The sequence below is a fragment of the Urocitellus parryii genome, chromosome 8, assembly GCF_045843805.1.
Source record: "Urocitellus parryii isolate mUroPar1 chromosome 8, mUroPar1.hap1, whole genome shotgun sequence".
Taxonomy (NCBI): Eukaryota; Metazoa; Chordata; class Mammalia; order Rodentia; family Sciuridae; genus Urocitellus; species Urocitellus parryii.
In genome coordinates, this window is record NC_135538.1 from 42308757 (window position 1) to 42380845 (window position 72089).

A 72089-nucleotide genomic window follows, 5' to 3' on the forward strand; every position below is an offset into this window, starting at 1 on the left:
CATGGGAGTTAGCAGAGTAATTGGCCCAGAGTGGTACTCTACCCATGTTTGCTAGTGAGTAAACAAATAAATATATGAATGAATTAGGTCAGTAAATCAAATCAATGAATAGTACATATAGTTAGTTAATTTGATTGCTCCCCTAGGCAGGCTTTGTCCCATTCTTATTTTCTCTTAATTTGACAGATTAAAATGAAGGGATAGCATCTTATTGTTGTATGTTCAATAGAACTGAACAAAATTACTGGTAGTAAGATGGACTGTCTTTTATTAGGGCAGCATGGATGAGAGAAGGTGCCTGCCTGGTGGTTTTAAATTGTTTGCTAGTACGATGACTTGTCAGTTTGTTTTACTTAGTTTATATAACTATTTTCTTAAAGACCTAAAAATGATAATTAAGTGGTTAGACCCATGCAGTAGAAGAATCTATTAGCAATTACAATTCACATTTAATGTGGTTCTGGCATTTTCTTCCAAATTTTCTGCATTAGGATAATATGGTCTAGGGAAACATTTCTTTCTTCAAAGCTCAGCATCTTACTTTGATAAAATAATGCACTTCTGATTTCTGTGTTATTTATTGCCTAGCTGTACCAGAGCTTTTGAACAAATTATAGCAAATTCTCTGTCTCTCTTTGTAAATGCTTATATAGTTACACACATTAAGTCCCAAGTATATAGTTTTTATTAAGTATATTTCTATAACTCTAGATCAACAGTTGCAACTGCAAAGAATATACATAGAAGTTGATAATTTTCTTTGACAGATCTATTCAATTGGCTCTTTGGCTCTTTTCTTACTCCAGGAGGTTACTCCAGGAATTGCTTTTCTGAATTTTTCTGTGATTTCATGGTCTACAGTTGTTCCCTGTTGCAAGGACACATGGAAGACATTTTCTTCCCAGTTGATAGTTAATTTGATGTATCAGTTTGACTTGGGTGCCTAGGTTAAAGGTTGTTTTTGGTTGTGTCTGTTTAGGGTGTTTCTGGAATGAACTCCGTAAGGTAGGTAGTTTCCCCCAGTGTCTACGGGCATCATCAAATCTGTTCAGAGCCTGAATAAAACACAAGATGAAAAAGAAGGAATTTACTTTTTGTTGCTGTTATCTCACCACTTGATTTAGGAGAGCTCATCTAATTGTTTCCTACTCTCAGACTAGGATTTTGTACTGAGTTGTACCAATGTCTTTTTGGGGTCTTCTGCTTGCTGACAGCAGAGAATGGATTTCTCAGCTTCCATAACTGCCTGAACTAATTTCTCATAATACCTCTCTCCCCTCTTTCTCTTTCTCTTACACACATATTTGTATATATATATATAATATATATGAATACATATATCTAATATATTTATTAAATATTTACATATATGTATTTACATATTCATATATATGTAGATATCCCACTCATTCTCTTTCTCTGTAAGACACGAATACTTCTAGTCCTTGGCATTTTGGCTAGAAGGGAGCTTCATTAGGACATACTGTGATCTGAAGTTTGCTTTATTTTATTCCTATGATTTTTATTGGTTCTTTTATTTATACATGACACTAGAATCCATTTTGCTATAATTATATAATTATGAACTGTGTCTTATTATAATTAGAACTCCATTCTTGTGAATGTACATGATGATGTGATCCACTGTGGTGTATTCATATATGTACATAGGTAAGTTATGTCAGATTCATTCCACCGTGTTTCCTTTTCCTGTGCCCTTCCCTTTCCTTCCTTCCCCTATGTCTTATCTAATAAATTTCTATTCTTCTCCTCCTTATTGTGGGTTAACTTCTACTATCAGTGAAAATATTTGATCTTTGGCTTTTTGGAACTGGCTAATTTCACTTAGCATGATAGTCTCTAGTTCCATCCATTCCCCAACAAATGTCATAAAATCATTCTTCTTGTTGGCTGATTAATACTCCATAGTGTATACATACCACATTTTCTTTATCATTCATCTGTTAAAGGGTATCTAGCATGGCTCCATAGCTTAGCTATTGTGAATTGTGCTGCTATATACATTGATGTGGTTGCATCACTGTAGAATGCTGACTTTAAATCATTTGGATATATACTGAAGAGTGAAATAGCTAGGTAAAATTGTGGTTCCATTTCCACCAGCAATGTATGAGTATACCCTTTTCTTTATATCCTTGCCAACATTTACTGTTGCTTGTATTCTTCATTGTTGCCATTCTGATTGGAATCAGATGAAAGCTCAGTGTAGTTTTAATTTGCATTTTCCTGATTGCTAGAGATATTGAACATTTATCATATATTTATTGACCATTTGTATTTGTTCTTTTGAGAGATGTCTGTTCAGTTCCTTTGTCATTTATTGTTTAGGTTATTTATTTATTTATTTATGTTGTTAAGTTTTTTAAGTTCTCTATATATCCTATAAATTAATGCTTTTCTGAGGTGCAAGTGGCAAAGATTTTCTCCCATTTAGTAGGCTTTCTGTTTATACTCTTTATTTTTTTCCTTTGCTGTGAAGATGTTTGATGCCACCACATTTATTTATTATTGATTTTACTGTTGGCACTTTAGGGCCTTATTAAGGAAGTCACTTCCTAAGCTAATATTATGGAGTCTTAGGCCTACATTTTCTTCTGTGTGCAAGGTTTCTGGTCTAATTTGTAGGTCCTTAGTCTACTTTGAGTTGAGTTTTGTGCAGGGTGAGAGATGGGTCTAATCTCAGTTCATTACTATGGATTTCCATTTGTTGAGGATGCTATCTTTTCTCCAATGATGTTTTTGGTGCCTCTGTCTTGGATAGTAACTATTTTAGGGGATTTGCCTCTGTGTCTTCTATTCTGTTCCATTGGTCTTTATCCCTGTTTTGGTGCTAATACCATGCTGTTTTGTTACTATAGCTCTGTAGTATAATTTAAGGTCTGGTATTGTGATGCCTCCTGCTTAACTTTTTTCACTAAGGATTGCTTTGGCTCCTCAGGGCCTCTTATTTTTCCAGATGAATTTCATGATTGCCTTTTCTATTTCTATGAAGAACATCATTGGAATTTTAATAGGAATTGTATTAAATCTGTATAATGCTTTTGGTAGTATGGCCATTTTGGCAATATTAATTCTGCCTATCCAAGAACAACGTGAGACCTTTCTGTCTTCAATTTCTTTTTTTAGTGTTCTGTAGTTTTCATTGTAGAAGTCTTTTACCTCTTTTGTGAGATTGATTCCCAAATATTTTTTTTGAGGCTATTGTGAATGGAATAAATTTCCTAATTTCTCTTTCAGCTGATTCGTCATTGATTTATGAGTTCAGAATTTTTCTGGAGTTTTTTTTTAATCTTCTACATAGAATCATGTCATGGGCAAACAGATAATTTAAACTCTTCTTTTCCTATTCATATCCCTTTAATTTCTGACAATTGCTGTATTTTAAAATGTACCTGGGATTTTGTTTTTATTCAGATGCACTGAGACAAAAGATCAGGAGATAATTGCCATTAAAAAGATAGCTTGCAACTTATTGTTCCCAAGAGGAAGAGGGACATGGTGTTGCTGAGAAAGCTACCTTCTGAGAAAGCTACAGAACTGATTAGCAGGTACAAGGGACTAGGGGAAAACATGGGTCAGTGCCTTGGTTGTAATTTTCCTAGGAAGGAATGGGTGGGGCAGGGTAAGCAACTGAGACAAGTTTAGGATTGGAAAGTGAATAATTTTGAAAGTCTGTGCTATATAGGTGATCCTAGTGGCTGGTACCTGACCCTGGAATGACTTAAGGAAGAGGAATATTGGCTGGGTATGTGAGATTTAAGGAGGTGGTTGGGGGTTATATGCTCTAAGTTGTTTGGCTTGCCGGTGAGAGGTGTGCTCTTGATGAAGCCATCCTGAATGTTGTAGTCTCTCCCTTTCAGTGACACTCACATGCCAGAGCATCAAGAATACAGAAAAGAGGGAAACATAGTTTCCATACTCACCACACCAAAGCAGCTGAAGGCTGTTCCTGTGCTGCAGTGTTTAAGTATAACAGTCCCTTCCAATCATATACACCACTACCCGCCACAGCAGCTTTATGATGTATCCATCAGCTCTTTCACTATGCACTGATTTTGTGCTTACAGGTTGGTTACAACAGATGAAATGTTAACAATGCAATCAACATGGCTATATATTTTATGTAGACGGATAAAAAGTTAGTTAAAAATTAAATCTTAAAAGCCCCCAAATATATTTAAATTATTGCTGCTGTCAGTGTGTGTAATCAGTCAAAGCCATTTTAGTTCCTCTTGATTGTGTAAGAGCTCTGACCTATAAATCTAAAGAGCAAATCTTTCCTCAAAGTCCTCTGATGAACTCAAATTAAAAGAGATGAATTCAGAACCCTTAGCATAAGGCCAGGCTCACACTAAATACTCAGGCTTTTTTTTTTCAGCCTAATTTATTTTTTAAAATCAACCAAAGTAATTTAACTATCTGTCATCCAATGGTGGATGAGTACCTGTTGATTTCACTCTTTGACAGGTCAGTTAATTTTTTTTACATGTGTCCTTTTCTTGATTCGTTTACACATTATATTAAACTTATTAAGAGGAGAGAGATATCCACTACTCCAGGAAATATAGAAAGTAAACATTTATATAGTTCCATTATTTAATACTCTTCAATTTTGTATTCAGTGTCTATTAATGTGCTTAGTTATGTATAAACAATTCCTATTTTTTGTTGATGAAACTAAGTAAACTTAATAAAAATAGAAAATAAGTTGACTTATAAGAAATAAGATTTCTAGTCACATCTCATGACCAGCTCCCCATTTTTTTATAAGCCTCAGAAAACTCTAAGATTGCAAGATTGTGTCTCCTTTGTAGCTTAATGTTTCTTGTGGTCTGCAAGGAGAAAAAGATATTAGATGATGTCCTTTTTGCCTTTTAATAGTGTGGTCATAAATGTTCATTTTTCTGTAGAGTCAAAATGATGAATAACTGCTGTACTTAGTCATATATTTGCAGTGGCAAATTAGCACTCTTTAAGTGCAGAAATCCACATTAAGCTTCCTTTGAACAAGCTTCCTTGGTCTTTAATTCCAACTATAATGAAACAACCAGTGTTAGCAATAAGAATTCACTTTGAAACTGTATTATAAGAATGGTGCTCATCAGCCCGTGGACCTAGGAGATTAATGGAGTTCTTCAAGTCCCAAACACTACTCAAACCTAGTTCTGTGGTAGGAATACATAATGAGAAACCCATTGTACCTAATAAAATAAGTTAATGTTGTCTCTATTTTAGTTTCATCTTTTGAGGAAAATTGGGATAAAGCATCAAAATTCACAATATCTGAGTCATGAACTGTATTGAAAATTCAGTTATATATGAATAGTTTGTATCCAAGAATTTTTTTCTTATAAATTATCTTATAGATTGTTATCCAGTTATAAAATTTCTTTTTTTATGTAGGCTTTTATCTTACACATTCTCATAGGGTAGACCTTTGAGGGTAATTTTGAAGAACAAATATTATGGAAAACTAGCTTTTTTAATAGTTCCTTTTTAAGTGCTTCTCTTTGTCCTTCATTCTGTTTCTTTCTCTTTTCTCCCGCACCTCATGAGAGTGTATGTGTGCGCGTGCGTGTGTGCACTTGCACCTCACTTACATGATAAGTTAATAAAATAGAATTAGAAATTCTGGTTTAATGTTTTACAATGAAAATGAAATTTATTTCATTTTCATTTTCACTGCAAATATTGCCTGGCCAGCAGTCTTTACAAATGGGGCCGCTGACAGAAGATGGATTGGGCAAAAGTGAGTGACTGGATCAAGGTTTAGGAATTTGAGTGCAATAGTTTCTATAGGTGATTTAGCTCTGTGCCTCATTTTAGAGCTCAGAGAGAAAATGTGACAATAGTTATTGTCTTTTATCTAAAGTTACTGAGCTATTTAGTGATGAAAGTAAAGCAAATGATATCAAGCCCCAGGGCTCTTTTACTGAACTCAACTGTTTGTATCAACATCACTTGACAACTTCCCCCAAGTTCATATTAAGCTCTTATTGCAAGTATAAGAAGGTGCTCTTGATAGTGGACATAACTATTTTAGGCACAGCTGTCTAGGAAAGTAAATGAGAAACCAGTATTTTCATATCAGACCCCATTTTAAAAAACTGTTTCCAGGTACGGCGGTGGTGGTGGTGGTGGTGGTGCACGCCTATAATCCTAGTGGCTTGGGAGGCTGAGGTAGGAGGATTGCAAATTCAAATTCAGCCTCAGAAAAAGTGAGGCACTAAGCAACTCAGTGAGACCCTGTCTTTAAATAAAATACAAAATAGGGCTGGGGATGTAGTTCAGTGTTTTAGTACTTCTGAGTTCAATCCCCGGTACCCTCCCTGCCAAAAAATCTGTGTTTGCATCAGCCTGTGCCTGTTTAAGATTCTGTTTTTCACCATCTTTAACCAAGAAATTCAGTTATTGGATCAACCTGGCCTACCAAATCAATCCAGAAACATTAAAGTAGACCAAATCAAATTATATTGCTTCTGGCTCCAAAAAATTCTAATTTGTCCTAAAATTTTCATAGCAACATTAAATAAAGACAAACCCCTGGAATTCCAAGAAGAGAGGTAATGCAATTTTTTCTTTAATATAGAAATAATAATAGAAAATTTTCAGTTATTTGAATAAAGGTCAATTAGCTACAATGGAAACTCAATTTATCATCAAGTTTTCATTTAATTTCATGGTGGCGAGTTCTGTCTAATTCTTTACCATATGCTACCTGCACACTGTCAATAAATTACAATATCTTTTGAACACTTTTAAAGATTAATTCATTGTGTAGAATTCCATTTCTAAAGCAATTCATATCACAACTGTAGCCCTCTTGGGCTCTGAAACTATCAATAAAATGAAAAATTATTTTCCTCGTTTCAAACCTTCTTAAATACATTAAGCACAATATTTCTCTGAGTAGTTCAGCACTGTTGCTATGGGCTTTCTCCAACTGCACAATAGAAAAAAAAATTTATGCTAAACTCAGTGAATTGCCTTCTTCCCTAAGTTACTCTTTGCTACCTACTCTTGCAGTTCTGAAATAAATAAATAACACTTTAAGAAATCCTGGTTTATTTATGATTCAAAATGAAAACCATGTTTTAGAAAATATGCATTGTAATTAGTGCTTGGTCATCCACAAAAATGAAATAATAAAATCTCTATCAATTTATAAGCCAGAGTGAATAACTTGAGAATATAAACAGGAAAGAATAACCAAAGAAAGTCTAATGACAGTAGGCAAATCAGTACTCAGTCATACAGACAGAACTCGAATAAGAAATCAATTTTGCTTATAATTGATAAGGCGAATTTTGATCCACAATAAATAAAGTATCTTACACTGTAAATAATGAAGTAATTTGGATCTTTAGAAAGTTTCTCAAGTGGAAGCTATGTATGGTGGAAGTGTTGGAAGTTGGGAGAGAGTAGGAAAAAAGAAAAGGAGCAAAAAAGGAGATTAGGATCTGGGTAATTTTCCTACCAAAAGTAAATAAATAAATAGATAGATGATAAATGAATTAAAAAATAAATTCCAAATAGCTTTTGATAGAATTCTTTGTATCTGTTATGCAATCAGGCCAAGAAAGTCAATATAAAACTTCACACTCAATAAACTTCACACAGTTCATGCTAAATTCCCCTAATTGCCAATGAATAGCATACTCCCGCATAGAAAACCAGAAAGGTCATGCTAAATTACACAGGCCCATGCTGTTCTGGAAATCCACTGTGCCTTGCATCTCTGTCTTGTTGTGTCTGCTGTGCAATCTTCTGAACTTTACTCAACGTGACCACCTGCTGGTTATTCGATTCCAATCAATAGAAGCAAATATTCATGTGGCCTGACCTTCTCTGCACACTGTAAGAAGGCTAGAAAGGCAAGAGAAATCAGAGCAGCAGTAAAATGGTGACCAAATCTTGTAAATCCCAGGAATGAATTTAAAATTTTTGGTCTTCTTTTAACTGAAGAAGAGAATGAACAGATTACAAAAAGAAATCACCTTTAAGTTTGGAAAATGTTGGAGCCCTGGAAAAATAAATTCAGCTTTTCATGATTTCTCTATCTGTAAGATTAGATGTAAACATGTTGTCTTGAATGTGAGGCTTCTTTTTTAAAAAGGAGGCAAGGGAATCTACTTTCTGTAATTCTAGGGGGAGGGAAAAAAAGCCATAAAGGAAATTGTGGTGGTTCTTTCAGACTTTTGAACTCCACCCCTAGATCCACTCATTGTATCCAGAACTGCTTTCAGAATGTATGAGAAAATGTCTTGTTTGGTGCCTCTTGACCTTCACAATCTTGAAAATATGTAGGCTGCCCTCACCTTTGCAGTGAAAGAAGTGTTGGAGACTAAGGCAAAAACAAAGAGAGAAAATGGAAGGTCAGAAGAGGGAGTTTGCTGGTAGAGGGCAAAGTTTGCCCTTGACTACCTTATTTCCCCTTCAGCTCCTCCCCTTCCTTCCTCCTTTCACCCCTGTAGTATCAATCGCCAGTGTTCTTTTCTCCTCCCACCCCTGTCAAAACCAGCTTAGAGGGAGGCTCACAAATGAGGACTTTAAACTTTGAAGTGAGTTGAAGTTAAATTGCTACTCTTTTCAGATTACATTTACATACTTCAAGTCTAATCTATAATTGTGGAGTAAAAGATTTGTCTTCTGTTAAAAAGTATTTTTAGTCATCAACAGGCAACTGGAGAAAGGTTTATTATTTAGGATGTTCTACTGTGAAATGAAATTATATACTTCAAAAAGAGAACTAAATTAAATTCTACATTGATTTACTTCAAATGTTCATGAAATCATATAAAGTTATATTTCGCTTTGACTTAATCGCCATTTGTAATATTGATTTAGGATTGTGAAGTTCAGTAGATGGTAAAAGAATTAAAATTTCAAGGTGCGGAAACTGTCATTTGAAGAGATTTTAACATCTCTGGAAAGACTCTATGCTTGTGTAGAGACTGCATTCTTTTGGCAAGAGGAGGATAAGGAATGTGAATATTGGTTTTCCTGTGTCATCCCCTTTTCTGGTTTATTTTCATACATTAGTGCTGTTTTACTCTAATGATTATTTCTTTTTAAACATAGAATATGTATTAATTGTAAAGATTTGGAGAATGAAGATTTTCAAGAAATGCATCCTCTTTGGTTATCTGACTTTATGAAGTGAAATTCTTAGAGGTAGAATAAAATTGGGAGCCAATTAAAGGCATTATTTCTCACTTTGTGTCACTGGATCTTCCAACAGACAAAAATACATTATAGATTTCCTTAAAACTTGTGTGATATTTGCAATTCTTTTCACTATTTAATTGCTTTCCACTTATCTTAAATGAGTGATTTTAGATACATTATGAGGAAGACTGTATTCTTTTTTTCCCCAAAACTTGAGATTTCATTAGTACTGTTGATCCTGGTCCCCAGAGAGTATATTCCATTTTTTCCTTTTTATAGGGTGGTGTACTCTGTGTTGGTCTAAATAACCTTGAGGGTGACTTTGTTAAACACACACACACACACACACACACACACACACACACACACACAAAACAACTCTTAGCTTTAGACTAAATGTATGGGCAATGGGGCCCCACAACTCCAGGTATGTTATATGGAGGATGATGTAATTCTTAATGTGTTCAGTGACTGAATTGGACCATACAAATGCCAAGAATCTCTGCAAATAAGTCACTCTTGAAAAGATGAGTTATTCTGTTTTAAAGTGGATAGTGAAAAGGATTAGATCTGCTAAAACATGTAGATGTTTTATTCCATGGTCATTCATGCAGCAAAGTGTTGATAACCAACTTGTAGCAGGTAAAGATATAATATTGACTTATACTATTGCTTATTACATGCTGTATATTCAAGATGTAATTAATGGAACTTCAAATTCTTATAAGCTTTTAGTATTATTCCATACAATGGATTTTTAATATTTATTCTCATTGGCTTTAAGATGGACTCTAAGTTGATTAATAACCAAACTTCTTCAAAACTGGCAGAACATTCTCTTGAAAATAAACCCTTCATTAACTCTACAGAGATGACAGCTGTGTCCATAATTCTTTAAGCAGATCAGAAATGTTTTTGCAATGCAACAAAAGGTCAAAGACAGAAAGCTCATTTTTAATAGGTTATTCCTTTAACCATGTTTCTCTCAAAATTTATATTAAAATGCAGTATACCTATTTCTATAACTCCAGATATTAATTATTTTGACAAGCAATGGGGAAATGCCAAGAATATGTGAGCTGATGAAAACAAAAGCAATGATGTTTCCAAGGATGCACCTGACAGCTCTTAGGGGATCTGGAGAAATGAGAGCAGAATTACAAAGAAGACTTCAAGTGTTTTAGTAATAAACTCAGGCAATTTAAAGTTGCAAAATTCATCAGATTTATGCTGAACTTAGATCCTTTCAGAATGCATAGAAACTCCCTTTGTATAACTTTCTAATACTGTGAATTTACATAGAATAATTTGATTTTATATTAGGGTAAACTATATTAAGTATGGATATATATGTGTATGTATATATATATATATATATGTATATATATATATATATACACATCTGTACATATACACACACTATATATATATATATATATATGTATATATATATATATATATGTAATATATATATGATTAAACTTAGTTTTAAATGTTGTAATTACTGAGGCCTGATCTATAGTCTACAATATACTTGTCTGGATTATTGAATCTCAGGTTTGGAGTGTTATGTAATTGTTCCATTAATTCCATTAACATCAATTTTCTACAAAATTTCTACTGTGTAAAAAAACCCAGTTAATATTTATAATGGAACTTTATATATTATTTGTTATCCTTTTTCTGTTTATCTTAGTATTTTATATTCTTTTAAATAAAATAATAACAGAACTAATTTTCCTTTATGGAAATGTAGATGGTCAAAGCTAATTTATTAGATTAATAGAAATAAATTAATAGATCATACTAAAAAGCTAGAAAGACCTTGCCAAGGTAATAGGAATTCCTGGAAATCCTTTCATTTAAAAATCATAATGAAAATTTTCACCTATATTTCTGTTGCCTTAGGATTGTATCAGCAATCCTAGATCTTACCACAACCATCATCATCCTCATTGTCATTGTCATCACCGTCATCATCATCATCATCATTGCTGAGACTTCTGAATTTTGTTGATTAATACAATATTAATTAATATTGACTTATCCTCCCTGACCTATGCACATGCCAGGATAGGTACAGTATGCTCTACACTGAGACTTTGAAAAAGAGGCAAATTTGTTAGCACCATAAGAAAGAAGAAAGTGTTATTAGCCATCTGCTCATCCTATTTTCCTAAAACAGGATGTTTTCAGGTTCCAAGAATTCTTTCCCTAGAGATGGATTAGATTAGCTGCAAGAGAGATTGGCTTCAGAGAAGGAGATTTTAGCCTGAGGATACCCAAACAAAATAGATACCATGAGCCAATAGTAGCAATATTACTCTGTGACTGAGTTGGCCTATAGCTGTCCAATACGGTGAGTTCAGCTTCCCACTGTTTTATCTCCTGAAGGGCTACAACACCGGAAGTTGACTTACTTTCCATCTTTCTTAAGATCTTTAAAATATCTAAGGGCCTAATTATTTTTGATAAACTTATTTTCTTTCTCAGGTATACAAACTTTCACTAAATTTGGGAGCCTTCACTATTTTGTGTCCCTGTCTTGTGTGCTATAGTAAAATTACCTCTGATTTTCCAAGAGAAGTAAATTCCAAACCAAAATGCACTCAGGAAGACTCTCAATTTTCATTGCCCAGAAGTGAGGTAATGCCATTCCTTTTTAGGAAACTATTAGGCACTTACTGGCGATGACTTTTCTCTATACAAATAACATCAACTACAAAAGCAAAAATATTCTAATTATAAATTGTTTCAAGTAAACCAACAAATAGTACACAATAGCAAGTCTTAGAACCCTGCTATAACTGTGATTATATTGTGATTATTAACAATACTACAATATGAATAACAATAACAAAAATGATGGAAAAGGATTAATGTCCTCACATCTCATCAATTTTATCTGTATATATATATACAGTATTTCTCTCTATCTCTATCTCTATCACCATTAGAAGGAGAAGCAAATCTTCTTGGATATTTACATTTACCAGGGAGTGTTGAAGTTATCTTTCAGAGAGTACGATAGTAATTCAGAAATGAAGTTCCATAGTTTAATTCTAAAGATGACCTCTTTATCTACTAACCAAAAGTCAAAACATTTCCTGAAATCCATATGCTCTCTTCTAGTTTATAATAGTTAATAAAATATTAATTTGAATTTTAATAAACATGGCTTAGAGATGCTCTTCTTGTTTTTCTAGTTGACTTTTCATTCGTGGTGACTTTGTTGTTGTCGTTAGAGGAGAACTCTAATTTTTAGTTTAATTAACAACATTACTTCACTAATTCCACAAACGCTTATTAAGTACCCATTATGTGCCATGACTCCTGGTGCTAGGACCTAAGGTTTCAAAGATGTTTACAATTAGAGGAAGAAAGTATGTAAATATATGATCTTAGTAGAGAATAATATGTTCTTATGTATATTAATTACAATTATTGGCGGTGCCACATTTTCTAAAGATGTCAGGGAAGGTTTCATAAAAAAGGTGTTCAATGTGAATTTTGGTGGGTAAGGTTAAAATTAATGCAGATGGGACAGGGAAGACATTTCTGGAAGAAGGAGAGTCTTATAAAAGCACAAGAATATAAAATATGTCTCATGGAGGGGAACTGACACTATGATAGCACCATAGGTGCAAGATACGGAGTGGGAAGCTGGTGAGGCCATGACACATATAGTGCTACAAAGCTTAGACATTAGTCTAAAGCAGATGAAAATCAATTCATGAGTTTTAAGCATGGACCATATTTGAGTGTAGACATTTCCCAATGGTGTAAGTGAAAAATAGAGAAAAGAAGGGGGGACAATTATAAGGTAAATATTATAATACAGAAGAAGGGCGATGAGAGTTTAACAGTGATAGGAAAAGTTCAATCAGATAGAACCTGAGGAGCAGTTGCATTTATAAAAACGAAGGAAAGGAAAAGTTAGGATGAACTCCATGCTTGTTTTGGAGATTTTTAAAATGTGTACCATTAGCTGGGTAGAAAACAGAGTGTTAGGTATGTTTTTGGAGAAGAAAGGCAAGTTCCGTTACCTAGATGGTTATGGAACTTAGGAGAGAGGATGAGGTTCTCAGATTTGGGAGTTTTAGCATATAGATATTAGTTAAACTTGTGTTGACAACTTTCAAAGGTATTTAGTGAGATGAAAGTAGAGTAAGGTTTATGAGGCCAGGACTGTGTTTGTCCTCCTTAAGATTGTATTTCCAAGCTCAGCATCAGAGGAATAGTGAACTTTTTTTTAAATATGTTTTTTTAATTGTAGATGGACACAATAACTTTATTTTTTTTTTCATGGGGGTGCTGAGGATTGAATCCAGTGCCTCAGGCATGCTAGGCAAGCACTCTACCATTGAGCCACAACCCAGCCCTGAATAGTGAAGTTTCCATATGTTTCAATGAACAAATGAACAAACAGAAGAGGAGAAGTCAGCAAAGAGAATTATAGGAGAAATAAGAGAGAAAGAAGAACAGTATAAAGCAAAAGGCTGGTGTCATAAAGCTCAGAGTGGAGAGTTCCCAGAAAGGACTTGTCAGCAGTGTTTAAAGCTGCAAAGGGGTCAAATAAGATAGGACTTGTAAAACCAGAAATGTGCTGTTCTTCTGTTATATACAAACCCAAATACATACAGTTCATTTTCATTTACATTTAATAAAATATTGATAGTGGAATGAATGTCAGGCTATGTTTTTTGGTAGATAGATTTCTTTTTACTCAATCTCAAATTTCCTTTACAACTCTCAATAGTACATATTTATCAGAACCAACAAATGTACATTAAATGAAAGTGTCAAGAAGCAAAATGATGTTTTGTTGAATGTAGTTTAAATTATATAATCAATAATAAGATATATCGATGTAAATGCAAATGTGGAGCCCTAATAGTGAAAACAGCAGTGTTTTATTTTATTTTGTAACATGTTATAACCTTGTGAGTTCTCGTATTTCACAGCCAGGCAGCTAAGTGCTTTTAAGAAATTGAACAAAACTAAAAAACAAAAATAAAAAATCCTTGGTCATATCAATTTAGAGTCTACTAACCTAAAGTTTTTGAAGTCCAAAAAGAAAGCTAATTCTGTAGAGCAATGGTTCATTCATTCATTCAACACATATTCATTAAGCACCTAATATGTGTCCAACACTGTTCTATGAAACTGTGATATAGCAGTAAATAAAGTTGACACAGCTCTTACTCTTTTGGGTTTTGCAGTTATAGCCAATGTGAAATGCATATGATTAAGTAAGAGTTAATTAATTGAAAATGCTATGAGGGCATAAAATAGATTATCTTAATGTATATCATATAACAAAATTTATTGTTCCAGTAGTCTTGCAGAAATCATGTTTTTAACTACCTTAAGGAAGTGTCTTTATCTCAAGAATCAAATAATGAATAGAAGTTAGCTTTATGAACTGGGAATAGAAAGGATTTGAAAGATCATTTCATAAGATTAGACCTTTCCAGATAGAAAAGCACGTGCTCCCCAGGGTAGGAAGGAGCCAACACATTGGGGGAATTAAAAGCAAAAGCTTAAGGTGAAATGTTAGAGAGAAGGAAAGAATATGGTCCATGGGAAAAGTGGAGAGATGGTAGAGAGAGCCTTAAAAACCTGGTTAGGAGTTTAGTCTTCATCTTTTAGTGCAAATTTGTGAATTGTAAACAGATGAGTGACATGAAGAGTTCTGAATTCTTTGAAGGTTCTTCCTAGAGTGTTAAAAAAAAATGAACCAAAAAACAGGAAATGAAAACAATATACAAAGTCTGTTACTTAGGGTATTATCTTCTATGATAATTAGGAATTTACTCAAATAAAAAATGGAGATAATGATAATTTCCTTTATGGTTTTTGGAAGAACTAAATATATAAAGTGTTTAATGTGGTTCCCCGAACATTATAGACTCTTGAATGTTTTTTTCCTCCCTGATTTTAGGTAAGTAGCTTTCGCAATTACCATTTCCTTGTCTTACAGTAAGTCACTGTTCAATGACTGACATTGCTAAGGGCCAAACACAGGCTTTTTCAAGAAGATGGCTGCATTCTGGGAATCCGTGAGCCAGCCATTCAGGGAGAAAGCCTAATATTATCACAAAGACATCCTTGCTGGGCAATGGCTTTCAGAGGTAGCCAGAACACCCAGGCTAGTCTCCTGATCGAAGAGAGCTAAATCTGGGAGACCTACCATAATGCAGAATTGACTCAGGATATTTGTACTTGGTTTGGTGTGAATTGTTATTATCTGGAAATCCTCCAGACAGTCATATCACGTTAACATCCTCCAAGCACTCTGAGTATTCTGTTTTATCAGAGAAAAACTATTTGAAGCCAAACCAGGCATTATAATAGCAATTTCCAGCATTATAATGCCCTGCAGTCTTTAGATGCTTCAAAACGACATTGATAGAGGAGATTTAGCAATTTATAATTTTGATATTTTGAATGCTTTAAAAATAATTCTCCAGTTCAAGGCACATCACACATTAAAGTCTAGGATTTCTCTTTCAGATTGAAAATTCACTAGAAAGGGGAATATTACTTAATGTATTCAGCAGTAATGGTGCTTGAGAGTGAATGAAAGCCTGCTGAGACTTCCTGTTGGCTTTCAAATGAGAGCATGGGAGAGGTGTCATGCACAGTATCTGCTAGTTTTTTTTTTTTTTTCTGAAGAAATCCTTATGACAGAAGGAGCACCTTGCAAGCCAAGAATTGCCTTTCCAGAAAAATAAAGCAAGGCAAAACAGCAGCCATAGGTGTTAATTGCTATATTGTTTCAAAACACAGAAGTCTTTTTTGAGCAGGCAGTGGTAAGAAAATACTCATGCCTGGGTAAGCTTCTCTGTTGGAAATTAATCAAATCATGGTCATTAGAGCTCATATTTAGATTGTAAGCACTTCAGAAAAAGTGCCCCTTTCTGCTGTTTCCAGGCTGTGAACTGTTGATGTTTTTGTTTCACTTATTACCTTGTTCTAACGCACACATATCATGCAGCCCCTAGGACTGTCCTTGATATTTGAGTTAATTGGAATTGAACCCAGTGGAAATTGAAAAGTTTTCATACTTCTTTGGAAAACATGGAAAGTAGTTTAAAGAAACAGAGCCTAGTCAAGGAAAAGACTGGTGTATTCCCAAAGCCAAGACTAAGGAAGGTGATCAATGAAATGGATTCACTTTTTTCTTTAGCAAGATAATTAAAATTGTTTAGATTAAAAAGATTTGCAGTTTAGTTCTTCAAACCGTGGTCTATCAAAAAGAAGAGAGAGGCAGTTTATTTTATAGGCACTGCCAGTCAATTGCATTAACACTTTACAGCAGTGGAATAATGGAGTGCACAAGCAACCAAGCTATAAGATAGAAAGTGACAAATTCATTGATTCCTGTTTCACTGGGCTGACTAGAAGCATAAAAACTCAGACATCATTTGCCAACAACTTACAACAATAACAACTATCTGGCTCTTCAAATGATTTGGATGCTAAGAGAAAAATGAAAGTATATCATTATTATTTTTCACTTCGACTATCCAATGTACATATATGTGTATTAAAATGTATCCTTACATAAACATAAACACAGTAATATTTACAGGCAACTGTGAATGAATGCCCATATCTGATTCTTCAGGTTTATGCATGTTTTTCTGTTGATGGAAAATATAATCTGAAGCCAACTGATTTTGGTATTATTATGTTAATTTAGGAAAAAACATAACAAAGACTAACAACACAAAACAGTAATGTTTATTTCCTAATAGGTTTTGTGTTTGGAGGAATGACTATGGCTTATCTATAGGAGGGCATTGTAATCTGGATGGAGGAAGAAAAGTCAAGAAACTGTTGGCATGTGAGAAATATACACTATAAAGGTAGGCACATAAACAGTTAAGTGCTTATTTTCTTGTCAAATACTTGGTAGTTTATATTCATCTGTGTCTAAAAACCCTGTGAACATTTGTGGGGAAGAAGAACAAAAAGTGATAGTGTGTTCCAGAGGAAATTGCATAGACTCAGGGTCATAGAGATGTTTAGTTTGTTAAAAGAACTGGGAGAAATTCAGTGGGTCTGTGCTTGCCTTAAAAAAAAAAATCTGCTTTTTAAAAAAATATTTTTATTATTGCCTTACTATTACACATTACTATTATATTATACCTTCACTATTATAGATTACTATTATACTGTTATATTATATATAATAGGGTTCATTTTGACATAGTCATAAATGAATGTTTTATAATTTGTTCCATTTCAGTCTCTTGTATTTCCTCTTTCCATCCCTATTCCCTCCACCATTCCCCTTCATATACTTTACTGCTCTTCAATCTATTTATTGTTTTTAATTGGTGATTTATAGATATACATAAAGATGAAATTCACTGTGGCATATTCATATATGTCCATAGCATACTTCGGTAAATTCATTGTTCATTTCCTCTCTTTGCCTGTTCCTCCTTTCTCCTCCTCTTACCCCTTTTTCGACTTCACTGATCTCCCTTCTATTTTCAGGTTATTCTCACTCCCCACCTTTTTCCCTTATTTTGCTCTAACTGCTGCATATGAGAGAAAATATCTGACCCTTGCCTTTCCGAGTCTGGCTTATTTCACTTAGCATGATATTCTCAAGTTCCATCCGTTTGCCAGCAAATGCCATAATTTCATTCTTTATGGCTGAGTAAAAATCCACTGTGTGTGTGTGTGTGTGTGTGTGTGTGTGTGTGTATACCATTTACTTTACCCATTCATCTATTGATGGATTCATCTATTGATGGGCACATGGGCTTGTTCCATAACTTGGCTATTGTAAATTGCACTATTATAAACACTGATATACCCATATCAATATAGTATGCTGATTTTAGTTCTTTTAGATAAATATCAAGAAGTGGGATGGCTGAGTCATATGGTGATTCCATTCCTAATTCTTTGAGGAATCTCTATACTGCTTTACAAAGTGTTTGTACTAATTTGCACTCCCACCAACAATGTATGAGTGTACCTTTCACCCCATATCCATGCCAGCATTTATTATTATTTGTATTCTTGATGATTACCATTCTAACTGGAATGAGATGAAATCACAAATTAGTTTTCCTTTTCAGTTTTCTGATTGCTAGGGAAGCTGACATTTTTTTCATATATTTGTTGATAATTGTATTTCTTTTTTTTTTGAGAAATGTCTGCTTAGTTCTTCAGCCCATTTGTTGATTGGGTTATTTGTTTTTTATGTTAATTTTTAAAGTTCTTTATGTATTCGGGATATTAAACCCCTAATGAGGAGAAGCAGGTGAAGATCTTCTCCCATTTGTTAGGCTCTGTCTTTATGTTTTTGTTTCCTTTGTTGTGAAGAAACTTTTTAATTTGATACCATTCCACTTATTGATTCCTGGTTTTATATCTTGATCTTTTCTATAATCCTTGTGCAAGTTAACATAGTCACCCAAGTTTTTCCACCCCAGAGCTTAGAGACTTGCTCCTCTAACAAATCCTCCTTCGTTTTTAATTTAATGTTTAAACTGAAAACTAAAATTTTGTATATTTTTGGTACAATATGAAGTTTTGATTTAAATGCATAATGCAGAATGACTAAATTAAGCTGATTAACAGATCTATCACATCACTTATCATTTTTGTAGAGAGACAATTATTCCTAGAAACTTTGAAGTGTATATTAATTATAGCCACTATAGTTGTGTAATAGATCTCAAACTTATCCCTCCTAACTATAACTTTGTATCCTTTGATCAACATCCTCTCATTTCCTCCCTGCCAGTAGCCTCTGGTAATAACTATTCTGTTACCTACTTTATGAGTGATTTTATATTTGACATAAATAAGATTATGTTGTATTTGTTTTTCTGTGTCTGGTTTATTTCACTTAGCAAGATGTTTTCTGAATTTATCTGTGTCAGAAATCAAAGGAGTTTGTAAAAGATTGATAATATTTCATTTGTGCAAAAAAGCAAGTGTTCTATTCATTCAACTATTGATAAACCATTAAATTAATTTCTTATGTTCTCTAGTATGAATAATGCTGTAATGAACACAGGAGTGCAGATGTCTCTTTAAAGAATTGATTTCAGTTCATTTGTATATATACCTAGAAGTAGGATCATGGGATCAATGGAAATTTTGGAGAATCTCTAAACCATTTTCCATAATGGCTGTACTAATTTACATTTCCATGAAAGGTTTACCAGGGTTCTCTTTTCTCCACATCCTTGTCAACACTTGCCTTCCATCTTTTTCATATTAACCAATCTAACAGATGTAAAGTGATAACTTATTGTGGTTTTAATTTGCAGTTCTCAGGTGATTAGTGATTTTGGAGTATATTTTTCAAGGGCCTGTTGGCCATTTGTATTTTTCTTTTGAGAAATGTCTATTCAAATGATTTGTTTCTTTTTAAATTGAGTTATTTGCTTTTTTATTGGATTGTTATCTGAACATATATCTGTGTACATAATATAATATACTTGATATTAACCCCACATCAGTATATAGTTTACAAATATTTTCTCCTACTCTGTAAGCTGTCCCTTTACTTTTTTTGTTTTTCTTGGTTGTGTGGAATCTTTTTAGTTTGATGCACTTCCATTTACCTATCTTTGCTTTTGTGGTGTGTGTTTTTGGGTCATATCCAAACCATAATCTGGACCAATTTTATAGAGATTTTCTATTATGTTTTCTTCTAGTAGTGTTTCATTTTCAGGTCATACAGTGAAGACATTAAACCATTCTGATTTGATTTTTGTATGTGTGATAGGGATCTAATTTTATTTTTTACATGAGGATATGTTATTTTTCTAATATCATTTACTGAAGACTTTCCATTGTGCATTCTTTGAATCATTTATCAATTATCATAATGCATGAATTTATTTCTGAACTCTATTGTGTTTCATTGTTCAATGTCTTGTTTTTATTCCAGTGGCATGCTGTTTGATTATTGTAGCTTTGTAGTATATTTTGTGGTCAGGTAGTACTTTATGCCTTCATCTTTGTTCTTTTAGCTTAAGATTGGTCTGCAATCCAAGGTCTTTTGTGGTTCTATTCTGATATTGGTATTCATTCTTTCATTTCTGAAAATTTTAATAGGATTGCATTGAATCTGTAAATAACTTTGGGTAGTTTGAACATTTTGAAAATAATAATTCTTCAGATCTTTCTATTTTTTTAGTTTTATTGATTTTATTTTTTCAAATACATGACAGCGGAATGCATTACAATTCTTATTACACATATAGAGTACAATTTTTCATATCTTTGTATATAGTGTAAGTTCATGCCAATTTTTGCCTTTATACATGTACTTTTTTGCATTGCAATTCTTATTACACATATATACCACAATTTTTCATATCTCTGTTTGTATATAAAATATGTTGACACCCAATTTGAGTCTTCATGCATGTACTTTGGATAATGATGTCCATCACATTCCACCGTGCTTGCTAATCCCCTGCCCCCTCCCTTTCCCTCTCACCCCTCTATCTAGAATTCAGATCTTTCCATTTATGTGTTTCTTTGGTTTCTTTTGTCAATGTTTCATAGTTTTCATATACAGATATTTTACCTTCTTGGTTAAATTTACGCCTAAGAATATTATTTTTATTATTGGTGTTATTTCTATTGTAAATGAAATTACCATTTGATTTTTTCAGATAATTTACTATTAGCATTTATAAAGCAATTGATTTTTGTATGCTGATTTTGTATCATGAATTTTATTGAACTTATTAGTTTTAACAATCATTGGGTGGAATCTTTGGAAGTTTCTACATATGAGATCATGTCAGCAAACAGACAATTTTACTATTTACTTTCCAATCTATATGCCTTTCATTTCTTTTATTATTTTCTTGCCCATTTGCTCTGGTTAAGACTTCCAGTACGATGTTGAAAAGAAGTGATAAAAGTGGGCATCCTTATCTTGCTCCTCATTTACAGGTAAAATGTTCAGCTCTTCACCACCAAGTATGTCAACTGTGGTCTTTTCATATATGGTTTCCTTTTTTCATTTTTTTAAAAATTAAGGTGCATTTCTTCTATATTTATGTCATTGAGAGTTTTTATCATGAAAATATATTAAATTTTATAATGCTTTTTCTGCATCTATTGAGATAAGCATATAGTTTTAGTTCCTCATCGTATTAATGTGGTGTATCACTTTGACTGGTTTGCAAATGTTGAAGAATCATAATCCCCTAGAGATCCTACTTGATTTTGTGGAATGAAATCTTTTCATGGGTTGTTAAATTTGGGTTGCTTGTATTGCGTTGAGGATTTTTGTGTCCATATTCATCAGAGATATAGGTCTGTAATTTTCATTCCATATAGTATAAATCCTCCATTACTTTTCCCTTATATTTTTCTCATATTTTTTTCTTATTTCTCTCTTTCTAAAAAAATTATTTACCACTGCGTTAATTGAATATAATCAAATCACAAGCCAGAGCTAATGAAATAACTTCTAAAATGATATCTTGCCAAGACTGCTTAATGTTATTCTGGCACATCCTCGGCCTTCCAGTAACTCCAGGCACTCTCTTCTCTGTTTCTGAACAGTCACCAGTCTTTCATGTTTTGCTTACATGCCTGCTTTTTCCTATCACTGAAATACTCATTCCATTCGCCTGCATATGATGATCTTATTGTATTCAGTGTTCATGACTCACATCAACAATCAGCCAATGAGGAGGATGTTATTAACTCTCTTCCTAGAAATCTGAGTAGACTCTTTCTTGCTCATCATTTATTTCTCTGTGTTTCCATAACACTCAACACTTAATTTAACACTGGTTACCTGGTTATTTGATTTACTCTCTCTATATATTGAATACTCTTCCGGAAAGAATCAAGATTGTATTTTTTTATTTTCCACAGCTTTTAGCATAGTTCCATGTATGCCACACAGTAGCAATAAAATAAATACTTTATGCATAATTGAGAATCTCAATTTTAAAATACAATGTATTATTAACTCTCAAAATATCCAATACTGACTTGCTAAATTTATAATCTAATGTAAAATTATAACTTCCAATGTGATTTATTGCATAGAAATCTAACATTAAGATAAGAAATAGTAGGAGGAACGTTTTGACAGTTAGATTAGTGTTTTACAGAGAAGTAGAACCAATAGGATGGGGACACACACACACACACGTGCACTCATGTCCATATAGATATAGATAGATGGAAACAGATTCTTATTAGGCTAGGACAGATTGGCTCATATGATTGTGAAGGATAAGTTTCATCTGCTTTCTGTAAACTGAGGAACCAGAAAACTTGGTGATGCAGTTCCAGTTCAAGCCCAAAGACCTAAGAAACAGGGGGAATTTATGCCTGAGTACAATAGAAGAGGGATGCATGATCCCCCAAAGGGAGAAGAGTATGGTCTCTCTCTTAATTTTTTGTTTTATTCAGGCTCTCAAACAATTAGATGCTGTGATGACCCACCCACAATCCCAACATTGGTGAGGAAGATCTTTACTCATTCTACTGATTCAAATGCTAATATTTTCCAGAAGCATCCTCACAGACATCCAGAAATAATATTTTACTAGCAATTGGCTTCCCTTAGCCTAATTTAGTTGATACATAAAATTAACTCTCACAATGGCTACTATCTTCTTTGTTCTAACTAAATATCCTTAGAAGAGAAACATAATTTAAACTCTTGACTTACCCAGAGCTCTCTACAAATGTTTGATAAATGTTGGTAAAATTCAGGGATACTCTAGTACTCAGTAGACATGCTGAATCTAATACATAACAACAGAGAATTGGGAATTTTGAGTCTTGAGAGTCCCAAAATGTCTACTAAAGCTCAGAATTCTCAGGGTTTGTGAATGAAGTTTGAGAATCAAAAAATATACAACTTACACAGACAATTTGAGATTAGAGAACTCTCAGGACAATAGGGGTAGCCATAAATTATTTCTTTTGGCAAAATAATATAAAATATTTTATTGTTAAATGAAAATTATGAAAGTCAGATATTTTACTTTGCTAAATAATATATTAAAATTTAATTTAATACTTCATTAATAATTACAAAGATACAAATAATCAGAGAAATAGATGAAGCAAGGAGAGTTCTGACACAAACAATGTCAGTCCTCTGATTCCTTTATTGCTGTATGCTCTGGGCCAGATTTAGCACATGACCTCTCTAAGTAATGTACATGACTAAATCACATGCACAAAGAGGACTATGTTTGTTAAGACACACTTCCCTTCTATATATGCCTTATATATTATTTCACTTCATCTGTATATTCAAGTTTTGTTTTTTAAAGATAATTGTTGTGTTTCCATAAGCAATACTTCCAGAAGTTTCTATTCTAGGAAATACCACCAATGTATTTGTCTGAAGACATGTCACTAGAAGCTCCTAAGGAATTTGACGGGGTCCTTCCCTTCTTCCTTTCTGGAATACTTCCCTATTCCTACAAAGGAAAGACAGGAATGCAAGCCTGATTTGAAGAATTTTCTTTCCACTTGATATTATTCCCTTCACCTTTCCCTAATCATTTTGAATATGGGTGTTTATGGTGTGATGATGTGTCTGGGAAGTTGCAGTTGGAGGGATATAATTTGGTAACTCACTATAATTTGGAAGCATGCAAAGTCTTTGTAAAAACTCCTTACCTTTTGCATCTAATATGCCTAAAATGATTATGAAATCTCTAGTTTCTTCTGACTGATGATCTTGGTCTTAATTTATGTAACCTAAGAACATAAGGGGGCAATTTCAATGTAGGGGGGATAGATTTTTAGCATTAATTTGATTTGGAAATATAGAAGATGGAGTGATATAGTCATAAAATATATTTGGACAATGTTTACATAACACTTAAACAACCAAAGCAGAGGAAAACTGTAGGTAATAGGGAACCCAAAGTAATGTCTGAGTTTAACAATAACAACAAAAAAATGAGTGACTTTTTTGCTGTGTATTTTTTTTTCTGCCAGTTATGCTGGGGTTATTTAGTTCAAAGCAGAAAAGTTTTATCTAACCAAAGGAAAAATAATATAAAAATTCTTCCTATATCCCCCTTTAAAATGGAAAATGAAAAATAAATATTGCAGTTTCCACTGTTCCTGAGAGCAAATACCATCTGTTAGCCTTCATGTGTCAACTGGGAATAACAGAATCTACATTTGAAACAAGAGCCTTTTTCAAAGTCCAACATGATTGTCTTGGTTTCTGATTTACATAGAGTATTTTTTCATTCTGAATTAAATGTATCTATTAATGTTTAAAAATCATATCATTAAAGTACTTTAAGTCATAAAAATGTATCTATGAATAGAAACTGTACTAAAATGAATGGAAGTAATTGTACTTCTGAAAATGAACTAATAGTCCTAGCCACCATTGAAAACAAGTATGATGTTTAATGTTTCTTGAGGTAAATTAATGTATGGAGAAAGATGTGAGAATAAGGCATAATGGGGAATTTTTCTGTTTTTTCTCAACTTTCTTAAATACATTCACAAATCTATCCTTCAGCTTTGAAAGGCAATAATGCATTACAACCAGGGATCTGTATTGCCCAAAGGACCTGATGGATCTCTTAACTTTCCTGAACCGGCTTCCTCAATGAATCAGAGCAGCTGCGTGACACGGCCCCAGCTAACCTCACCATCTTTCTACATCTGAGAAGACTCATACAAATCAGATGAGAAATTGAGATGCTGACCCCAAAGTCTAGATGACAATATCTGCTTTCAAATTCACATAGTCTTCCTTGAATACAATTCACCCTTGCTCCCCTAATTTTAATGAAATCTTGAAAGAAATATATTCTCCCTGAAAATAAGATTTCTGGTTACATTTGGCATTTCATACCCTCAGGGTTTCTGAAAATTGCTAAATATATTACTCATCAGTTGCTTTATGAGCCTTCAAGAAAGACGTGACAAATCTTAAGCCATGCTCAGTATGATTTCTTTTAAATCATGGTCAATCATTGATTTTTTTTCTTTTTTGTCTTTTAAATCTAACTCTAGTAGTCTCTTGAATTAAACACCTTGATTTAATGTGGATTCACTGGCTAACAATGACTTTTTAACAAGACATGCTATCTTGAAATTTTACTGACATTCCATCCTCAATAGACTTCTTTGATTTGTTCCTTAAAGCTTTTAAAGAATTTCTTACTCTCTATTCTATCCTATAACCTCACTTTCTAGTTTCAATTTGTTATTATTTTAAACATTTCATAGTTAGACAAAGGCAGCTTACTGGTTTAGTCTGGAAAACAATTCAGTATAGGATATTCGACACTACATTTGATTAATCTCTTTGATTCTTAGTTTTGATTTTTTTTTCTAATAAATACCTTTAATATGGAGCACTCACACCTATCAGCTCTGGAAAAGAAAGTTTAGAAACTGAAGTAACAAAGAGGAAAGACAGGTACATGTGAGATTTCATTATATGAAATGAAGAAGAACCATGTCAGGTGTATTAAAAGACAGTTTCTAAGGAAGAGACATAAAATCCCACTGAAGATGAATCTCCCAGAAAAGAATGGATGGATGTTTGTGGAAAGGCATTTCAAATACCTTTCTTTGGGAAAGGCACTCCTTAAAAATAGCATAGGGAAATGCAAAGAAAATAGATTCTTCTTTAGGAAGGGATGTGATAATGATGTGTAGAATCTCTGCACTGACATGAGCAAAGTTGTAAAAAAAGTCTACACATAACTCTGAAGGTAGAGCCTGAGCTGGCCAAGGTCATGGGAACACATCACCAAGAAAACTGCAATGAAGTGGGAGGACATCCTGGATACTAACAGCTGCAGAATAGCCAGCCAGGCAATTTATAGGAGGAGGAACGGTAAGAGTGCATTAGTAGCCTGCTTTTAGTGCCAGTGTTCCCTTGGACTTTTTTTGAATAATGTGAAATGAATACTAACCATTTTTTAAGAACATGATGTTATTATTTAAATTTCAGTTGAAAAATACATAAAACATTAGGAAAATACAAATAAATATAAGAATACACACTCCCTGTAAAGGCATTGCTACTATATTGTATTTCTTTTAATCATTTTCTGTATATTTTGTGTTTCAAATAGTTGTGATTATATATATATATATATATATATATATATATATGTATATATGTTACATATGTATGCAAATATATACATACACACATATATTTATTTATCTTTAAACATAATAATTTTATTTAAGCTTATTTCCTCCTCAATACTGCAAAAGATTCCTAACTCTGGTTTTCTTTTGTTGAGAGAAAGACAATCTGAAAAGATCTCAATATGACATGAATATTTAAATATGTGGATCATTCTGGGATTATAAATATACATCAAAGGAAAAAACACACAAATCATTGATATTCTAAAGATTTTGCACTGTGTGGATGAAAAAATTAAGTCATGGAGTCTCCTTGGTATTCCTCCAAACATATAGTATGAACAATTTCCTCATCTACTTTCATTAACAATCATGTGAACCCACTGTACATATTGCTATAGCATCAAAGAAGTGATAGAAACAAAATTTCTATTTTACTATAGATTGAACACTATAGAAGAACAACTGAGTTGACTCTCTCCTACCTAGTAGCTGTTGGCTGATCTGGTGTCTTTTAAACAGTTATGTCCCATTGTCATATACATAGGACATCTATTTAAAAAAAAAAAACCCAAATTGAACAGCTTTATAGGTGTCCCATAAAATTTTATAAGTCTTTATAGATGTTCTATATATAGGATGATGGGACATAAAATGTAAGCTTTTTGGATTTGGGGGTTTTTCACTCTATGATAGAACAGATTAAATGTTCTTTTCCTGATAATGTATCAGAATTTTGCTTTCTGACTTCCATTCCAAAGACTGAAAATGGTCCTTCCCTTTTTTCATCTGGTAACCCTCCAACTACAGTTACGAAGTAGAACTTCTTAATTTGACTGCTGATTTCAGTGTATTGAGAATGGGTTTCTCAGCACAGGCTACTGCCTACACTTCTGAGTCAGAGATTTATGAGCAAGGTCAGGCATGGCAGTCCGAGTAAGCCAGTGCAATTAGAAGGGTATTGGATTTGTTAGCTAAGTGTAAAATACCCCTGTGCTGCAGAGTGACGCCTTCATTTTCTAAGTAAATTAACTGTAATAACTATCAAACCATAGCTGGTGAGCAGGCCAGTCATCTGCAAAAAGGGAATCCATCGACAGCAAAAGCCTTGTTGGATGTTCCTTCACAATATAGAAAATGTGAACAAACTGAGCTGTTTTGAGTTTATTTAAAAGGAAGACAAATGGCACCCTTTGCAAAGAAAATCAAAAGTTGGGAAGAGAAAGGACAAGTTAGATGGATAAAATGTTCATCTTGAAATTTGTGGTAGCAGAGTGAGATGATGACATTGACATGCTAATGATGGTTATGCAGGGAAAGTCTTTAGTGAGTATCTCTCAGGTATCTCGCAGTCTTTGGATTCTGTGAATTCCTCCTGTATCTATTATTTGTAAACTCTCTGTAGTAGGCACTGGAACTGAATTTGTGAATGTTTTTTCCAATTGTACGTTGGGCAAGGAAATTTAATGCAATATGTTAAGTCTCCTTCATCTAGAAAATCCCTAAAGTGGTCTACATAATTTAAAGCTCTTTGGCCTGCCTTAATGGATACTGAAGGTGGCATTCTAATATCTTTGCTGAACTCCTCTGTGCTGGAAACTCGAACAGGGTATATACCTTTTTTTTATGTTTAAAAAAATTCCTAATTTCCTCACCAAACAAAATGCATCTCACCTGTACTTTTTCAGAGAAATAAGTATGGATAGAGCATCATAATAGTCTGTCTGAATTTCAGTTAAATCACATTCTGAGCAAGCCAAATACTTAATCTCTTTGATTCTTAGTTTTGATAATTTTTTTCTAATCAAGAAGTAAAAATATTATCTCATACAAGATCTTATAGGACTAAAATGAAATAATATCTATGGAATATCTCAGCTTAGTACCTGCCCCATTAAGGATGCTCAATAATATATTGTTTCTCTTATCGTCTTCTGAAAATAATTCAAAGCAGCTCACATTTTCCTATTCCCAATGGACATTCACTAAAATTGTCCTTAGTTATTTCCCAAAGGATATCATGCTAACTTGAGGAGGGTTTATGAACATTTAAAGAAAGATACTTCCAGAAAAGCAATTGTTAAAGCATTTAGAACAAAAAGACATAAATTTTTTTTTATATAGTTTTGATCTGGAATGTCCCCAAAGGCTTATGTGCTAAAGGCTTGGTCCCCAGCACTATTGGGAGGTGTTGGAAACCTTAAGAGGTGGAACCCAGTTGGAAGAGGTGGACCACTGTGGGTGTGCCTTTGGAGAATATATTTTTTTACTGGACCTTTTCTCTCTCTGCATCTTGGTTGCCATGAGGTGAACAGCCTCCTCCTTTTCCTCTCAATGCTGCTGCCATGCTCAGTTCAGGCCAAAATAGACAGAGCAGTCGACCATGGACTTAAATTTCTGAAATTATGACCCATAATAAATCTTTTATCCTTTTAAGTTGTTTATCTCAAGTATATTGTCATGGCCATGGAAAGCTGACTAATGTAGTTGGGAAATACATAGAACTCAAACTGGAGAGCTACCAAAAAAGCAAAGTTATTTATACCTATTACCCAGTGGGGAGCTCCTTTTCCTAGAAGAAATTTCAATATATTTTTACTAAGGCTAATATATTTTCACACATGGTATGTCCTATAATAACAAAACTTTTCTCTGCCTATATTACATGATGTACTGCAAATCAATGATTGAAAAATGCCTCGAGGAGTAATAACACTAAATAAATACATAATTATTATTTAGGGCTATTTATTTCACTTGAGTAAAAAATTGTTGACAGCTTAATTATGTCAGGTCTATAGTAAGCCAATAATATATTCTGTGGTCTTTGGAATTATGTTTTGGATTGTGCTGTGCATGAGCTCATGAATGATAGCTGAAAACATTGTTAAATAGAACTATGTAGTGGACACACCATTTTCTCCATTACACCATATATGCAGAACGTGTGCATATAAAGTGGTATAATGGGACACTTTGCTTGAGAGCAGTATGTATGAAAACACTCAGGACTTTGTAAGACCACAAGGTCAGTATAGTCACATATTTGTCAGAGCAAGCGAATTCTTGGGTTGCCTTATTAAAAATGGAACATTTTAATCTTGTGAAATATGCTTGCACTGTTTTTGCCTGAACCTGAAGTATTGTGTACAACTCAGGTAACCACATTCAAAGACACTGACAAATAGGCTCAGACTTCATTTGAAAAACAATTAAAGTTTCTGTGAATATTCAGCTAGGAGAAATCATCATTTTATTCAAAATTCTGGAGAATGAAGTATACTTAAGCTATGTTGTTGTAGGTAGAAACACTTTGACAAAAAACAGTATAGAAAACAAATTGCCTAGAAATTAGAACTTTTTAATAACTAGAATTTTCAGATACACACACACACACCTGAATTAGAAATATTCTGACATGGTTCTCTGTTGGATGGGAGGATGAAATAGAGCACATTTTTAACTTTAAGAAGCATTTTTCTTTTACATTTTCAAATATTCTTAAAAAGGTTGAACTTCCCTTATCTAAAATGCTTGAAATCAGAAGTGTTTCAGATTTCAGATTTTTTTTTCAGATTTTGTAATATTTGTGTATACATAGTGAGATATCTTAGAGATAGAAGACAAGTCTAAACAGGAAATTCATTTATTCATATGTATAGCCTGAAGTATTCATATAATACTTTAATTGGGCCTATGTTTTGAGTGTGACCTGGTACATGAAGTCAGGTGTGGAATTTTCTACTTGAGGGAGAAAATTTCTACTTTGTGCTGTTATGTCAAGACCTGAAAAGTTTTAGATTTGGGAGCATCTGGGTTTTGAATTAGGGATGGTCAACCTACAATAAATTCCTGTATGGACTATAATTATGAGGTAGTTAAAGTCAGCTGGGTTTGCAATTTTAAAATTCTAGATTATTATTTAGATGAGCTCTTTTTTGTATAAACTGAAACTGAATTTAATTCTCCATGAAGTTTGTTTTGGAAGGGGAAGATAAGTACTTTTAGGAAATTTGACCATTTATCTTAAGAGCACCTGGATATTTAGGAGAACAAAATATGAGTAATCGTATGCTTTTTGGCGGGAGGTACTTTCACTTGATTATTTAAAAAAGCGTTTGCACAAATTGCAATTTCTCCTCCCTATTCTTTCTCTAAGCTTAGAGGCTTATTTTGATGTCAAAGAAACCTCCCATACTAAACAAAAACAAATCACTAGAAGAGCCAAACCCTCCCATCCTCACCCGCTGCTACAAACAAAAGCTAAAACAAGTCAGATATCTTAACATCTTAATCTGTAACCTTACAGGTATTTTATTGTCCATGTAATTTTGGAGATTTCCATATCCAGAATATTAATGATGACCCCTCATTTTGCAAACATTTTAGTTTTTCAAAATTAACTCTATTACTTGAGAAGAGAATAAAGCAAAAAATAAAAACAGAAATAGACTAGGCTAGGGAGAAATGAAGGAGGAAACTGTCATTTTTCATTTATGGTTTTCTTTTTTCATTTTTTACCACATCTAAGTATTGCTCGGATAGAAACATTTACAAGGAATCTAAAATGAATCAATTGATATCAACTCAGCCAGAAAGAACTATGAGATGAGGTGTCTCTGTCTGAAGACTATGACAGGAGGCAGTGGTACCCAATAATGCCAAATTTGGATGAAATTTGAAGCCTGATGATATGGAGACCACTTCTTAAGATTGTACACTTAGGAGCAAGGCCAAATAGTCACCTTGATCTTCTGTAGTAATGTAGAGAATCTGGTACTCTTTGATCTAAGGATTTCGGCTATACTGAAGTATTAATTTCTCCTGTAATCTCTCTTAAATTTTTGTTTTTCTGAATCTATTAGTTATTTTCATCAAAGTTTGAAGTCCCTGTTGGCCTTTTATTACTCCATAACACTAATTCTTCACTCTTTTAACTTGCAGTCTTAGCTAGCTTCTATCTATGGTCAGACATTTCAAATCTTCTCAATCTAGAGGCCTTAATACCAAAGTACCTTGATCTTTTGTTTCACTCACATGTCAATTGTTTTTGTCAAGAGCTTTGTAATGTTTTGAACAACTAATAATAAAAAAAAAAGAAAAGAAAACATCCTTGGGCTGTTTTGACATAGCCGACTTAACATTTCATTTATAAAATAATTTTTATAAAGCAAAAAGAAAAAAAAGAAACAAATCAATTCTAGCTGATTTACACAGGTCAGTTTGGTGTTGAAAGAATATTATATAGCTCTCCGTCCTGTCTGCATGGTTAGAAAATCAGACACGAAAAATGGAGAACCAAGATGGACAGTACAGCTGGTAATACAATCAAAATGATGTTATAGGAAGGGCCTGGTGAATGCCATTACCACCACCAGTGTGCCCTAGCTCCTGTTGCTGGAACTTGGTTCTGCTGCTTTTAGATATTGCTGGTGGTATTGATGAAAGAAATTGTCTAATTTCCCTGCTTGTCTGTGTGGTTTACTCCAGAATCACAACTCTAGGCAAGGTAAACACATGGGTGAGCCCAAGTCATGTGTTCTTGTCCTTCTGCTGGGTGTAGGATAAAGGGAGTACCTTGTCTTTCTCGCTTTTTTAAATTAATTTTTTATTTATATATGACAGCAGGATGCATTACAATTCATATTACACATATAGAGCACAATTTTTCTTATCTCTGTTTGTACACAGAGTATATTCACACCAATTCGTGTCTTCATACTTTGGATAATGATGTCCATCACATTCCACTATCATCACCCACCAAGATTTATTAAGTATGATATCCACTGGGATAGAACAGAGTTCACATGCTGGCCTATCAAAAGTTATTAACATAAATTATATATAACAAATGTTAAAAACAATGTATTTTGCCATTTAAGACCTCTCTGTAAACTCGCTCTTTGTTTTCCCTTCCCTAAATCTGTTCTCTGGGTCCACATTTCTCTCCTGCCCATGGAATATCTGGCAACACAATTTTTACCCTTATCACTCTTCTGACATTTTTAATTTAAAGAGTCACTTAGTTACAAAATCAAATAGATTCTCATTTCTTACCCTTTTCAATTTCATTATCTTTAAGAAAATTCATTCTTTTGGCTTCTGTATGATTGTTCTAACCTTTAAAGACTTCCTTCCTAACTCTCCTTTTATTTCTAAATATAATCTCCAAGGATTTCTTCTCAGGTATCCTTTCCTACATCGTTTTCTCACTTTTCCCCTGTTGAGTCATTTATTGCTATGATTTTAATTATTGTTAACATCAAGACAACTACCAAAGATATATCCACACCATCAATCTCTCCCTTGTGTTCCATACCCAAATTAATATGTCTGTAATTGATAACTTTACATAGGTTTTTGCCTTACCATTTCATAATAATCATATCCACAAACTGTTTTTCCCATAAACATGTTCTTCTGTAATCTTTTGCTGGGTTAATGGCTTCATCTTCTTTACAAACAACTAGACTTGAAATTTTAGAATTAAATTGTTTAATTTTCTTTTCTTTCTCTCAGAAATCAAGTTTAGGAAGTTACTAAGAAAGATCAATTCTACCTTGTACCTTCTGTTGCATCTGCCTTCTCTTTGCTGTTAACATTGTCACTGACCTGGCACAGACCTTTATTCCAATAGTTTGGACAACTGTAATAGCTCCCTAATTGGTCCTCCCACCTCTAGCCTTCAGTTTTCCCAATCAATTCTGCTCACTGTTTCTGGGGAAAGTTTCTTAGATCAACTGTCCTTTTATATCACACTTTGGTTCCATAAACTTCTGTAATATCTACTTGTGCTCTTTCTGGACATTCAAGGCTTCCTATCATCTGATGCTGAGTGATCATGTCAGTCCTACTCTCCTACTTCCACTGTATCCTGAAGGCAAGCTGCCATGCACAGAACCTACTTCAATCTCTCTGCAACTGTGTACTTGCACGGGTAGTACCTTTCCTTGTGTTTCTTCTTGTAAAGGTTTGTTCAGTTGTTAAGACTTAGTACTACATGTCTAAACTAATTTTTTTTGCCTTCACATAAAGTTTAACAGCATTACATTTAAAATTATCTCAGCAGTTTGAATTGAATTACAGTTATCTTGTGAAGAATTAATTCCTTAAATTTCAGGAGAGCCGTCATTTGGTTCTGTTAGTGCAACTCCACCCCTCTTCAGGTTCTAACTCAAAGTTTTGAAAATATTAGGTGCTCAAGGAAGGTTTACTGAATTGAACTGAATCCAGAAATGCAAACTCAAGATCCTTCCCTATTCAGAGTGAAAATCAAAATAATAGAAACAACTTTATATATGGTGGTATTTATATCATCCTATTGCTTCTTTGCACTATTAGAGTTTGAAAAGTATCAGTTATACAAATTGTTCATTTAAGTCATAATCACAGAGGCTAGAGTATTTTCATTAAGACTCATGAAATGTGAATTGACATTTAGATATATTAGCATATTTAGCCAATATTTCCAGAGATTTTGTGATATAAAAAATGTTCATAGTTTTCATACACTTGTTAAAATTTTAGAATGTAGAAAAATTACATAAAATGATGAGTAACCAACCAATGTGGGAATTTAAAGATATGTCCATTTGGTGGTTAACCATCTATTTTAACTACCTCATTTGATAGTTTCCTTTTTTGGCTTTTCTTTATGCAGATGAAAAATAGAGATGTAATATATTTTAAGTATCATTATATACATTGATAGAAAAATTAATCTGGATTATGCTTTATCTGGGTATGCTGAATTGATAGGGAGGGGTGTGAACTGCTGGAGATAGGAGAGAACATCATCAGGATCCTGTAAAAAGCTGCCAGGATCACTTGTGATCAGTTCCCTCTTAGGAGAGTCAGCACGGAGGTTCAGAGCATGGATAGAAACAGGTTGCTAGAGTTCTAGTCACCTCTTCAAACTGCACTAATTGTGTGGCTTTGGCTCAACTCTTTCATCTGTAGCTCTTCAGTTCCCTCATCTGCAAAATGGGAGTAATAATAGTACCTGCCTTGTAGGGATGTGTAGGTGTTAGCTGAGCATTTAGTAAGTGCTATAAAATGTTCATTAGTTTTAAAGGTGTGCCTTCTGCTGAAAATATTTACGGTTGACTTAAATATTAAACACATTTATCGCTTTTATTAGCTCGGTGACATTTATTTCAGTTTTTTATCTGAATTTGTTTTCTTGCTCTGAAGCTTTATGAGAAACACAAGAATCAATAAGGATTATTTCAACCGAATTTAGAGTTTATCTAAGAGTACTTCAAGGGTTAGGAGACCAAACAAAACAAGAAAAGAGGATTTAAAAGAAGAAATTAGATTTCAAAGTTTAACAGATTAAATGGGTGGATAAAGCCACTCAGCATGTACTTTAGATAAAAGCCGGAAAAGCAGTGGTGCTACTCTTTTTAGTCAATGGCCCCTGATCCCATTAGCAGCAAATGCTTAATCTCACTCTTACTGGCTTTTTAAAAAATGTATGTTAAATTTATTTTTAACTGATAACATAAAATCATAAAAATTCTACATATTTATGGGGTGCCACATGATGTTCATATATATATATATATGTGTGTGTGTGTGTGTGTGTGTGTATATATAATGATGTTTAAATCAGGTTAAGAATATTTATCTCCTCAAACATTTATCATTTCTTTATGATAATTATTTTTAAAATTCTTTCTTCTAGCTTTTTGGAGTTCACATTACTATTATTTAGGGGCACCCTATTGTGGCACACCAGAACTTCTTGTTTCTATCTGAATGTGACCTGGTACCCTTTGCTCAACCTTTCCCTGTCCCTCTCTTCAAACCACTTTCCTGGTATCTGGTAACCATCATTTTACTCTCAACTTCTGTAAAATCTGCTTTTTAAAATATTCCAGATATGAATGAGATCACGGAGCACTTGTCTTTCTGTGCCTGGCTTATTTCACTTAATATAATGATCTCCAGTTCTGTCCATGTTTTCACAAATGATGAGATTTTAGCCTTTATAATGGCTAAATAGTGTGCATGTACCACATTTTATTTATCCATCAATTAATGACCACTTAGGTTTTATTGTTTTCATTTCTTTACTATTATGACTAGTTCTACAACAAACAGGGGAGTTCATGTGTGATTTCAACATACTGATTTTATCTTTTTTGTATATATGTGTAGTAGAAGGGTTTCTGGTTAATATTATATATTTTATATTTTGACAAGCCTCTAAACTATTTTCCATAATGACTGTACAAATTTACATTACAATTCATAGTGCAAAATAGATAGGTGTTTTTCTATGAAGAAAGCATATTAAATATGAACTGTGATTTCCTTCATGAATAAAAATAACCAGAAATGGGGATAAATGAAGAGTGATGATATGAAAAAAATATAAGACAGACTGTATCAAGGTCCTATGTGGGACACGAAAACAAGCAGTATTCACCCCTGAGATCAATGTTGTTAGCAGATAAGAAGACTTGAATTACAACTATCATTTTCTTAAACTGCAAATTATAAAATCTAGGGACATTTAGGAGGGCACAATAAAGAAAGCGGAAGAATATCAGAAACAAGTGAGACATTCTTATGGTTCAGATACTTTTATTTACTTTTGATCATTATTTTCAATGATCATATTTCTCATTTTAGAAAATGTGATTTTTCCTTAGTTAAGAATATAGACCTAGTAGCAAATTTGAAACTCTTCTTTAGCAACTGTAGAAGCTTCTGGTACCTATAACTTATATCTTTATCTACATGTATATGCATATCTGTAGGTCTGCTGACATCTGTATCATTATTGATATATATATATATATATATATATATATATATATATATCCCTACTTCATCTTATAATTAAGTCTTTATTTTTCTTGCCCTTATTTCCTTATCTATTTTGTATTTGGATATACTACAATGGTATTTATAAGCATCATTAATTACTTAAAAAGTGAGGTAGAATATCAAGTAGATACGTAAGAACACAGTTTTGGATATGACCAGCCAAGATAAGTCTGACAAATACAACTAGTGTTTTTATAGAATAATAGCAGATACTTTGGTTTCTAATATCAATGGGAAATCACTGGAAGGTAAACGTCCTTCTTTTTTCTTTTCCTTTGACAAAGGTCTTATTCATTTTATGGAATTTTATTTCACTACTTCTTAACTTATATTCATGAGTAATTTAAAATATTAGTCTGCTTTCATTTATTTTAAGGCATCTGATATTTTATCATTCATATTTATCACAAGATTTACTTATTTTATTTTGACTTATTTTTTTAGGAATAGAGAAAACCATTAGATACTAAGTATCAGAGATTTTTTTTCTTTTCATATAAATCAAAGAAAAAGTTTATTCTCCATTTCAGTATCTTGAGTTTTCATTAACTTCCACACATTAATATGCTCCAATTAAGATCTTGGATTTTATTTTTAATGTCATGCCATAGAGAGGGATGAAGTGTGCCAAAATCATGATTATCTTGGCAAGTCTGTTAAATCAATAATTTTAATTTTGTCATGTAGGATGCCCTTTCTTTTATGACTAAAAGTCATAGAAGCTTTTAAGATTTTTGGATTTGTAGCTGTTCCTCTAGTACATCATATGCTTAGTAATTCTGTATGGTCAGAATAACCTGTGTCTCTTGTTAAACTCTTTATTCCTACACAGATCAAATTCAGGCTTTGATATTTTATTTTGTTTCATTCTATTTCAGTCTCTACTATAATAATGCCCCAAGAAAATATTTTAAAATGAATTCAGAGTTAAATTCAGAAATTAAACCACCAAAAAATACAGATATTATTGCAATTTTGTGAATCCAGATGAGGAAGGCTTTTACCTTAATAATCTATGCCCTTGTGTAGCTCTGTAGAGCAGTCACTTCAACACTTAGTTTGTGTCAAAATTGTCCATGAAAAGGTAAGACATGATTTTGAAAACAGGAATATTTACGTTTGTGTAAGGTCTGTTAGTGTGTAAAGTTTGTGGATACGAGTGATATCAACATTCTGAGTAAAATGCCTTTGAGTGAGAATGGGAATGCTGAAAGGAAGTGGCTTACACCAGGATTTTAAGAGCAAGGGCAGAAACAAATGTTACCTTGTGAAGCTCAGCCATGATAGCTATCTGTGATGTATTGCACTCATTTTAGGAGTTGTCTTTCCAGTTGTCTGCTTATCAAGAACTGTAAATAAAAGGAAGAGATAAAACTTGTATGTGCCAGAGTCTCATTTTTCTCAATCAAGTTATGCTTTAGAGTGAATCAAACACACTAACTACTTTCCAGTCAGAAGCACACACCATAGTCTTATTTTTCTATCTCTGTCCATAGGTCCTTTAATCTTGAAAAAGGGTGAAAAGATGGTGGCTGTAAAATGATATCAGTTAATTCAGAAGACATATATTAATACCAAAATGTTAATGCAAGGTACCGGCTGAGAGAGAAGCTAAAAGTTTTCTCTTTAAATTGGCAATTGGGTTTTAAGAGATTGAGCTGAATATCTAGTTAGTAAATCAAGAATAACACCACCACATCAGACTCTCTGAAGCACTCTTGCTTTGATTTTGTTATAATTCACTATGACTCTCCAAAGCTTTCATTCATTTTATTTTTTTCTAGAAGTAACACAATAGTAAGTCATACTTTGTAAAAGGCTACATATAATATCCATGGCTAAAAATTGTAGGATCATTACAATACATGCCCTAATGCCATGTTGTCCTGAAATTGTTTTGTGATGGGGGGTTGGTGTGGAGGATATTCTGAATCCCACTCAGAGCATGAGGAAATTCTGACACCAAACACAGAAGAATTTCATTGCCTTTTCCTAAGCATGTAGAACAAGTGGGAGTTGTATCTAGAACGCATTATATCTGCATGATCATTTAAGCCTTTGGTTCTCAAAGTATAGTTTCCATACTAATATCACATGGAGAGTTGAAAGTGCAAACTATCAGGCCTCATCTCGAACTTGCTATCAAAAACGTGGAGATGGAGTCTATCCATCAGAACTTTTCCAACTGTTCAGGTGATTCCAGTGCATGATAAAGTTTGAGAGCACTAATTTAGACCACAGATTTGCTTAGCAAATTTGGTTTTAAAAATCTTTAATGAAGTCAATCCTTGAAAGTTTGCTAGTTTTTTTAATGACTTCATTTATTTTTATCAGTGATATTTTGAAAACATTCTGCTAATATTGTTACCACTGAAGTTCTTGATTTGGTACAATTTTTTTAACCACTGAGCTATATCCCCAGTCCTTTAAATTTTTATTATTTTATTTTGAGAGAAGTTCCCACTTAAGTTGCTGAGGGTCTTGCTGAGTTGCTGAGGCTGGCTCCAAACTTGTGATCCCCCCACCTCAGCCTCCTGAGTTGCTGGGATTACAGTGATTTAAGTACAATTCTTAATTTGCTTAAAATGTTGCACTACTCTAAGAAATTTTAGAAGAAAACCTTGTATGATATACTTTTCTCTTAAAGTTTATATTCATTTTAAAATTAGCAATGTTTATTAGATAACTTGTTTATTATCTTAGAAATATTAACAGAATTTTGATTTTATAATCAATTTAGGCCTATTATGTTCTTCTACTAAACCTAATGCAATATCTATTAATCATATATGTTCATTAATTATTATTTTAAAAATTGAAGATTTTGCCTCTGTAGATAAGTGGTCAAGCCAACAAGAAAATTAAAAGATGCCAGAGTAGTTCAATTTTTTGTTGGTGGCTCAAGTGATTAGTGTATCTTGCTTTGAAAAACAGTATTTGCCTCTGATATACCACATGGAATAAAATAAGACATATATCAAATACAGAGATGACATCAACATACATTATACTAAATTTATGTAGTCAGATGATATTTAGTATCGAATAGGAAAGGATGTACTAAAAAGGGATATTTGAGGAAATATGAAAGGAGTAAGTAGGTGGCATGAAGCATGTAGACATCTGGGGGAAGAGCAATCTTGGCAGAGGGAAGAGCAAGGAAGATGTATTGAACAGGACATGCCTGTTCTCTTCAAAGTGGGAAGGGGAGCCAGTGTGACTGGAGCAAAGTGAGCAAGGGAGATGGTGCAGAGGTTAAAGAAACTAGGTAGAAGACTTTTGCACTAGGTTGGGCCAGAGCTAAGGAGACAAAGTATTGAGAACTATACAGATTAAGGAGTTATTTTAAAGGTGGATCTGGTAAGATTGGTTGACAGATTGGGGCTGTGAAAGAGAAAAAAATGAATCAACCCAATTTTGGGATTTTGTACTGATTAGCTAAATGATTGGAGTTGCTTTTGCCAAAATGTAGATGAATATTAGGGGAAACAAATTTTAGGGGGGAACTCTGGGATTTTATTTTGAACTATTTGTGAAATTTGGGATCCCTATTAAATACGAAAGCAAATATGTCAAGTAGCAATTGAAACTAGAGGTCTAGGGTTCAAGGTAGAGGTATTTAACAGAGATTTAAATTTAGAAATAATAATTTTATAGATGGTATTTAAAAATATGAGGTTAGCAGAGATCACCTAGGGAGTAAGTATTGAAATGAGAGAAATAAAACGATAATGATCATGAATCATGAATGCCTAGACGTTAAGGAAGAGGAGGAGAGGGCAGTGAAGGAGACCATTGGCATCAGGTGAATCAAATATTGCTGATAAATTATTAGAGGGAGAACTGAGAATTAGCCATTGGATTCAGAACATGGAGGTTTTTGGAGACGTTTATAAAGAGGGTAAGGAGAAAGCCTATTTGGGGCAAGTTCAAGAGAGGGTGGGAGGCAAGAGCAAGCAAATTCCAGTAAATATTTCAAAAGTTTTACTGTAAAAGTGAACTATGATCTGTAGGTTAGTGGAGCTATAGAGTCAAACTTTTAGTTTGCTTGTTTCATTTTTTAAAGGATGATAAAAGTAATATTTGTGAGTAAGAAACATATAGTTGAAAGGGAATAATTGTCTTTGTTGGGAAAAAGGAGAAAATTGCCAGATTGATGTGATGTCATCCTTCGGCATAAGGAATGTGAGCAGTGAAGGCAGTAGAGAGATTGGCTTAGGCAGGAGCACAAATGGCTCATATATTAAGAATGAAACCAGAGTAAGCAGAGACAGATGGGGCAGGCCAGTAGTGCTTAGTGCTTATTGCTTGTGTGGCTCAGGGACATCCAAGTTCTCACTCCAGGTGAGGGTAAAGGAAAAGGAGTTAGAAGTTTGAGAAGATAGGAAATAGTAGTACATTCATTACTGCACGTGAGCCTACCTGAGGGTTCTAAATCTAAAAGGTGATCAGTCAGCATGGTGTGTGTGTGTTTTCTAATCATTTTGGTTGCATGGTGTAAGCATGCATGGAGTAGACATTAAGCTGGACTTAACCAGAGTTGTCATTGAAGTGGGAACAATAGAAACTTTTAGAATATATGCAAGGGATTTAAATATGAAAACGTGAAATCTAAACTGGATGGAGTAAAATGGGGAAATAAGGCTGATGGAAGTTTGTAAATTAACTCATCCCAAGTCACAGAGGGAATTTCACAGTGTTTGGAGTTGTAGTACCAACAGGACCGAGATACAACAACTATGGATGGAAGATGAATCTGAGAACCAGGAAGGGGTACAGATATTGTTAATGGTAATGTCTAGAATACAGGAGAGTAAAGCTGACTGTGATATTTGTGTTTGCATACTTTCTTGATCTTGTTTATTTGTATCAAAAATTATAATATTATGCTCTAAATAGGTTTTTACCTTAAAAAGTTATTACTATGTTTTTAACCAAGAAGATAACTACTAATTTCAAGTAACACACAACAGATTGAAACATTTGCTTCTATCCTAGGGCCATTATGAGTATTAGCACAAAAACTAATTTCCAAATAATCTTGTACCTCTATTGTTTTGCCAACTGTTTGGACTCAGAAAGTAAATTAAATGCCAAAGATGTTTACATAATGAAACCTAAATGACTAGTTCTGCTTCCCAAGAGTTAAGTAATATTAATACTAAATGAGGCGATTAACTTGTTTTCTGGAACCAACCAAAGGCAGGGTCCTTTCTTTATTGAGGCGTTATTAATTCAAATCAGAGTCTTTATTGTTAGAAATCATACCTAAATTATCACTTTTTTGCTGTTTTGTCACTCATCATTCCATCACACTAAGATGAAAACCAATAATAAAGAATTAATTTTATTTTTTAAAAAAATGTAATTAAGCACAGCTTTTATTCAAATAGCTTTTAGTTTCATTTAATACTTACTCACATAAGGTTGTAAAATTTTAATTTTTCAGATTGGCAGACACAACAAGTGAGGTTAAGATGTGTACCAGAGTAATGTAAGTTTTTTTCTGGGTCTCTATAACGTTAAACTATGTTGTATCCACTGATTTCCTCAGAGACATTTTTGAATGGATCACATTCCATGCTATATTTTCTTCATCCCAGCAAAACAATATGATGAGTTGGGAATTCAATCTCAGTAGTACTTCAAATATGAGTATTATTCAAATAGGTATGTAGTTAGCACCCTGGATCATATAATTTTACTAAGCAAAAATGCCAACCATAAAATTCAGTGGTTATATTCCACCAACTCCTTGGCTCTAGCAGGGGAATTTATGTGACTCATTATTCTTTTTTGCTAAAGCTAGCCTCAACTCCAGATTCTGTCTCAAAACAGCATTCTAGACAGCCAACACTAGTAAATAATCTTTGATTTATAAGAAAAAAAATAGTTTCCCATTCAGACTCTAGGAGTTAAATATTTTAAAGAATTAAGGTAACTCTTTTAAATGCTCCAACACCCCATTATAACCAAAGAATAACATGAATACTAAAAAGTCTTGGTTAATAAACATAAATATATGTTTAAATTAGACAGGAAGTATTGCCATTTATTAAGGGTGAAATATCAGAAATGCATTGAACATATAGTAAATTAAATAGACCATCTTTTCTCAGAGGAGCCACAGCTTTTTAAAGAATAATGGGAGGGTTGATGTTTGGACAAACATTAACTGTTACATCACAACTATAAATTGTGATAATGTCTATGAAAAAAGTGTAGCATGCTATGAAAGTAAGACAGGAGAATTTAATTTATGTAGATGGAGTTAGAGAACGCCTTGCTGTAGAAATGTTATTAAAACTGAGAGCTTTAGGGTGAATGAGTATTAACTATGGCAAGGTGACTCTGCTTATGCATACACCATAGATAGGGTTCATGGGTGTGAATGAGATGAGTGTCTCTCATCAGAGTCTCAGAGAGGAGCATGCTCTGCATGTTTTAGGGACAAAAGAGCATCTAGTATGAAGAAATTCCAAGTAAAGCAAATGCTAGTGATGAATGCTAGTGATCTACTGATGAACCAAAGTGCCCATGATTTTGAATCATTGTAGCAGCATAATAAATGGTTCTTCATTTGAGCTTTCTGTTAGTTATTATGGAGTAGATACCAGTGTTATGGACTGATTTGAAAGTTAAGTCAGGCTGTCTTCATTCTGCTCAGACATCTCACCCTGTGCAGAATTGCCCTCCCCTTTTCCTCATGCCCCACTTGCATAGAAGCTGACACGCTTACCCACTTTCACCCTGACCACAATGTCTTTAAACTGTTTTGAGTAGATACAAGAAGTGTAAATTCTAAGAATGCTCTGTTAGTTGGTACTTTCCACTTTTATGACTTATGATGGTACTTGCCTCACCTGCCCCCTCCTTTGTGATTTTTTTTTTGTTGTTGTTATTCTTAAAGCTTGGTTCTCCACCTGCACCCTTTGCCGTAGGCTGTAGAACTGTCTGCTTTCTGCTTTGTTGGCCCTGGCCAGAATGAATCCTTTGTCTTTTCTTCAAAAAGACCCAGAGTTTTATTTGGGATTTTGGAATAGCGCCTTAACACTAGGTATCCCCCTGAAGATCCTGTGTGAAACAATGCAAGAAAGTTGAGAGGTAAAATGATCAGGTTATGGGAACCTTAATCTAATCAGGATATTAATCCAGCTGAATGGATTAAGTGGGTGTTAAGGTGTGGTCAGGGGAGGTAGATAACTGGGGGCATGCCTTTGGATTATGTATTTTGTCCCTGGGCAGTGGGCAGTGGACCTCTGTTTCTTTCTCTCTCTCTCTCTCTCTCTCTCTCTCTCTCTCTCTCTCTCTGTCTCTCTCTGTCTCTCTCTCTCTCTGTTTCCTGGTGACCATGTCCTGAGCTGCTTTCCTCTGCCATATATTTCTGCCACAATGTTTTGCCTCACCTCTGGCCCAGAGCAATGGAATAGGCTGTCTATGGATTGAAACTTCTGAAACCGTGACCAACAAAGTTTTCTTCCTCTAAAATTATACTTGTCAGATCTTTTGGTCACAGCAGCAAAAATTTTGACAAAAACATTGCTTATGTAATATAATAGATTTCAGTCCTTGGAATGATGTGGGTGTACTAGTGGAGACAGTTATAGAGACAACTCTCTGGAAAATCTTTCCTGGTAGATGGTTTAGCTAAAAGTCTCTAGTATAAGAAATAAGATGCATTTTATTAATCTTAATTAAAAAAGACAGATCTACGAAAGGATTTCACGGACTCTAAGGACTGGGACTCATCAGGAATAAACTGGGATTGGAGTTCCTTGTGGATCTCTATATTTCTTCCTAAACCTACCTCTGCTATGCTTTCCTTTTTAGTGGACACTCTGAGTGAGAATGCTTCTCAACCTAGAAAACAAGTAGTGAATTTTATGGGCAAAGTCACATTTTTAAACATGAGATAATCACAAAGAGTAACATTTACATTTGAAGTGTTCATATGGAATTAAAATAGTGAAGGTCTATTTATTTAAGTCAGTCATACGAACTTCAGGATTTTTAGCCCGTGGCCAGCACAGGCTTCATAAATGAAGGTCCAGCTACGTGAGAAATCCAAAAAGGGAGTTTGAATTAAAGAGACAAACTCTAATTACCTTTAAACCAGCTCCAGGATGGTTTCTCCTACTTCCAGCCTCAAGCTACCTATTAGAGTAGCAAGAAGAGGCGAGAGAGAGAGAGAGAGAGAGAGAGAGAGAGAGAGAGAGAGAGAGAGAGAGAGAGAACACAGCAGGGAGGGGACTATTATTGGGGAACAAAAAATTCTGGGGAAAATCCCATTCAATGAAGATTAAGGGGGCAGTGTCCCAAGGTCAGGTGCGAGGATTGGGTCTTCAGGGGTTGTGGCCAGACATGCCTCCACATGGACAAGCCCTCCGACATGAGAAGGGTGGGGAAAGCTCTGGACACAAAGATGTGTCTAAGTGCCTCTCGCCCAGCCAGGGAGGTAACTCATATCATGTGTGAGGATGGCCTCCCACAAGGATTCACTCATCAGTAATAACTAATTGATGTTTTAAAATGCTCGAATGTAAAAGTATAGTTACAACAGATTCAAGGTTGTTAATGTGTCAGTTGTGTTGCCACAAAAACTGTATGTTGAAGCTCTAATCCCCAGAGTGACTGTGCTAGAGAAAGAGCCTTTCTGGGAGGTAATTAAAGTTAAACAAATTCATCTGTATGGTCCTACTCCAATTTGATTGCTGTTGTTTTAAGAAACAGGATAAGCACCAGAGAGCTTCCTCCTCATCAGCATGGAGGAAAAGCCATGGTAGGCCACAGTAAGAGGCGCCTGTCTACAAGCTTGGAGGAGGGCCCTCACCAGAGACCAAGTTTGCTTGCCTCTTGCTAATGGACTTTTAGCCTTCAGAACAAATGTCTGTTGCTTAAACCACTCAATTTGTGGTATTATGTTATGCCAGCCACAGAAGATTAATACAAAGTTACCTACTGAAGTCATAGTTTGAGTTAGTTTTCACAAAATTAACATTTTCATTAAATTGCCTGATCCTCCCTCCCCCTCTTTTTAACCAAACACGTAATTCTCCACATATAAAATAATAAGAATTAGAAGGTTGCTTCGGCTATAATCATGATTACTCTATAATCATGATAACTCAATATTCATCTATAATAAGCTAATTTTTCTGTCTCTATCATGATTATCCAAAGCTTATCAACTTTTTGAAAATTTAGGTCTGTCTTTTCCTGATTTAATAAACAAAAATTGAAGTCTTTAAATAGATATGCTTGTTATTTATTTTTCTAACACCAAACTCAAATCTTCCTGTAAAGAAAAAACATATATGGAGATATATATATATATATATATATATATATATATATACACACACACACACACATACACACACAAACACGCACACACTGAAGAAGGATGTTACCAAAAAATAAAAAAAAGGTTATGTTAAACATGCTGTATATTTTAGTTCAAACCACTAGAACTAGTAAAACATAAGAGAGAAGATGATGCAGAAGAGGAAAGAATAATTGATACAATATGACCATGGAAAAGGAGGGAGAGAAGGGGATCCACTGGCACATGCATAGATTGGTCTTGGATAGAATAGACAATATCTCTTTTGTGTCAGGAGAAGAAAGATAATAAGGGTCTGGTTGTTACAAAACCCATATTTTAGTTTCTCAGAGGTAGAGATGACATTTGCTAACTTTTTTTTTCATTAAAAATGATAATTCAAAATAGTCTCTATACAATACTATGATCAAATTTCCTTTTGAGTTGTGTGATTATTTATGTCATCTTGAATTAGCCTAGAGAGAAGACATTGAAACCTTTGTTTGCAACCTGACCATCACAGGTGTATTTAATATTGTTTTTCAGTATATAAAATAAAGGCTTATTTAGTTGGTTTATGTTCAGTTCAGGGTCTCCATTTGATTTACTACTAATGGTTATTCTGAATATAGATAGGATGTATGATAATTGATTTTAGCTTATCTCTGGATTTAATTTTTTAATGGCTCCAATATTCTACTGCTTTGAAAAATGCCAGGCCCTGAATGCTTCTCCGTTACTTCCTATTGTTTCATGTGGATATGCTACATCAGGAAGAGTTCATGAAAAGGTGATCTATACCTCCTTTTTCTTACACATTTTCTTAAATGTCAACTTCTGAAGATGAATTCAAAAGGAAAGCAAGTGATTTACTAATCACTGAGAGAAAAATTATTCTTGTTTGCACATTGAATCAGGAGGTTCTATTTAACAGAGGTGGTTTTAAAAAAACTTAAGAAGTAAGGCATGAAGCTAAGATTTGTTATTTACAGAAGTTGTAGAGTGAAACTCTCATTAAAAAAACTCCTTAGTCTTGATAGTTCAGTACAAAGCAGTACATATGTTGTGTAACAATTGAAGATCAAATCTTAGCTAATATCAAGTGATAGAATACTAAAAAATTATTAATTAATTGAATTTCCTCATTTTGTTACTAATTAAGTCCTTCAGTTGCAATTCCTAAATAAATAATAAATAACAACAGAAATGTCTTTTTAAGTGTACTGATAAAATGTTTTAGTAGCATCTGAACATTCTCAATGTTTCTACTTTTTATATGTGTGTATAATATTTGAATATTCATATATATATATAAAGCAGATACAAACATTTATTTTTATGCATTTTATCAACATTCTGAGTAAGTAATTTCAAATATTTCAGTGTATAAATAGACTTTGGAATTTGAGCTAAGATTCACATTTATTTTATGAATTAACTTATAGATATTTTTTCTTTTACTCATGTAAATATTAGCTATGTGACTGATAAAATAATCTAATTAAAAGTTATCCAAAAAAGTTGATGAGTCAGCTACTTTTGAAGATTAAAGCTCATCTTGACTCATCTTGACCCAGCCATGCTCTGCACAGTTTTGAAAATCAATTTTTAGTTATTTTTGGACTGACCATGTAGTAAATAATAAACAACAAATACAATGTCATTCAGAGTTGAAGTTTTTCACTTATCTCTAAACTCTGTTTAAAACTAAGAATCAATTAACCCCCTTCCCACTTTTTATTACCTTCACAAGTACTAGCAGTTAGCTTCTGCTGGTTTACTGCTTTATTTGTTAGGAGTGATTTTCCACATGTAAACATCAAACATGTGAATTACAGCAAACAGCACACTAAGCTGAAGTACCATTTGGTTTCAGTCACTGAAAGTTGAGACCTGGTAACTTGTACCAGACAAACCAACTGGAAAAGTTTTTGTATTGTGGACTTCCAGGTCACTTATAAATACTCAGAAGAGTGCATTTTAAAGTCCTGGCCCCCCAGGGTCTACTCTAATATGACAAAAAAAAAGTAACAGAGATGACAATCTATATCTCATGATTATTCAATTTATAAATTTTGCAAGTATTTACAAGTAATGATTCATGTCACTGAACCTATCAAATTGATCTTAAATCTGAGAACAAAGGGGAAACAATTGATTGATTCAATTATAATCAAGGTACTACAGAATGTTTTTGAAGAATGAGTAATTGATTCACTGGCTGACTTTCCTCTGAAATTCCTGTAAAAAATTAGTGTTTTTCTTTTTGAGAATTTAAAAATTAAAATATGTACACATGCACACGTGTGGACACACGCACACACAAACACAGACAGGGTTCACTGGGCATTAATATTAGAAACAGGGATTGTTTACATCTTTATATATTTACAGATAAACTTTAGTTTTGAAAAAAAATGAGCTCCAAGTAACTTATCAAAGAAGTGAATGTGATTATATACATCCTTTGAAAATATTCACTCGCTTGTCTAATATTGGAGAGTGCAACATGGAGTATCACCTTTGAGAGAATGCTTATTAAAAGGACCATCCCTACAGTTGTTTGTAACTGTCATGACTTTAGTTTCCAACAGAGTGTACTAAAAAGTGTTACAAAGACTTTATTTAACAAAATAAAACCATATAGCCACACTCAGTGTTTCTGATTTATCACTGTCATTTCTGACTTGTAGTATCCTCCCATGGCATGGTGTTTTATGCCTTGTGATTCAGAATGTCCTTTTACAGCATGTTGCAGCACTTCCTGAAGGAGAAGGCCCAAGTTCCTAGCACTGCCATCAATCAGAGAGCTTGTAGCTGTGACAACAGTGCAAGGTTACCAACCTTGAGTCAGAGTTTTTTTTTTTTTTTTTTTCCTTTTATCATTGAAGATGGATCCATTACAGTTCTGTTCTGGAGGGCTCAGGTGATGTGGCTTATAGGTCATCCTTTAAATGGAAGAGAAAAAAACAATGCTTTTTGGTCTGTTTCCAGTTGGTCTTAGATATAATCATTTCCCTCATTTCTTTTTAGTTCTGCATCTCACGGATCTATAACTTGCCAAGCCAGAAGTGCTCCCCATCTTCCTTAGATGCCTCGCCTAATTTGTCTTACCTTTTAAACTAGTTTCAATCATTTTCTCATAAATATAGAGTGATAATAATAACTTAGGATGTTATTGCATTTTAATACAGAATATAAGCATACAAATTCTAATGGTGACATTTCAAGCATCCCAAAGGAAACTAAGGAGATAGTTTTGGTCATGAATTTCTCATTGACTCCATTCTACACAAGAGCAGGGACTGTATAAATCTTTAAGCCCGCCTTCTTATAGTTCATTTCTCAAGGAAAAAGGGTTCTCACATTGCAGATATTTCTATTATTTTCTCACTCTGTAATATTTCATGCATTTCCTCTGTGCTTATTTTTTTCTCTTTGATATGTGCATTGAACACATTGACACAATATCGAACACATTTTTTGACATTTATTTCTATTCATTCATTTCTCCAAAGATTAGACTTTGTCACTGCTATATGTAATTTCTTCTTTGTCTCTTCTCTTGAAAGAATATGATATGCCTATCTGATGCTTAACAGTACATCAGAATGACCATCACTTCATATCTAGGAAAGTTTGGCCTGTCTTCCTAAAACACATGTAAATAAAAAGGAAGTTTCATAAAACTCTAAGGCTAACATTAAAGGAAGATTAAGAAAGAAATATTCATATTGTATTAATGACATAAGTGAATACTGGTAGGTAATAAAATTATAAAAGTAACAAATTAATGAATTGCTTTATATCATCATAAGAAAACAAGGAAGCTGAAATAGAATATATGAAAAAGCAATAAAGAAAAACAGATCTATTCATACACTATCATTTTAGGGAGCACTGAGAAAAGATACCTGTTGTTTTTGTCCACACAGGGCTTCTCCTCACCCCTCTCCCCCAGATGTGTATGTAACACTCCCACCCCCGAACGTTTTGTATAATGCATACAGTGAGCCACTGCAGCCTCTGTCTTTTCAAGGATGATCCCTATTTATGTATCATAATAGCACTAGGGAAACTTCTCACTTTGCATCAATAGAGAAAAATTCACTAAATGTTCCTGAGAAATAGATTACATAGAACCAGAAAACAAGAACATGGTGGATGAGGAAAAAGGACCAATATAGAAATAAATGTGAATGAAGCAATAGAATATTCAGACCATAATAACATAGAATGAGCAAAGGAAATTTATAAGTTTAAAACTGTGATGACTCTTCTATCTTTATGAGTCTAGCTTTTTGGACTTAGATCTTATAAATTGTCAGTTAATTTAGTATGTTGTATTGTAAGAGTTGCTCACAAATTTAGGAAGGTTAGCAAAATGTAAAAGCAAAACCCCCAAACAATATACATGATAGGATCTTATTTTTGTCAAAGATACATACACACACACACACACACACACACACACACACATATATATATGTAAGTATTTTTATCTGTGTATTAGAACATGGAGGAAAGGCTTGTTGATATTGGTGAAGAATTGAAAGTTACTGCCTTTAGTAACAGTAGATTCATATTTTGGAACTTGTGTGTTTTACTTGAGCATTTTGTAAATAGAGTGGACCATGTATTTCTTGTGTGATTAAAAAAGTAGGTGAATTTGTAGGGGGAAAAACTGTAAAGGTTAGGGATTTTTATTCTAAATTTATTAAGGTCACCTTCCATTAATCACTTGGTTAAGAGCAAAGCAACAACAAAAGTAACTCATCAAGGAGAGTTATTATACAGCCTTCTCTTAAATCAGGTTAAAATAAATTTTAGAGGGTTTTCTTTTTTATTCATGTATTTGTCTCCCCTACCCTCCTCTCTCTTCCCCTCTCCATTCTTATCTTCTCCTCTCCTCTCATTCTTCCTACCCTTTTCAGAGGTCTATCATACAGTAAATTACCAACAAAGACAAAACAGGAAAGAAAAATCGATGAGAGGCAACCAGAAGGTCAAAATTAGAAAGGATGACTCACTGTGTACCTGCAATCTCATTGAAGATAGGAACAAAACGGCCTATACATCTCATTATTCCATCATTCTTTGCACTTTTCAATAGAAAGTAGATAAAGTACTGGAGGAGTAATTAAAATACCTTTTATTCTCATTCCTTGGAGTGGTTTTATAGTGACTCAAAGCACATTTCATATAGCTGGCTTTCATAATATTTGCATTTTGATTGACTAAAGGATCATTTTTTTCCTAGTCCCTTTTTCTTGCATTTTTTTTAATAGTGCTTTATAGTTGTACATTATGGTATGATCTGTGGTTATATATTTGTACAAGCACACAATCTAACAATGAAGTTTGGCCAATATTGCTCCCCTCCTTCTCTGCATCCCACCCCTTGTCCCTTTCCTCTATTGATCTCCTTTTGATTTTCATGAGATACCCTCACACATCCTTTCTTTTCATTTTGCCTCTCTAGCTTCCATATAGGAGATACATGTGACTTTTGTCCTTCCAAGTAAGAACAAAGTTTTTCATATAGATGTCCATTTATTTGGTTGATGTATTTGCAGTTTGCAGACTTTATTAAGATATGCTATCATTTTTGTCATTCCAATTACTTTGACTGGTTAGTATTAAAATTTTAATTTACACTTAAGGAAACTGAGGCAACTATTAAATTGCTTTAGTCTAAGGCCACAATGAAAATGATAAAGCTAAATTCAAACCCGAGTTGATCTTTCTCCACAGTCCATTTTTCTGTAGTATAGAACCATCCATAATACTCAGAAAAATCAGCTGTTTTATCAATATCTTTTAAAATCCCAATTTTCTATGAATATAAGATTGTGGTTTTGGTGTCTGTTGTAATATGTCATGTTGCTTACTCTTGCATTAAAAATAAATTAATAAGCCTCATGGTGATTAAATACAACCTAAGAGAACAATAAAAGCAGCCTGGGCATCTGCAGTTTGCTTTCATTGTTCTACAGGGAGAGCAAGTCAGATCAAGTGTGATGCAGTTTGTATCAGAATGAAAATAACCTCTGCGTTCTGGAGTGCATGTTAATAGGAGGGATGTTGAGGGACCTGTCAGCTTCCTTTAGTGAAACAGTAACGATAATGCAACTGTGCAGAGAGGCCTTAGACACTTCAGCAAAGATAAACAGCCACACACCAGTTTTGAAAATGCGAATGGAAAGAGAAATATAGTACAGGCTCTACATCTCTTTTCTACTTAAGAACCTTCTATTTGGCAATGCTGTTGAAGACTCTGTCACCCGTCATTATAGTTACTCAAGTTGATTTGAGATAGTTATTATTCCTTTTCCATTGTACACCCTCACATTAGGAATGACTTAGGAAAAACCATGCAATCCCATAAGCAATCAAAAATACTTTAAAATAGTATAACTCTTTAAATGAAAGTCTAAGTTATTAATAAATCTGAAGTAAACACAAGTCATGCACAACTTTAATTCAGCCAAACAGGCTAATGATTGTGTCACACATGGAATGAGATTGTGAAGGAGAATGACTTATCAGTTAATTTAATTTTTAAATCTGATTCTCTTTTTGGTATAAAGCTTTGAAATCCATATATATATCAGAATTACTTTCCAAATTTCATTTGTTCAGATCTACTGAATTAGAATATATGTGGTATATTTTTAAGAAGTTTCCAGTTGATTTTGATATATACCTGATTAAAGAAAAATCTTTGACCTAAGAAGAAAGTTTATCAGTTTTCTTAAATACATGTAAACACACACACAAACATTATACATAACACATACACACACATACTCTGGAGCCACATTGTCATCTACCTTTAACCTTACAGATTTTTCAGTTCTACTCTCTGATTATAGTCTCTGAATGGTAGGCAGCTTCTAAAATAGTTTCCAATGATCTCTAACTCCTGGTGCTTATACCTTATGTTATCCCCTCCCTTTGGGTATGAACAGGTCTTAGTGATTTACTTCAAACATATAGAAAAGCAAGGGATACCACTTCCAAGATCAGGTTAAAGAGGCTGTGTATTTTCCCTTGTTCCCTCCCTCCGCAGCCTTCTCTCTCTGACTGTCCTCTTATCCACTTTGATGAGGGCAGACTCATATTGTGAGCTTCCCTGTGGAAGAATCCCATGTGACAAGAAACCAAGGAAAACCTCCCACCAATGGCCAATGAGAAATGGAAGTGCTTAGCCTAAGAGCCTCTGAGGACAAAATTCTGCCACACACCTTATGAGAAACCTTGGGTCAGTTGGTGTCTTAAGATAATTGAAGCCATTTATGAATGACTGAAGCAGAAGTATCCCTGACCCACAGAAACTGAAATAATATGTTTTTGTTTTAAGTCACTATATTTTAGGGGTAATTTGTTATGTATCATAGATTGCTCTCACAAATTATACACTTCATTTTTTAAATAAAGTTATATGGAGAATTTGGGTCAGTTTTCCACCACAGTCCAGTCATGTCATGAGTGAACAATGTTGGTACATGGGCAAGGAAACTATTTATATTCCAAATTGAGGTGTTTTGAGAATGAAAGTTGGCATGATTAATAATTGTGTCAGGAAAATAAGCACAATCATACTCTTCTGGACAGATTGGGAGAAAGGGGTCACCCCGTTTATAGGATAATCATTTGGGGCTGTGGAAAGGGATGGATAAACTAGAAGAGAAAATTGAGATTGGCAGCCAAGTTGGTTCACTTACTTGATTTATAGACTTTTTTTTTCCATTATGTAACTGAAAAACCAAGGTTCAGGCAGATTGTCTTTTAGTGGCAATAGATCACATCTTAACTGGTGGATCTAGGATCCTATCTCAAATTTGTGTTATTTCTAGAGCTTGTATATACTTTCCACATAGACATTATCAAAAATATACAGCACAATTCACATTAGCAAGTTGTGGGACCAGCCTATGGAGTTTTATTCAAACATAAGGAAGAATGAATTTTGTCATTTCCAGGAAAATGTTTAGAACTAGAGATCGCCATGTTAATGAGCTAAGCTTGTCTCAGACAAATTGTTGTAAGTTTTCTCTCCTATGTGAAAACTAGAGGAAACAAAATAAAAAAGATGCATGTCATGAAAGGGAAACCATAGGGTAGAGGAAGGAAATCAAGGAAGGAAGGAGGGGAGTTTAAGGGGAGATATTGAGGAGTAATAGTGTTCAAATTATGTTATATGTATGTATGGATATGCCACAATGAAACCCACTATTCTGTGTGATTAATCTGTACTAATACCTAAAAGGCCTGTCATATCTAGCATACTAATGTCTTTATTTGTATTAGAAGCTCCTTATAATCACATAGGCTTGACACTTAGATTTCAGTATTACCTTCGGATATTCAGAAAAAAAAAAAAGTCTTTCTGAAAACATGTGAATGGGAGTGGCTAGCCAGCACTTCTATTAGTTTCTCATTGACACTAGAAACAAAAATGGACATCAAATCTTTTCTTAGGTATTGCTTGAAGTAGCAGATGTTAATAAATCTGCTGCCTTGATGCTTTTTGTGTACCAGAAGACCCAAGGATATCAAATATTTACATATAATCTGTTCATTCATCTGTCTTTCCATCGAAGAGGGTAGCTTCTTACTGTAAACTTACTCAGCTCTTTTCATCCAGAAAGAGAATAAAATGGCTTTAAAAAAAAAAAGTCCCCAGTTTTTCCTATAAAAATGGCTACATCTGCAGGCTCTTGAATTTTACCTCAGAGTAGATGTATCTCTGCAGCTGTTGGAAATAGGCATAGACATATGATTTAAGACAGGAAGCAAAAAATAAATTGTTCAATTAAAACTACAGTGGGAAATTTTGGGAGAAAGTAATTACCTGAGCTGGAACTTAGCCAGGACAACAGTTAATGCTCCTAGCCGTATAAAGTAGGGTAATGGAAATGAGTAATTCTCTAGTCTGTCCCCACCCCCATCCTCCGTGTCAGAATGTATTGCATTTATGTTCTTGTTGCCATGTACAACTCAGATGGGAGAGAAATTTATTACCAGATTTATAGAAAAAGACATGTGGGTAGTTTTTACCTCATAATTCAAAAGCCATAGAAGCCAGCAAAAAAATCCCCAAACAGAAATTTCTCCCTCCTTCCAGAGTTTTTAAGTGTTGTACAATATGTGAACCAATAGCCATGAGTCAGGCATCATGTGCTCGGGTATCTACTGGGCACAAAGAACATTGCATTTGGTATTCACAGGAAATAGGATACATGGTCTTATTTCACTGTCAAATAAATAGAGATTACAGATATTTAGTCCCTGGAGCAAACATAATCATCATTATACACTCACCCAAATGTTTTTCTCTTTCATTTCTACTATCTTAATATTATCTGTAATTTGTCTTGTAACTAGTCATTTTAATTTTGATTTGTTGTTTTACAGTAAAATTGACTATTTTTTGGCTCTATGACTTTTAACACATGCATATACATGTAACCATCACCACCACTATCAAAACAGGAAACAATTTTACCATCCCCCCAAATTCCCTTAGGTATCTTTTTTAGTGATATGCTTCCATCACCCCAAATCCCTGACAATCGCTTAACTGTTTTCTAACACCGTAAATTGGTCTTTTTGAGGACATCCGGAATTGTTAAGTATGTAATCTTTTAAAATTGGCTTGTTTCACTCATCACAAGGACTTGAGATCCATCGTGGGTTTTTTTCTGTGTGTGTATATCAATAGTTTCTTGTTACTGCTGCCCAGCATTCCATGGCACGGATGTACTGTCCCTTAACCATTCATGTATTCAAGGACTTTGAGATGTTTCAAAGTTTTGTCAATAATGAATGAAGCAGCTGTAAATATTTCGGTACCGAAGAGTGACATTTCCAGGTCTCTCATAAATGTGTATTTGTCTTTGTAAGAAACTGCCACTGTTTTCAGAGTGAGACTATCACTTCCCATTTCCATTAGCAAGGTAAGAAAATTGCAGGGTCTCTGCATCCTTCCAGTGCTTGGCATTGACAATGTTTTTATTTTAACTGTTTTAATAATGTGTAATAATAGTATGTCATCATGACTTAATTCCTTTTTTCTAATAGTGATATTGAACATCTTTTCATATCATCTTTATATCCCCTTTGGTAAAGGGTCTGTTCAAATCTTTTAACCATTTTTAAAATTTGGTCTATTTTCTTACTATTTTTTTTTCTTTTTTGGCACCAGGGATTGAACCCAAAGGTAATTAACCACTGAGCCACATGAGCCACATCCCCAACCCATTTTATTTATTTATTTTTTAATATTTAATTTTTAGTTGTAGTTGGACACAATACCTTTAATTATTTATTTTTCTTTATGTGGTGCTGAGGATCGAACCCAGGGCCCCGCATATGCTGGGCAAGCACTCTACTGCTGAGCCCCAGCCCCAGTCCCCTGTTTTATTTTTTATTTAGAGACAGGGTCTCACTAAGTTGCTTAGGACCTCGCTAAGTTGCTGAGGTTGACTTCTAACTTGTGATCTTTTTATCCCAGCCTAGTTGCCTTACTTTTAAATTTGAAAGTTCTTTTTTCTAGATAAAAGTCCTTTGTTAGGTGATTTGCAGATATTTTACTCAGTCTATAATTTATCTTTCATTCTCTGAAAAATGTCATTTAATTTCACCACAGATTAATTTATCATTTTTTTCTTTTAAGTATGTGTGAAAGAACTCATTGCCTAAAAATTTTCTCCTGTTTTCTTCTAAAAGTTATATATTGTACCTTTTATAGTTAGTTACCTGTTTTGTGTTGTTTATTTTGTGTAAGTTGTAAAATTTAAGTCAGTGTTCATTTTTTTTTTGCCTGTTTGTTCCATTGTTCCAGTGTCATTTTATGAGAAGACTGTCCTTTTACACTGTTTTCTAATTCATAAAAAAGTGTGCCTCTTCATTTATATATTATCATCATTATTATTTTATTTAGTTAAGTTTTAAATTTTGAGACAGGGTTTTTTGCTAAGTTTCTCAGGGCCTCACTAAGTAGTTGAGGATCCTCTTGAACTTGTGATCCTCCTGCCTCAACCTCCCAAGCTGCTGGGATTACAGGTGTGAGCAACTTTGCCTGGTTTATATATGTTATTTTAAATGGCATACTTTAGCATTTATTATTTTTCATTACAGATCTGTGCATGTTTTATTAGATTGATGATAAAGCATTTCACTTTTTCAGAACAATTGTAAATGTAATTCTTTTAAAAATTCTGGTTCCTTAATGAGCATGATGGTGCATACTGATAAGCTCAGGGATTTGGGAGGCCGAAGCAGGAGAATCACAAGTTCCAGGGCAGCCTCAGCACTTTAGCAAGGCCCTAAGAAACTTAACAAGACCCTAGCTTAAAATAAAAAATAATAATGAAAATAAAAAGGACTGGGGAAGTTGCTCAGTGGTTAAGCACCCCTGGGTTCGTCAATCCCTGGTACTACAAGAATGAATAAATTAAAAATAAATAAATAAACATAAAAATCAGTTTCATTGTTTAGATCCTCTTATAGGGATTAGGAAGTTCTTTCTAGTCCTAGTTTTGTTAGAAGGTTTTCTCTTCTTCTTCTTTTTTTTTTTTTTTACTTTAACACATATGGATATTGAATTTTTCAGATAATTTTGCTGAACATATTGATATGATCACATAGTTTTTCTTTCTGCATCTCCTGAGAAAAACCCACTTTATCATTCCTTTTTTGTTTTGAAGATACATATTTTTAAAATATGAACATGAGCATATTAAATTATATATATATTATTGGAAAATTGTATCCTCATATACACACACATTTAGACAATATATGTCTTTTAATGAATATCTTGGGCATTTTCATTTAATGTTATAATAGCAACAATTATTTTTATTTTTGTGCTGGAGATTGAATACAGGGCCTAGCACATGCTAAGAGTTTGCTCTACCACTGAGTTACACTTCCTGCCCCATTTATTGTAATTATTGTTGTCTTGATTTTCTATCATTATATTTTTTTCTTTATTTATTATTTTGGAATTTGTTTGTTTGGACTCCCTTCATGCTTTCCTGTGGGACATTTGTACATTTCTTAGTTTTTTTTTATTGTTTCCATTCTTTGGACCACATATTCTGGTACATTTCTTTTATTTGACTACTCTAATATACATATTTAAACTTTACATCTTCCTTAGCATTATTTACACTTTAAGTAAAATATAGGTATTACTACAGTGTAGGTCTCTGATCACCCCCATTTTATGTTTTAGTCACCTCACATGTATATTTTAGTCATCTCATCTCTATGTACATATAGAGATTCTCATCAATGTTTTAACTTTTTTTGCTTTCAACCATTTTAAAGGACTTAATAGGAGAAGAATAATCTGTTATATTTACTCAGATACTTATTATTTTGTTGCTTACTTTTATTCCTAATTTACCAAGTTTACTTCTGGTAAATTTCTGTCTAATCATAAAGTCTCATTTAGCAATTCTTCTAAACTATATATGATAGCTAAAAATTCTCTTAATTTTCTTTCTTTTCTTTTTTAACAATACTAGTGATTGAACCCAGGCAAACTATCACTGAGCTATATCCCCAGTTTTTTGCAGATTTTATTTTGAGACAGAATATCACTAATGTGTGAAGACTGGCATTAAGCTTCTGCTCCTAATGCCTTAGCCTCCTTAGTTGCTGATATTATTGGTGTGTGCCACTACATGTGGTCTCTTATTTTTTGCATCTGAGAATGTTTTTTTCAATTTCATTCCAGAAATATATATATGCATACATATATATATTTTCTCCTAGAATATAGAATATAGCAGCTCTTTCCTTTAAACATTTTGAAAATATTCTACTTCCCTGTGGTTTCTATATTTTCCTGATGAGAAATTGGCAGTCATTATGCCTTTATTCTCTGGCTGCTATAAAGACTTTCTCTTTATAAGTGCTCAGCCATTTTATTATGATATGTTTATATTTGAATTTGAGTTTATCCTGTTTAGGATTTGGTTAGATTCTTGAATCTGTAGATTTATGTCCCACCCAATTTGTGACATTTTCTCTCATTTTTTCAAAAACTTTTCAGCACGGCATTTTTGTCTTCAACTTCCATAACACTGCAGACACAATGTTAAAATATTTTCTTATCATCCCATAGATATTTGAGGTTGTGTTTGTTTTAAATTTGTTTTCTTTCTTGTGTTCAGATTCAGTGTTTGTTGATTTTTCTTCATGTTCATTGTCTTTTTCCTCTGTCATCTCTAGTCTAATTGAGCCTAAATGACAAGTTTTACATTTTCAGTTATTTGTTTTTTCATTATGAAAATTTCCATGTGTTCTTCTTGTCATCTATTTGGTAGGTATATATCTCTATATTTTCCATTTGTTTTGCTAATGTTCATAGTTGCCTATTAAAACATTTTTATCATAAGTACTTCCAGATCTTTGTCAAATAATTCCAGCATCTTGTCATCTTTGCATTGGCCTCTGTTGATAGTCTTTTCTTTCATGACAATTGAGATTTTTCCTGGTTCTTCATATGACATATAATCTTGGGTTGTTGCCTGGACATTTTGAATATTTCAAAAGCCTGAATATTGTAAGTTCTATAAAGCTTATGAGTATATTTTGTTTTATCATACAATGAACTTGGTTAGTGTCACTATACCTTCTGTGGGTTCTGGTTCTGCTGTTGTCTAGTTTTCAGAACCTGTTTAGTGCTATTCACATTTAAGCATGTTTGCTATTCAAGTAGCCCATGGAAGACCATCTGTGAGTTAATCTACTTCTCAAATTGTTTGAAAAGCTTATTATAATCATATCCACACTTTTGTAGCTTGAGGGTGAGTTCATGAAGTTCACAAATAACTTTCAGAGCTTGTTGGCCTGTATTTCCTTGTCTCTGCATCTCTCTTTCTCTCTCATCTTTTATCTCTCTTGCATTTTCCTGTTTTCTAGAGATCCTTTGGTCATTTTTTATAGTAAAAAAAAAAGCATCACTTTTCCTGACCCTGCTTTGCCACATGTTTTCTAAATCTGAAGCCAAGTGTCTTGAGAACCAGAGGGAAAATTTACTGACACGGTCTACCATTTACTTTAAGAGACATTAAATAGATGCTGCATGAATTTCATCCAGTTTGCATGGCTACACTCAGTAGGAAAGACAGGATAGAATATGCTTACTCCGCAATGGAGAATAAAATAAAATAAAACTCTTATTTTATTAAAAAAATCTAACTTGAAAGCAGCAAATCATTATCATAGCTTTTGACATAAAATTTTATGGAAGTTGATAAACCCACGCACCCCCCCCCCACACAAATGAATCTGTTTGTGTGTTTACTTGTTTTAAAAAGGTATTGAGGCATTGAGGACTGGGACAGTAGCTTAGTGGTAGAGTGCTTGCCTAGTATGCATGAGGCCCTAGGATCAATCCTCAGTTCCTAGGATGGGTGGAAAAGAAAAATCCAAGAAACTAATTGAGAACAGTTTTGAAATGGATACATCATCAATTTTTTCTTTTTGTATATTGTTAAGTTATATTGTCATAGAGTAAATCCATTAATTACACAATGAAGAGAATAGAAATGAATATAGACTAATTTATTTTCCTTCATTTATCTGGAAAATATTTTATTGATTCTGTATTTTATAAGATTATATCCCTTTAGCTTAGAAGCACTTGAATAATGTTTTAAAACTTTAATTACATATCATTTTCTATACATATTAATACAAGAATAGTCCAAATCATTGTATACCAAAGTGAACTTTGAGATTTTTTTTAAAGGAAAACTGGAAACCAAAATTGTTATTCTAAATGTTGATATGTTTTATAATATGCCTTCCTAATTAGGAATCTATGTATAAAACATATGGTCCTGTTCTCACAAGCACTTCCAGTTGTCATAGTCTGATGATTGCTTGCTAGAGGATAGACTAATTTAAAAAAATATTTATAGAGTGTCTATGTTCTCAGACATAGGACCTCAAAGAAATAAAGTTGTACTTATAAATATATTTTATACTCAAAAACTGTGTCAATTGCCCTCAAAATGCTTAAAATATAATAGCAGAATCCATAAATGCATAAAAATCAGTTCTATACAGCTAATTTATATGAGCTTGGCTCCTGTTTTCACATCTCTGAAGTGAGTGGTATATACAGAATGTAGTGTGGATTCTGAAGAGAGAGACCCTGCCATTCAGGGATAAGGACTGGAGAGGCTTTCTAGAGAAATGGTAATATGCATCTGTGGAACATGAGGATGTGGAAGGGAGACAAGGGAGGACCCATTCTTTACTGACATAGTGGAATGAAGATGATGGGGAGGTTCCACATACAAGGTCTTCACTGAAGATCAGACCTTTGCCTTGGGCCCCTCTGTTGGTGTATTCACCAGGACCAATTATAAACTGAGTGAGACTCATTTTATTTTTCAGCGTATTCAAAGTATTGAATTTCTAAGATTTTCTGTGTTTATTCCCAATAGCAACAAAAGTCAATAAAACTTAACATTTGCAACACTTAAAACTTTTTCATTATATTGCAAGGCTCAGAGATATTTATTAAGGTACCAGCAATTTTTAAAACCTCTAATGAAAAACAATTTTCATGTGTAATTTGTGACTTTAATACCATATTTGTAAAATAGAACATTTTATACTACTTATAGTATAAAAGTTATTAATAGTCATTATATTTAGTTATGTTTTAGATGAAGTTTCCACATTCCTTAATAACAGTAACAACAATAACACTATAGCTATTCAGAAAAGTCTGTAGAAACTCGAACCAGGCCTTATTTATTTAAATATGCAATACCAAGTAGTTTCATTAATTCTAAAAGTATTGAAAACAATATTTGACTCTACTAAACTGTAGTCTGCCTCTTTTAACTAGATTTCCTGGGTCCACCATTGAGTTCAAAGAATGGGTAACATTTTAATGTTGAACATATTTTGAATGATTATATTATTATTATATTTTTAAGTATGTATGTATTATACCTGGCTGCATGTGGCAGAGCCCTTGTAATAAGAATGTTTTTTACAAAACAAAACTTCCTTTCTCTTTACCACAAAATTATTTGGCCTAGTATGTTATACTGCCTCCTAGAGGTGCCACACAACTAGATTCCTTATACCTTGCTCTTCTAATGATATCAACAGGATTTAACTCTTAGATCTATGTGTTGCCTTCATCTTTTCTTGCTGGTAAAGATGAGTATAGAATTTACAAGCCTCATAGTTTCATACCAAAAAAAATTAGCATAAAAGAGAATTCTGTTCTCTTACTTAAGAGCTAGAGAAAATTCCACTTGCTTTGTTCATATCCATGCATGACTGAATCATTTTAGCCAGAGGATGAGCTGGCTAATTTAAACCCAAAGGAAGAGCCAAATTGAACTAAACCATATTGTCTGGGAAGAATATTTTTAAAGATTTTTCTTTAACAGAACAACCACTATATTGTTGCTGGATGAAAAGAGAAACTGATAGTGGAGGGGCAAACAACAAATTTGCACTAAAAATCATTATTGTGAGGAATATCCATAGCAAAATTTCTGGAGATGTTTTCTAATACCTCAACTTCCTTCAAAGTTTAAATGAGTGCTTGACTCTTTTTTCTTTTAAGCAAAAGAAATGTTAGCTAGATAAAACAATAAAAAAATAAAAATCACTCTGAAATCACCAAGAGAGTTTTTAAAAGAGAAAACTAAAAGAATGGAGTCTTTTAAAAAGTTGAGATTGTGTCTTGAAATCATTTGGGGAATTCTTTCTAGGGCTAACTATAGGGTTATAAATTGATTGACCCCAATTATCAAGAGGAATGTGAAATAAGGGGTGGTTGTGAAAGAAGATCCATATTTCAAATAAATAAAACAAAAAAAAGTACTTCACCCTGGAGGTAATGTTGAAGGAAATAGATATGGTCCTCTTGAACTATATGGAGAGATGTTATGATCAATATTTATTCAAGTTTCTAAGGAAAAATCTTCTGTGAGAAGTAGGTAGAAACTGAAAGAGCTAATTACAGGGATCTGGACCCAAGTGTGAAATAATTTTGGCTGATCTTGGCACTAAATAAGATAGGATCTCTGAAAGAAACCCTAAAATTGGAACAGGGAGTAAAATAGTTTATTCTACAAAACATGAGTTGGTCTGCCAAAGAGGTTCAGTTTTTAAAGGTGAAGCTCTGTAATAGTAAAGTTAACTTGAAGCTCTGAAATAGTAAAGTTAACTAGATTTAGCTCTCTCTGCATGTCACATAGGAATTGTCCAATTTTTTCAGTCGGTGCTAGTTAGAGGCAATAGAAAATTGTTCTTTGCTTGCTTCTTTGCTAAGGGGCTCTTTGGGCAGCAGTAAACTTCTATAGCTGCTTAAGCTATACCGAGGAAGAAGGTGGTAGTGGGTTGGCAGTTACTTGAATTGTGATTGGCTAAGGATGAGAGTACATTTACCTTTGTTGGAACTTATCTTACCACAATCTTAAAGAAAATTTTTGTTAGTACATTTGTTTATAATAAGTAAGACTCTAAACAAGTTAGGAAGCAAGAACCCTTTAGTCTTCAATTGCTTTTCAAATTTCTTATTCTGGGTGAACACAGAATAAGAATTGGATATCCTCATTCTCTTTAGTCATTATTATTAGACTGAGTAATCTACTCTTCTTCCTGCCTCCTTTCCAATTTGTTTTTCTTGAGAAAATTCTGAAGCAATCATTATGTGATCAGCTCTCAGTTGGTGGGGATTGACCAGGGTCTCTCTAAAAAGAGACCTCTGGAAAATAACAGCTTCAGCAAATTTCTCTGGTTCCTATCATTCCTAGTTCCATTTTTGATAGAGTATAGAAATCAGGAAGGCAACTGGCTCAAATATCACTAAGGCTCAGGGAAAAGATCATGGACAATTGTACACTGGCTGGTAAAGTTCTCCTGATGGCAGTGCACACTACTACTGCTTCTATGTCAGGGGCCATAGAATGGTACTCCACCTAGGAGAAGCATCAGCCTACCATGTGCTTAGCAGGAGAGCAGCACTGGGATATTTATGTGCAGTTATACGTGTTTCCACAGAACCTAGAAGGACTTAGGAACTAAATAATATGGGTTTTGGACTTGGAAATTTAAATAATGAGCTAAAAATTTGTGTGTTTGCTGCTGAACTGATCTAGTCCTTAGAAATACCCAATAGAAGTATCTCACCTCATAGAACTGGAAACAATTAATGAAAATATGGGATACTTGGAGGACAGACCTGGGACATTATTTGTAAATAAGAAGAGTTTCACAAATAGAAGTAGAAACAAATTTCAATTTTATAATTATACCAATAAAGGGAGCTAGTTTCTTGATAAAATGATTAATTCATAGGTTAAAAGGGCCAATTATAACACAATTTTAATGAAGAATGAATGCCAAAATTCAAAAATAAAAATGGGAGTGCTTCCCCTCTCCTGCTAAAATATTTTCTGGTGAAGTTTCTGAATTTCAAGGAAAACAAGATAAGGCAAGTGTTTATTAAAACAAAGTAAAAAATAAAACTATTAATATGGTGAACTTTGAGGGGGAAATATAAAAATAACACAGAGTAGCATATTATGGAAGATAATACATGAAACATGAAGATATAAGTCATGTATGGTTACCAAACATGTCCCATTCTGCATTTAAGCTTAAAAGTCTCATAATTACTTTCATTAAGCAAGCCTATTATTGAGATTAGAAGCTTTAGAAAACAAATTTGTCAACTGGAAGAAGCTATACTAAAATTAAAAACTATACTAAATATGATTTTAATTTGAATATTTATGGTTTAGATTTGAAATAACAATAAATTAACATCATTGAAGGTAACACATTGCTATAAAACTACTGTAAATAAAGAGAATGGTGTTGTCATGGCAATAAAACAAAGGTCAGTGAAAATGAATATAGTACAGGAGACAAACACAAAAACAACTGCCATATATAAAGATAGGACATTTTAATTCACAAGGGAAGGGACAATTTGTGATAGCTAATGTGACCTTGTGTTAGTCAGCTAACAAGAACAACTTAGCAGAGGAGTGGTTTATTTGGGGCTCATAGTTTCAGAATTTCCATCCATGGGATAACTTCATCACTTCAATCCTGAAGTGATGCAGAACATCATGGGAAAGGGTGTGGCAGAAGAAAGTTGCTCTGTTTATGCCAACTAGAAAGCAGACTGAGAGCACAATGAGAAGAAACAGAGACAAAATATACTCCCCAAGGGCATCTCCCTCCCCGCATTAACTACTTCTGCCAACCACACCTGCCTTTTTATAGTTACCTCCCAGTAATGCATTCAAATTATTAATCAACCAAATGAATGAATCCATTGATTAGGTTACAATATCATGCTCTCATAAATCATTATACTTCAGAACATCCCAACAGTGCTTAATACATGAGCTTTGTAGGTGATATTTCATATCCAAACTATAACATGACTCAACGTTTTTTCCCCCATTTTCCATGTAAATAGAGTTTTTCCTGGGAAGGGTCTAGAACTCACCAGTTAAAAATGATGTTTTATAGATTCCTTTGTATCTAAGTGTGATCATGGAGTGAGTGCTGCCAAAGAGAAAATGGAAGTGGGTTGCTGGTCTGTGCTGTTTCTAGCTCTTGTTCTTATAATGGTGGGACAAGTGTTCTCATGTTTCAGTTTTCTCTTTTTCTACCTGAGAGCCAAGAACTCAGAAATGGAAGCTCTTGAATGAAAGTGACAGAGCTGCTCCTTCATATCTGAATTAATCTGCATGTTTGTATTTCTTTGTTTCTGCAGCTTAACTTGTCCTTGAACTAGTACAATGGTTAATTTAATAAGTGGTGCAGGCTTTTTATCTGGAACATAATAGAGATGCATGCCTCATGACATATAAAATAAATTTCTAATATATTTAAAATATAAATATCCAATGTCAACTTAAAAGCTATAGAAGGTTTGGAAAATATTTGAGCAACCTTGAGGAGGGGAGGTGGAGTAATAAACGCTCTTGAGCAATTTAGGAATATCCCAGAAGTTCATAAAAAATATTGGTATGTTTGACTACATACATCATTAAACACTTTGAATAGAAAACAAAACAAAAAATCTACTTGTGAAAATATTGATAAATATTTAGAGAAAATTAATGTACCTAAAATGCAGAAGCACTTCTTTGAAAAGAATCAATTACATTGATAAACCTCTAGCCAGGCTAACCAAGAAGAAAAAAAGAAAGTCATAAATTAATATCAGAAATGAAAGAGGTCCTCACTATTGGACCCTTGGTTATTAAAATGATAATAAAGGAATATTATGAACAAATGTATGCCCACAAATTGATAGCTTAGGTTAAATGGACCAATTCTTTTAAAGATACAAGCACACACCTCATATAAGGAGAAATAGATAATCAGAATAAGCTTATGTTGATTAGACAGCTTGAATCAATAATTAATAACCTTCTGTATTAGTCAGTGTTCTCCAGAGAAACAGAACCAGTAAGATGTATGTATGTAGAGATGAAAAGATATTGATTATAAGGGTTGTCTTAAAATCTGTAATCAGTGAGCTGCAAATTTGGGACAGTTAGTGGATAAATTCCAACTTAAAAGTCTGTAAACTTTGAGACCAGAGTAACTGATGTCTGAGTTCAAGTTTGAAGTCAGGAAACCATTGAGACCTCAGTTCCAAGCAGCAAGGCGGGAGTTCCTCTTGCTCTCAGGGACTTAAGGCCAGTCTTTTTATTCTATTTAGTCTTTCAGATCATTGTATGAGGACCACCTACATCAGGGAATGCAGTCTGTTTTATTCAGCTTACCAATTCAAATGTCATTCATATTCCAAAACATCTTCATAGATACTCTCAGAATAATATTTGACCAGTACCAGGCTTCCTGTGGCCTGGTCAAGTTGACACATAACCATTACATCTTTCAAAAAAAGAAAGCACCGGGTCCAGATGGTTTCACTGCTGAATTTTATCAAACTTTTATGGAAGAAATGATGACAGTTCTCTACAATGTTGTACAAAAAATAGAAGCAAAGGAAACAATTTTTAACCTAGTCTATGAGGTGAATGTTATCCTCACCAAAACCAGATAAAGATATTACAATAAAGGAAATCTTGAATCAATACCTTTCATGTACTTAGATGCAAAAATTGTCAATAAAGTTATTAGCAATTTAAATCAAATAATGTATAACAGAAATTATACAACATGACAAAATGGCATTTATTTCAAGTTTGCAAAACTAGGTTAGCATTCAAAATTAGTGTTAACATTCATATCTGTGAAGTAACACCAGCGAGCCATTAAGAATGGAGATTCCTTATTGGTTGACTGATGTATTTGGTTTATGTTAATTAGATAAGCTGTGTGGAATGTATAAATACCGCTCCTGTCCTACAATAAAAGGCTTCCACTCCTGCTGTATCAATGTACACAAGTTGTTCGTCACACCCCCCCCCCCCCCCCGGTTATTTTGCTGCAGCCAGACTGCAGCACATATCACTGGGTTAAAATGAAAAATTGTATTATATCAGTAGATATGGAAAAAAGTTGAGAAATTTAAAAATCCAGTCATGATAAAAATTTAACAAACTAGAAATAGAAGAAACCTTCTTTGACTTGTTTAAAAACGTCTTCAAAAATCTTCATCTAAAGTAATTGAAAGTAAGAAGTTAGATATCCTCCCCTTAAAATTGAGGAACAAGGCAAGAATATCTCCTTTCAAAACTCCTATTCAACATTGTACTAGAAATCCTAGCTTATATAGTAAAACACGAAAAGGAAGTGAAAAACACACAAATTATGAATAAAGAAAGCTATTTTTGGTTACAAATGACATGGCTGTTGATGTAGAAAATCCCTAAGAATCAATAATAATAGTGATTAAAAAACCTCTTGGAATTAATATGTGATCATAAGAAGATTGAAGAATACAAGATTGATGTTACAAATGAATTGTTTTTGCATATACGAGCAATGAAGATTGGAAATTAAAATAAAAACATTACCATTTTACTTTAGCACAAAAAATAAAGAGAAAATTTAGTTATGGATTGAGCAGAATAGGTGCAAGCTTTATGAGGATAACTCCCATAGACGAAACTCTGATGAAAGAAAAATCTCTCTTTACCTCCTCATTCCTCATCATCCTAGTTCAAATATGAGTAAGTTATTTTGTTGTTATCAATAAGCCTATCTAAAGTTTAGATGGAATGGCAATAAGACTCAGAATAGTCAAAACAATATTGAAGAATAAAAGTGGAGAACTAGGCCCCTAATACTTTATTATAAAGCTACAGGAATCAAGACAGTGTGGGATTGGTAACTAATAGCAAAGTAGACAACAGAGAGCCCAGAAAAACACACAGACAAATAGTATCTACTGATTTCTCATAAAGGAGCAGAGTGAAGAATTGATATGCTTTTAACACATGGCTAGAACAACTGGGCAGTCATATGGAAAAAAATGAACATAACACAGTTTTGGATTTTTTCAAAGTTAGCTCAAAATGTATCATAGTCCTAAGTGTAAATGGAAAGCTAGGAAACTTCTGAACAATAACACAGAAAAAAAAATCCAAATGAACTTCATTTTGGTGATGAGTTTTAAAATATCATATCAAAAGCATGATCCATGAAATGAAAATATGGATAATCTGTACTTTATTTAAATTAAATCTTCTGTTTTAAATAAGCATTTCAAGACAGTGAAAAGACAGGTTATAGACAAGAGCAAAACATATCTGATAATGTATTTATACTCAAAATGTAAAAACAACAAACTTTTAAAACTAAGAAAACTACATAAGACATCGGTTCTATCTGAATGCATACAATACCAAGGAAGATACACAGAGGGCAGATAAGCATATAAATAGGTGTTCAACATAGTATGTTGTTAGAAAACTACAAATTAAGACAACAAGGTGTTGTCTCTGTGAAACTACTAGAATGAGTAAAATCCCCAAACTGACAGTATCAAAGGCTGGTGAGGATAATAAATGAAAAACAGGAATTCTTTTCATTATAGGAATGCAAAATAGTACAGTCAATTTGGAAAAGAGTGTGGGAATTGCTTGTAAAGCTAAACATAGTTTTAACATAAATTTCAGGTAGTTACTCAACTGAATTGAGAACTATGTCAACAGATATGGTTTTATCAATCTTATTTATAACCACTTAAAACTGAAAGTAAGCAGGATTTTCTTTAATAGGTGAGTACATAAACAAGTTGTGGTATATTTATTCAATGGAAAGTTATTCAGTAATAAAAATAAGTCAAACTTCCAGCTGTGAAAAAAGATGGAGGCACCCTAAATTCATGCTGTCGAGCAGGAGAAGCAGGTCTAAAAGGCTCTTAGATTCCAATTACATGAAATTCTGGATAAAGCAATACTATAGAGACAGTAAAAAGATCATTGATTTTTAGGGACTCTAAGGGAATATACAGTGAATGAAAATGTCAAGCACAGGAGATTTTTAGGACTGTGAAATTATTTTTGATGATGCTATATGATATATATAGCATACCAAATATAGCTTTTTTATTCTATTCCTATAATTCTGTTATATTCTATTCATATAATTGTAATGATGGGTAAATGAAATTACATATTTGTTTAAATTCATAGGACTGTACAACAGAGTGTGTATTACATCAAGTTCAAACAATGTAAATTATAGACTGGTTAATAATAGTATATCAATACTGGTTCATTAATTGTAACAAGTGCTCCATATAAATGCAAGATAGTGATAGGAGAACAGTATGTAGGTTGGTAGGTACATGACAATTATTTGTGGCAATTTTTTTTTAGTAAATCTAAATTGTTGTACATGGCCTATTATTTTAAAAGTATGACTTTATACTATAAATTGCATAAATCTTAAACATTTTGCATATTGCACATACCCATATAATCATCGTACCAAATCAGATTTAAACCATTTTGCCCATCCCAGCAGGTTCCTGTTTGCCTACTCCCAGTTAACAGTAACCAGTCTTTAGCTGTTCTTGAATTTAATCTAAGTGCATTTTGTAGCATTTCCTTTAACTGATGTGTGCATACATGTAAGATGGCATTAACACAGGCCTTCAGGGTCATTGGAGCTCTAAGTTGTATCATAAAGTTTCCAATTTACTGATGTAGATCTAAGAAAAAATTAATGTATATAATAATTTTATTGAAGTTGCATTAAATTTATACTTGAATTTATAGTGATTGACATATTTGTTATGTTGCTTAGTTTTTCAAGACATGGAAAATGTTTCTGCTTGTCAAAGTCTCTTAATTATATTTATTTTAATATCTATAGTTTCTATACCTTTATTTTGGTTTTCTATGACACATGGAGTGTCTCTTTCCATTGTCTTCTAATATATCATTGTTTTCATATAGGAGTGGTACCTATTTATCTGGTAGGCTTATGTTTTAATACACACTTAATACCTTTATTTTTAAAACAGTTTTTTCTGTAACATTTTTGGTAGAAGACTTCTAGATATCAATGATTTCCTTATAAATAGACATGCATTTATCTTGTTCTTTAAAAACTTTTGTAATTTAATTTCTCTTATAACTTTTCCAATTTAATCTTCAAGGGAGATAATAAAAATCCTTTTTATGTTGCTTACTTTAACAGTAATTACTCTGTTGTTTCAATAATGTGCAAAAACAAGATGTGTGTGTGTGTGTGTGTGTGTGTGTGACAGAGAGAGTTTTATATGAAGAAAATTAAGAACTCTTTGACATGAAACAATTTTCACTGTTGACAAGTGTCTTATAAGATCTGAAGGGATACCCCTGATTCTCTTTGTCCTTAGATTTATTATGATGATTGATTAAATTCATGGTTTTCTTAATATTGATCTACTCTTGCATTCCTGGAATAAACCCCTCATAATCTTTATATATTAATTATTAATGTGATGTTGGATCCAGTTAGCTAATATTTTATATTTCTGTCTTAAGAACCATGAGGAGATTGATCATTAATATCCTCTTTGTGTGATATTGTCATATTTTTGTGCCAAACCCATTTTATATTTGTCTCATAAATATAATCTGCCCATTTTCTTCATTTTCTATTCCCTGGAATAGTTTAAGTAGCAATGGAATTATCGGTTTTGGTAAAACCAATTTTGCCTTTCACTTCTTTTCTCCCTTGAAGGGTGGGCAAGATTTTTTACAACTTTTTTATTCTTTGCCAAAGTCAATTCTAGTAAATTAGAATTTGTAGTTCATAAACTTGTGGGGTAATTTGATAAAAATCCATGAGATGACCTTCATTGATGACCTTGCATAGGTCTTCTCTGCATTTACCAATATTTTGATTACTTGCTCTTTGATTGAAAGAAGAGTGCTGTGTCTATTTCTGGAATTTAGTTGTTGCTTCTTCCTTGCCTATAGTGGGTTCTGCCTTATGAAATTGCTTCTCTTCCACTGTAGTCATAAATACTAATAAATATCACATTTTAATGGTGAATTATTGTTTTAGCCTTCAGAAGTGTCCTTGTCATTGATATTGAACTGTTTTAAACTAAATTTGATTTTGTTAGACAGCAAGATTTGTTTGTTTTCTTGGGTGGGTGGGTGCTGGAGATTGAACTCAGGGCCTTGTGCATGTGAGGAAGCACTCTTCCAACTGAGCTGTATCCCCAGCCTGGACAGAAAGGTTTTCACTCCTGCTTTTTTTAAATTTTATTTGCACTCACCATATCTCTATCAATATATTTAGCTAGCTGTAACATATGATATTGAATTGGATTTTGTTACTCTATAGGAAAAATATTCTCATTATTTTATAGAGGTGTGTTAATGCCTAGTTATATATATTGTAATTGCCCATATGCTTGTTCTCAGTTCTGCAATGCTGTTTTATTTTATGCAAACACATAATGTGTGTGTGTGTTTGTGTGTGTGTGTGTGTGTGTGTGTGTGCGCATGCGTGCTCCTGTTGTCTTAGAAGTCTGGGCCCCACCTCACCTCCTTATAACTTATAACCACCTTAATGCAAGACGCAGATTTCAGTTCTACTGAAATGGTCCTCATCTGCAATGGACTCAAGGGTCTGTCACTCTTGTTCTACTCCAGAACTCTTATTCTTGGTATGGCCTTATGGGTTTAAATACCCAGGCTTAACTTAAAATGATATGCTTCCTTTCTTTGTGATTCCCATTAAAGATGAATTGAGTTTGCACTCCATGTTTAAATTTTTTATTATTTTGTTTTGAATTTTGAGAATATATTTGTTCTACTTGACAATTTTCTTTTCTTCACTATTTAATATTCTGAAATCATTATTGCCTCTGATACAAGTTTAAAATTAGTTGTTATTTCCTCATATTCATAATATCTTCATTGATCTCAGTTTATTTTCTTGTCCCAACTTCTATCCTAATCACAAAAACAATGTTAGTTTGATTCTTGTTGAAAACATTAAATAGAAATTTTATTAATATATTTTTTCTTTGTCTTGTTTTTTTGTCATTTCAGAGAGATAAACTACTCTCGAAACTTGCTATTATTTGGAACCACAGTATTTATCTTTTGTGGATACAGCAACTTGTTTCCTTATAGATAAATATCTGAAGAATTACACATTT